Source organism: Mya arenaria, chromosome 16 (genome assembly GCF_026914265.1).
Source record: "Mya arenaria isolate MELC-2E11 chromosome 16, ASM2691426v1".
Classification (NCBI taxonomy): domain Eukaryota; kingdom Metazoa; phylum Mollusca; class Bivalvia; order Myida; family Myidae; genus Mya; species Mya arenaria.
This window is the reverse complement of record NC_069137.1, coordinates 39,445,563-39,517,651: the sequence shown is the minus strand read 5'-3', so window position 1 is coordinate 39,517,651 and position 72,089 is coordinate 39,445,563. Positions and strand designations below refer to the sequence as shown.

Below are 72,089 nucleotides of genomic sequence, written 5' to 3'. Positions count from 1 at the left end.
ATAATAATGAGGTCAAAGAGAGCTAATAGGACGAGGGTCACAGGTTGCTTAAAATGGTACATTATACAGAGGATAATTTAATTTTCAGTGTACATGTGTATAATTGAATCTATTTTCATCGGATAAAAAGCAAGGGTCACATTCACAAGTGGCAGAGCCACAAGTGAAAATATAATCCTTGGTTTTCACCAGTCACAAAAATTTCAATCCTTCACTGAATTTTTTTTATTCAATTTCCTTCATGCTTCTAAAAACGTAAAAAGAAGATTTAGTTTCATGTCTTAACGTCCTGAACATTAACTGGTGCGAAACAACGTCACATTTTGCTGTCAGATTTATGACATCATCAATGTTTGCAAACAGGCGTCTTAATGCATAGCGTAACATCTTTGTAGAAGAGAGGTAACAGCGACCCGGCAAACAAGAAACATTTCCAGTAATTCACTGTTAAGCCTGTAAGAAACATCTGCATCCCAACATCAACCCACAGGGTCAAATGTCAAGGTCAAGTTTATAGGTCGCAAAAGATTTTTATGATTTATTTAACAAAAATGAAGAGGTCTCGACATCCAAATTTAAATGGGAAAATATAAATGAAATACCTCAAGAAAAATGGATACAAATTGTTATGTCACCTTTTAACTCAACAAATAGCACAGCCCTTCAATGGTTGTAATTAAAAATAAATCACTATATATATTACCGACCAAGAGATAACTTTTTAAAATAAAGGCAACACAAACCCAAAGTGCTTTACAATTCTGTGAAGTTTGATTCAAATCCATTCAATAAAACAGAAGTTTTGGCTGAGACACGGACGGACGGACGTTCCCACATTTCAATCCTATGTGGTACTTCCATTGTTTTCAAACAAAAGAAGTACCACATAAGGAACAAAGGACTTATGGGATACACTGACGGAATGAATGGGCAATTTGTGGGGATCATATCCCCACATGTCAAGCATTCCTGACATGGCTCACTTGGCTCAGTCTGAAAAATAATATCTCCCAATACACCTTTGATCTCTATGTTCACAAAAGGGTCAATTTAAAAGTAATAAGAGCTTCCACAGAGGGTGCTATTGTTTAGTGCTTGTCAGTAAAACAATATTTTGTGATTTAAAAGATAGATGGATCAGTTGATGGTGCGCCATCACACTAAGAAGAAGATTTCAATATAGCTATACTGAAGGAAAAAAGTTTAGCATGTTACTTTGACTAGCTGCCCAGCACTAAGTGTTATACATGTGTTCAAATGGTTCTTTGTAATTATTTGTTCAAAGTCCAACAACAAAGCATTTGATAACTAGAAAATGTGTCCATAGGACACAGATGCCCCCTCTGGCGCTCTGTCAATAATGTCGTTTTTTTCATTAAATCAAGGCCCATAGCTCTGTAAATATTAGTTTTGGCAGAATGAAAATACCCAGGTGCACATGTTCACACCCTGAGAAAAACATCCATGAAGTTTCAAGTCTGTACTATGAATGCTGTTAGAGTTACAGACGACACAACCTAAAAATGTCGTTTTCTTCATTAAATCAAGGCCTTTAACTCCGTAAATATAAATTTTGGCATGATGAAAACACCCAGGTGCACAAGATCACACCCTGAGTAATACATCCATGAAGTTTCAAGTCACTCCTACGAAAGCTGTTAGAGTTACGGACGACACAAACTTAAAATGTCGTTTTTTCACTAAATCAAGGCCCACAACTCCTTATTTATTAATTTTGGTGAGTTGAAAATACCCAGGCGCACAAGTTCACACCCCGAGTAATACATTCAAGAAGTTTCAAGTCTGTATATCAAACGCTTTTAGAGTTATGGACGACACAAACTTTTCGGGAAGTACAGACAGAATGACCGACAGACAGACAGAATGACGGACGGAAGGACAGACGGACAAAGGCAAAGCTATATGCCCCCCCCACTTTTTAAGTGAGGGGGCATAAAAACATGTTAGGTTTGGATCAAATATACACAGTTACCGACCCTTTGACCGAAACACCTTATTTGCTAATACACCGATACTTTTAAATTTAATGAATTAGTTGATTGCTGCTTGTAAATTGAATTGTGCGCAGGGATAAAAAACCGGAATGAAAACTGCAAAACATACTCTCAGATCAGGGAAAAACGAGGGCGAATATTCAGAATTTGCAAATTACCTCCCTTTAAATGAAAACAAGAACAAAATTTGAATCAATATTGTGACATTTTGGTAAGCGACATTTTCATTTTTTCAAACCCTAAGTTAAGCAAATGTACACAGCTTTATTATGAATAACTTTAACACTTATTCTCTTAGATGGATTGGGATATAGATATCTGCAAAATTTAACAAAACAATTGTTTGGATCTTGAATCAAGAGACAAACTTGCCATGTCAACTGGCCAGTAATCCCTACAAAGATATCTAGTGACCAGGACCCCATGTTAATATATAGTGAATATTGTGTAGGTAAACTTAATTTCTATACTTGTGTAAGGACAACAAGAGATTGGTAACGGACAAGTTAAGTTTTCAAACTTCATGTCCTTGGACAAGTGCATTTTGTTGAGATTTCGACACCCCTGGTGATGAAAATAGCCGGACTTATTTTCAAAAACAGACAATCTAAAAATGTATTGCTGTTACACTAAAAGTTTACTTACATTCAGTATCCCAATGTCCAGGTCTTTTTGGATAGGTCGGATGTAGCAGAGGGCTTGGCCTAAATTGCTTTCATCTGCCAAGTATGCTGCACTAAATCCTCCTGTAGGCATTATTAAACTTTCCAGTGCTATTCTGCTTCCTGGTGGGGTTCTTAAGAGTTCGTACCCTCCACAATCCTTAATTTTGGATACGCCTCTTCAAAAGTTCTTTCAAAGTCTATTTTGTTTGAATTTTTTACAAATGTTAACTTTTTTTCTCCAAGTCCTGCACTGTGCAGCTTAAACTTTTCCTCTCGATTTGGAACCGTTTCCTAAAACATCACAATGAAAAATTATCGGTTACAGTAAGGCCGTAATGACCCTGTTCAGGCTCTCAAGCAGTACTAACAAGAGGGCAATGAGGCCCTGAAGCACTCGCCTGAGAACAGACAACAGAGCAAGTTTAGCTTAAACTTTGTACATCGGAGAGCTAGTCAGAATATTTTAACAGAGTTTGGGCATGGTTGCCATGGCAACAAGGTGAACAACTCAACAAACTTTGAATGTAAAGCTTTCATCAGATTTTTTTTAAACTTAAACATACCCCATAGCTCAGTGGTTAGAGCGCCAACTTATGGGTCAGGAGGTCCGGGGTTCGATCCCCACCCAGGTCAAACCAAAGACTAGAAATTGGTAGTAAGGACTTTCCTCCTTGATGCTCAGGACTTCGGTTAACATAACACTGGTTCATTGGTGTCAGTCCCAGATGTACCTCATAAGTCACAAGGAGAGTCAACGTCAAAAGTGCTAAGCCATTGTGGAACTCTCCTCTAACCAAAAGGACAGCATCATGCAATAATGCTTGGCCATACAACAAACTTACTCAGAACTATCAGAATATTTTAAACAGACAGCAAGCGGTGACTGCTAAAACATTACATCTTTCTTGTGCACATTTTTTAGCCAAGAAAGTTAAGTTTTATTTTGCCTCTTTCAATATTTAACAAAGAAAGCATGGCATTGAGGGCCATATGCCAGTTTACAGACTGGGCAGAAGACTGATGATGTTATATGACCAAAGCGAAGCTGAGGTCCATATAATATCATCAATTTTTATTGCACAGTAATCTGGTGTACGGCCCTCAATGCCATGCTTTATTTGTTATATTATACAGAATTTTATTCCAAATTCCTTGAATGACAGTTAACCATAATATCAGTATACTGCACTTGATACCGTGCGATGGCGTCAGTAAATTCATCTTAATAAGTGTTTTTGTTGGGTATGATTAAACTTCACTTTGAGTATAATGTGGAAAAAAAACAATATCTTGAACACCATCAGCTACTATTGCAACACTGGTGCCTCTGAAAAACCCTTAACATTTGTATTGGTTTGCTACACTTACGCATGACCTTTGAGCACCAAAATTCCTTGACTCTGGGCCACTGATTATGTTATACATTGACCAGAGTATGGGGCCGCTCCTAAAAATTATTGACTTGCTCATGTCAAATCAGATAGTGAAAGAAATTTTAAAATGAAGTATAATATACTGAAATATCTCATATAATTTTATTAAACAGTGTTTTCTGGAAAGCCAAATAACAAATAGCAAAGCTTATGCTTGCATGAGTCGAGAGTTCTTGTCAACGTTATCATATTTACATTCATGGTGACAGTAGAAATGAATTTGAAAAAAAATAGACCAAAAAGTATAAGTTTTTAAAATATGAAAAAAATATCTTCAATAGTTATGGAAGAAAATGTATTAAAGATTTTATAAATCTGGTTGCCATGGCAACTAGAGTTATTCATACAATCATAGAGTTCTGTGAACAGCTTTGAAAGAGAACCTTGGCAGGAACAACTATGGAACATTTTATCATATTCCAGTGAGTCTATTAACAGTTTTTAAGGAAAGTTCATGTTCCAATAGCCTGCGAGCGATGACTGGACGGACAAAGTGTTTCTTATACAGCCCCCACCATCACAGTGATGGGGTAGTGTTGCCTGCAGGCATGTCCAGCGTGGCGCTTAGTGTTTCCTGCAGGATTAAAAAGGGGCATGGTATTTTTATGAAAAAAGGGCACTTGAAGCGCGATTCCGGGTGTATAAGTTCACATTAATCAAGTATTTTTGGTGGTTTAAAGGGGGTTTATGTATAGGTTAGTCCATGCTTGATGCCGACTACAGAATATTTCCCGAGTGGGCGGAGCCCACGAGGGATATATTCTGTAGTCGGCATCAAGCATGGACTAACCATTTTAGCACCTGGATTTGGGGCTCAGTGCGAATACTCGTAGAAATTCAAGATATTTTAGAAGCAGTCATAATTGAGAAAAGGCACTTAGGAATCTGTTATTTTCTTGAAATTTAAGAAGACATTTTGAACAGACTCATTTTTGACAGCCACATTCAACAAGTCAGGGTTGGCGGGAGAGTGAAATGAACAAGAGTTGTCACATTAGATCCACAAGTGTACTTGTTATCAAACACAATAAGATAAGATGAACACAATATGCTTAATTTATATTTTAGTTATTAGCATGGAGCTAGGTCTGTATATTTGCTTTATATGTATACTGTTATCAAATAAAATCCCCTGTGTTTTAGCTATTCAAATATTTATATATAAAAGGACTAGTGTGAATAAATTTTAATCCTTTCTGCAGTCACCTAAACTATGATATTCCGTTTTATTGGAGCATGCCCTTGTGGACATCTGTGACCATCATTGTCATAGACTTAGTGAAAAGTGGCTCAGTTAGTTCATGGGCGTGTATGGACTACATAACATAGTCCGGGCTTTTCTTGGCAGCTGATTAGACGAGAGCCCCAAACCAGGTGCTAATAAATGGTTTTAGCTGACTTGTCTCATCTAGATACTAAACAATCACCCTTTATCAACTATTGATTTTCTAAATGTATAAAATGCTCTATTGAAAAGTAATTACAGGGTCTGAAGTGTTTGCGAATAGGACAAATGTATGACCTGTTCACTTTTTTGTGCTATGGAAAACTTTACCGTAGTTCATTGTCAACGCATTTGTTCAGATAATTAATATTCATGATGGGTGGAGTTTTATTTGAATATTCTGTATTAAAAGGGTTAACATTTCAGGTAATTTTACAAATTTCGTGTGATAGGAACAAACAGAACCCACCCATGTCAGAGGGCTCCGACAGGGTGTCTCTGATCAGAGTCTACACATTTTGTAGAAGTGACAATATTGATATGTGTGTCCATAGAAACAGTACAGATGTAGATCAGAGGATTTTTTTTTTCAATGATTAATGTGAAAGTGCCACAGAGCATACCCAGATCAGAGATCTCCTACAGAAGTCTGCTGATTTTGGTATATATCTTTTGCAAAAATGCCACTGGTTAGGGTGTTTGCTATTTAACAAATTTAACAAGTTTGAAATGATAGTTTGCATTTAATATAATTTACCTGTGTATATCTAGGTACCACTGAAAATTTGTGTGTCCAGTAGGACACAGCTGGTTCCACACGGTCTGCACGACCTCGTTCCCTCTGAAAGGGTCGTGTGTTTCGGTATGGGCCGAAAAGCCCCCTGGCAGTAGCTGCTACTGTACTATTAATACTACTGGAACTAGTACTAGAGCTTGTAGTACTAGTAGTGGTGGGTGGTTGGCTATCAAGTAATTCTGCAGCCTGCCGCAGCAAGGCGGCAGCTCTGAGTTGTTGACTCATACCTGTTGAAATAGTTTTAGCTTTCAGTCAATTGCTAACTACAATGCCACCATAATCTACTTTTAATAATCTTCTCTACTCAATCTACTTTATTGCAAGGTGGCATCAGCCGCAATGCGTAATTTTATTGGTTTAGAATTTGGCACTACCTGGAGTCAGAAATGATCTGTTCCAAGTCGCAATCCTAAAAAATTGCGTATAAAAAATTATCACATAACCGTGCACACGTCACAGTGCCATATAAATCGTATAGCACTGCCTGGGAGTGTATATATTTCTAATGACAGTTTCCGCTGCATGTAACGGGATACCAAATGACGTCATGTTGATGACGTTGTCATAGACAACGTTAGCATTTTAGCGCCAAATATCAGAGTTGCTTCATAAAAATGCTGTACAGGTGTTTATGTGATAAAGAGGATATTAAATGTGTGTGTTTACTAATGAATTTATTGAACACATTGGATAAAACTATATTATGCTTGCCAAGGCTCACAAAATATATCATTTTATCAAACTTGTTCAATAAATTCAATACTAAACACACACTCATTTAATATCTAGATCTAGTGTATGTAAACTTACAAAGAGCATAAACACTGGCCAGTATGTGCAGAAACTGACAGGTTGTACATGTTTTTAATGAAGTTTGTATCAAATATATTTGCTACTTTTCATAATGGCTTCTTCAAAAGATGTATCATACCTACCAAGAATATGTTACATAATAAATCATTTGAACTTATCTTATTTTTCATGTTCAGTTATACAGCTGCTTACATTGTGGCCTATCACATGCCCAGGATATACGTTGAATATACCCACACTACTATTAGAAATAGATGTCAATTTTGCATCGGAACAGGGGTTTAAATGCTGTAAATAATCAACTGTAGACACCATTTTGACACATCTGTTAATTCTCTTTAATCAAATAAGAATATAAAATAATATTCTTTTTTATCCTGTCACTGTTGCCCCTAGTGACCTAATAACAGGGTGCCTGATAAACTTGTTGATATCAGGTCAACGTGGTCATGTGACATGTCTATATCAGTCAATGCCTTTTATGGGGACTACTTTAACACATGAACTCTTTTTGCCTATGGAATATGCCGATAGCTTACATTTCTATTATCAAGACCGCAAAATTACGTATTTTCCAATTTTGTTTTATCCTGTTCTTTAGTACCGCATATATAAGTCGGCGGTTTTATTCCGGACTTTTTATTACCGGTGTAGACATACAAACTGTCAACTGAATCGAACAATCGATTTCAAATGTCGCGTTTTGGTTTACATTTCGTCGCTGAATAAAGTTTCACCGGCATTCTTAGATTGTTTGTCTTATGTATCGTGTTTTCTATGCATTTACAATTTTGGACTCAACTCAGGAAGCGAATGATAATGTTTTTGATGTGCAAAACAACGACGGTTCAAGTGAAAATTCGTGGGTGGGGGTTTAACTTCGATAAACATAAGAGGAGAACACTTTTAACATATAAGCCAAACGTCGACGAAAAGAGATTATGATGATGACAGGATAAATGGAATAACAGGTCAGTGCCTAATATGGACAAGTTTATCTGGTTCGGCTACGGAAGACGTTTTGGATCGCTAAAGCTCCCCAAAATCTGTCTTCCTACGCCTTACCAGATAAACTTGTCCATATTAGGCACTGACCTGTTATTCTCTATATGTCCCTTCTCTTATTTGGGTAGCGAATAGAACAGGTGGCGAAAAGTCAGGGCAGCGAATCGATTGGGACGAAACTCAGGGTGGCGAAACGACCGTAAATCAAAAGAAGTATTCACCGTGGAAGCATGCACAACATGGAAACAATTGCGTCAAAATGTCACAAATGCCAAACGATTCCGTGTATAATAACAGCTTACATATTCGATTTGTTGGCAGTGTTTTCCGTCCGCCAGAAATCGTGAAACAGCACGAAATCCTGTGACAAAATCCGACATGCGGACCTGAGTCAGATCTGTTTATTCAAACCTCCCATGAATCGGTATTAAGCAACACTATACATCTACGGTTTACATATATAAATACCAGACAATATTTCAAAGGTTACGATAATCATACAAACCTTATAATCCACAATGCGTAGAGGGAACACGCTCCTCGCGGTAGGAATTTGCCGTGGTATTTTTTTCAGGTAACACCGTTGCGCACCTTGCTAATCACGGAAACAACCGAAGATAATGGTCCCCAGCTTTATATGAATTTAGCTTCGTCACGGATTTATACAAATGCTTGTTGTCTACTGCTTGCTGGCTGTGTTATAGTACTGGATGTTTTCGCTTAGCATAACCTTAACTTCTTAATTTGAATTATAAATAAACTATTCGTTCAGATTCACGCAAGCAGTTATTAGGCAGTAGTCAGCAGACATTTGTCAGTCTGTAGATAAAATCTAAAATTAACAAGTTTCTAATATATGGCAGCAATTTGGAATTAAGAAGTAGTAAAATCTCTAAATGTGCGTAACATTTGTATGAATGCACATGTAAGCAGTAATGATAGAACAAAGATTTACCATAATATCAATGTAATTTACATACAAGAATAACACATTTATATGAACATCATATATGGCAGCTATTTGTAACTAAGATGTAGTAACATCTCTAAATGTGCGTAACAATAGTACGAATGCGCATGTTAGCAGTAATGATAGAATATAAATTTACCATAATATTAATGTAATTTACATACAAGAATAATTCATTTATATGAATTGATTTTTTACTTAAATACCCTTCCATACTAATAAGTAGCCTCGCGCGCGGGTAACAGTTCATACTGTTTACCGGTCAACAGTTCAAAAATTGTAGTGTTGATCACTAATTCTAAAACAGCCGAAACTAGTGAACTACATATGGCATCGGTTAAAAACAACATTTGTTAACGAACATATTATGTGACGTTGTGTATCTTTTATCAGTAAATCCGGTTCCTTTGCGAAGGGCATTGCCATATAAAATAGCATACCTACCATATACAAATATACTTTAATTGCATCTAATGTCTTCTTCATCTCAATTGGAATTGGCCTGGTCAACCTTTCAATGCCACACAGTTTGTTTGTTGTAATGTGATCGGAATTTATTCCTTACATTTATTAAAACTATTCAAATTATATAAAAATAATGTGTGGTCACTCAACATACTTATTTAATATCTGTAATTGGAAATGTCGATACCTAAATTAGGAACACAAACGGGTGTTTTTAAAACGACGAATTGCGACGATAAGGACGTTTCTAGTATTAAAACTTATTCGTGACTCTTTTTAATGCCACACATAACATGTGTCAAAAACTAAAGCAAACTCGACATCGTTTAAAGTACATGTTCGTAGAAATTATGTAGCATTTATATGTGAATTACCTGTATGACGTTACATCAACGAAATTGGTCGGATCATGTACATTCATTTTGATTTCGATTGACTATCGGATCATTGTCGATTTGTTCCGATTAAGACGAATGGCCGTGTTAAATAAATATATTAAGAATAGCCAAAGATGTCATAAATAAACCTAATTTCTTTGCTTAACCTTAATTTCTAGTGACAAAATAAAAACATAATACAATAAAATAAATAAATAGATAATTTAGATGACATATCACTCATTTCACTCGAGAACAAAAGCCTTAAATTTAAAGCTAAATATTAAACAGATATTCACGTTTCAGAATGTACACCTTAACACATTATTGTGGTGAACCCCTTTGGTTGAATTGTTTGACCGGTTAGAAAGTTTTTGTAAAACCTGATTGGCCGAGCAGCGTTAATGCAAATATCTAACGATTTTATATTCCAAACGGATAATAATATTGTAAGCAATGGGTAATTGATTCGCAAAAGGAACGTTTTCAATCTTTATCCATTTAACTGTAACGGTCGTTTAAGTTTTATATCCATTCAAATTCTAAAAATCAATTGATAAAATACAAACATATCTAATAACCCCTGGCAGATAAATACCTGGCCATTCTTATTGTATAGTTTGGCTATAAAAATGGTAGCTCGGTATTAACAAGCGTACAATTAATGCTGAATTTAAATCAACAATGGTATTTTATGCCATTCTTTGAAACTCGATGCTATCGGAAAAATTTGATTTCATATTGGATACTTGTGTGAGTAAATTTGATGAATTATTTTGGCAAGGAAAATTCATTTCTTGTTTAAATGTGCATAACATTCTTAAAATATCGAGAACACAAAAAGTAAATATAAATTTTAGTTTTCACTAAGTAAGATATATTTCGATCTTACACATAAACAAATAATTATCCCATATTCATCTGTGGTTCACGATATACTTATCCTTTAGTTAAGCTTTCGAAGTAGACAGGATATCTGGAAGGGCAGTTGTATCTTATATTTAATTTCTTTTACACAGCCGATACAACAGAGTATATAAGATTATAGGTATGCTTTATATGCTCGAATAAATAATATGAAACAAAAAACAACAACTTAACAAAAGCCCAGGTCTTCTGGAGCTCGATTTAAAACTGCGTTCTTGTTAGCATCGTTCATGGATGCATTTTCTGTAAGCCAAATTCATTTTTATTACACTATATTAATATAATTTTTTTTTTATTTTGCTAATAGTTTCCTTCATGTAAGCATGCGCCAATTTCGCATCTTCACGTGAACAACACTTTGTATCTATATGTCCTTGTCCGAAGCAAAACTTTCTTCCAACCTCAATATGAAACATAATGCGTCCTGTTATACCGTATCTTCTTATCACTTTATAAGGAATTTTCACGTATTTTTTACTGTCTACATGAAGCACACGGACGCCGTCGTCGTCGAAGTACAAGGTAGCGTTACCAACTATTCCGCAAAAGGAACCATTGAGGATCATACCGGAAATGGCATTGGCTGAAAGAAAAAAAATCGACATGTAGTTAAAGGTGTTACACCTGAAATAATAACTTAGCGCATTTATCAGACAGTTGATCAACAAATTGATAATCAAATAAACTTTTTCAAGAAATTTGACATTTTTGATTTATTTACATAACAGTTAAAACAAGAATTAATACAATAGTAGAAATAATCTGTTTGATCGGATTAAAGTTGTTATTCATTGTTACTATTTATAACTTATTAATAAAAACTTTTGAAATATTCCTTTAACGGACTTGTAACTTGTTGTTACTATTGGAATCAAATTACTTTGTACAGATGGCGGTCTAAACTCTCGATTTTCGAATTGAAATTTTGCAAAGATTCGATGTATACCGCGTTACCCTGTAATCCATATTGAAAAGTGACATTCTATTTTTTTTTAACATTGTTTTTATCTGTAACACTGTGTCTTTTGTGACCACGTATGATCCATATAATCTCATGTTTTGGGAATGGAACTTTATGTAATTTGTATGTAAGTATAACACACGTATAATGTAAAACGAGGGTTCTTTGATAAGATTTATCTTTTACGCTTTTTCTTTATTCATGATTGTTGGGATAAGAGTAAGGTTAGTGCACGTAAACTGGTTAAAACCTGTAGTAAATTAACATTTCACTGACCTTTTCAAGGCGGTACCTAACAATCATTAATAAAAATACCTAGTTCTTTATAAAGTATATATGAACTGTGCCGTGTGTGGAGTTTTGTGCTGTTGTTCCATGTTTCTAGTTTGTGATTTCTTGTTTTTGTGTTATATTTTAGATTTAAAATGACAGTTTATTGTTCCGTTTTCAAAATGCACGCCAAATTGTATGCAAACGTTATGTAATTTCGGAAATGACATCGTTGAATTTGTTACCCAGCCGAGTGCGAGCTCACGTTTGATTTTGAATTGAGAACGGGTTAAATTTGAAAACAATTAAAATGTGATAATGTTATTTTTCTTAAAAAAACATTATTTTTATTTCACTGATAATTTGCTATAAAACACCGAAAAACATATAATTAAACTATGTAAATCTACATAGCATGAGCCTTTCCTGTAGTTTATTACAAATGAGACTGCTGCAGACTTATTTTGAGGTTATTTGTGAGTTATTTGGGGGTTATTTGGGATAATATGGGGATTTTCATTACATCTGATGAGTGTGCGTGCATTTATCTTATTTCATGAAATTTATATTGAAGGGGCTCAATATAGGCACCACGTAAAGTTTTTAGATGCTAACATTTTATTTCAAGTTTATAGCATTGGTATGTTTATTTTATTTCACCACAATAAGCGAGAAATGTTTGGCAACGAAGCTTTTAAACCCAATTTATGAAGGCAAATGACACAATCTATTATGACTTTGTTTTTGTTTTGATAAATAATAATAATCAATAATGTCAAATTATGGATAACGGCAATCAATCAAGTGTGAACCTATATTACGCCCATTTAATACCGTGTAATCGAATTCTAGAATTAACGATCCTTCATAATGAAGTTAGACGCAAACAGTTTTGACATGCTTACTCACCAGTTACACGTATAAAACATGGCAGTTAGACAAAATAACTTTTTAATTAGACAAACCTATTTCAAAGTTGCGCATTATGATAGTCAGACATTCAACTTGTCAGTTTGAAGAAATGTCACCTAGGTTACAAATGCCAACTTGTTAATGAGACAGGGTAGCATTATTTTAGCATTATATATTTAGACATTACGTTCAGATATACTAAAACACAATATTGAAAGTTGTAGTACGTCAGTTGACAAAACAAAATGTCAATTTAACATTATTTCTTCCGTTTTGAAATTCACTTTGACATTATAACATAATATAAATGGTATATCACAAAATAAGACAGTTAGGGCGTTCCAAAATTTACAATCATTGTGATTGAAGTCAAACATAATTTACTTATCGTGTCTAAACGCCCTTTAAATTACAAAAAAAGGCATAATCACGTCACCTTGAGTATCTTTCGGACGATCAAGTTCGATGTCCTGTCTTGGATTGACACCCTCAGCAGATGTGTAACCACCGCCATTTTCTTCGGTCCATAGCTCCTGTTGGCTTTTGTCTAGAATAGTGTATGTGCTACCATCGTCATTTCCTTTGTTCCACAAATGGCATTGGCTCTTGTTAAGAATATTGTGTTCTTTTAGAATACGGTTATGTATGTTTTCGCAGACAGCACAAAAACATTTTTCACATTGTTCGCAGTAACACACTGACTCCGAGTTCAGTCCATTTTCTTAGCAACTTGTACATGGGTAATCATATATCATATCACTATCCATCGTTACTTCGGAATAAACTTATCGCGTTTTAATAAATGTTTTTCATGTACATTTTTGTGTTTGATAAAAGCTATTAATACACAGCTGGATTTATATTCCATATAACAGATAAACGACTCGATTATTAGTAGTAACAAATGGAATTGAAAGAGAACAGTTTACCTATTGCCATGTCAATTGTTCACAAGGAGTTGAATGAGGAGGAACGAATACATATCCTATCCAGGAGTTGGCCAATTCATCATTTAACTTTTCAAGGAAATAATACGGCTCAAGGAGATGTAAATTAAAATCCTGTTTGCAAAGGAACACTTTTATTGATTGATAACACTCAACATTGGCACGAATCCACATGTTTGATTGATTACAATAATTGGGAAAAAGTGGTCGAAAATCATTCATATTGGTAATATAAATTTAATACTTTATAATACACCATTTTTATTAAAGTAACTATCTTCCATTATCATGCCAAATGCAACGCAATTAAATTAAATTACAGTTTTCCTTACGTTATTGTAAAACAGCTATAAACTGCTTTCTTTGACGTCAAGCTATTTTCATAACTATATCAAACGGACATATTGTTCTTCATATATATAAGGACACATCAACTTAAATAGTTAAATCATGACAAGAGACATGAACATACACTTATAAATATAATTGTTACAAGTGTGTCGCCGTGTCTTCAGTCACATAGTGAACCATGTTCGAGAGTGTAGTCGTTGATTCAGCAACATATTAACTCTCGTATCAGACAGACACATGTGTAATTGTAGAGTCAACTCTATAACTACCGTGTGGATAAATTACAACGCTTTTTACTTATACCGCATTATACGTATGTAAAGCGTTGTCATTGGCAGCATAGTAAAACACCCAATTACATCAGCTGCAACCCATTGGGATGAAATAATACAGTCGCGCTGAGGTGTTCACGTTTGCCATAAAATAGTAGATGTATTTCATTTCTTGTTTGAATGTACTTTATATAGTTATTGAAGAATACAATACATACGACGATTCAGAGGAAATTAGCAATGTTTATCCACAAAACATTTAATTTAGAGTCCCTGTTGTAATGATCTTAAATAACTCAACTTAAATGATATTTGTAACCACTGTCACCTCACTATGATTAAGTTATAATTTATGTGTACTGTCTATGTCTAATTTGTGTTTCGAAAGTACCTTGTGAGTAAAGATTAAAATACGTGTATGAGTATATCGTGACCTACGATCGATTGTTAGATGTGCATTTATTTATATATATAAAATGAATGCCATTGGTGTATGTCCATGCGCCTATGGCCTTTATGCAATTAAATAAACTATGAAACTTTATTATCACAACTCGAGGCTTATGATTCCACTTATGGTGTTTGGTTGGTGATAATTTCTCAATGGGGTTAAAGCTATCAATTTATCTCCACCCCCCCCCCCCCCTCCCCAGATAAGTAGATTCAAATGGTTTGCCACGCTGGACATCCTTATCGTGCTTATGGCTACAGATTAAAATATACCCGTAATCAACTACTTTTCCATTGTCATCACATACCTGCCACCGTTGTTGAAGACCGTCGTGTACACCACGATGGAAACATTGCCATATGGTAATTTTGATTAATGAAATCTTGGTAACCTTGTTTCCGCATAAAACGCTAGGCTCTGGTTAGGATGAACCATTTACACGAAAGGCCATGCAAAATACAAATTATTATCTTACGAGGGAAGGTCATTTTCATGGTAGTCAATTTCATTGTCAGTGGTATCTTATTATTTCCTGCTTTCTTATGGATAAAGATAGTTTGACCATTTTCGAAGTTTGGGTTTTAAATGGAGTTTTATGAATAACCTTAAGGAATGGCGATTTTGTTATTTAATTGTTATTGTTTTTTGTCGTTTCTTGGCTGTTAATTTTTTTTCGCATTGGAACGTACATGAGACTGGTTTAGTAAATGTTGCCTTCCATTTTAGTGTATCTATTACTTCATCCATTTAATTTATCCATCTTTGTAAATATTTGGTGACATTGGAAAGGGACACTGAGTATTTGGAAGTCTTCCTTTGATCGAATTCAGGCAACATTCAACATTTTCAAATCGATCAAATTGGTGTAAAGTCAAACCATGAATAAGAGTTTCAGGTTGTAAACATTCTCGTCACAAATGAGAGGGCAATACAAACAATAAAATAGAATAAACTGAGCACGTTATGATAAGTTTGTTAAGAACACCGACTTAACATGGTCAGCTTTATGTTGATGTAAAGAAGTTAACGTTAACGACAGCACATATATATATATATGTACAAAACAAACAATGACGGCGCACACAGCGTAGCATCGTTCTACAAAATTTCGTCGAGTTGATTGTTTGGCCAAGGATTACATCGTTATAATACAAGCAAATCTAAAATATTTTATTCGTGTCGAAGCAGAAATTTTCATAGTTTTTAATATGCTAAGGATTAGCTTTCTTTCTTTTCTCTAAAAATAGTTATTTAGGAATTACTGTCACTTTCTTGCTTGTTTACATCGGTTTTGAACTACATGTGAGAACCCCGTTGAAGTCACGTGATTCCTCACCAGGTAAAATATCTACGTCAATAAACGATCAGAAGGACGAGGGTTAAAGTTAATGAGGAAGTGTTGAACGACCATATATACATTTAAGTTGATACAATCTTGAGAGTGTTTTCGTCTCCACCTTTACTTAATATAAGAAAAAGAGTAGGCGTGACCATTTTTATACCAGGTGGATGAATAAAAACGCAATTGACGAAGTCTGTGCAATATTACATAACGTTGTTATTTAGAGTCTATTACAAAACGTCATCCCTCGTGATTGAAAGTATTCACTCCCACTCAATCTTTCTTGTTTAATCTTAATAAATCGGGCTGTGGAGACCGTAGCTGGTTTTAACATTAAACTTTTAACAATAATACGGATATTATAAACATGCTAAACTAATATGAAGCAAGTATTGTTAAAAGTGTTAATATGTATAGAAAATTAAACAAAGTAACTAACACGCGTGGATATTAAATTCAAATACCCTAACCGGAATTCACAAGAGTATCAAAGTGGTAAACACTTGACCCCTTCATATAAGTTAATTGAATGAATAAGTGTATCAATTATAGTCAACAACGACTTGACAGTTTCATTGTTTTCTTTGATGTACTTAATTAAGTTCGGTACGGATATATACTGACTATTATGTGAGATACATCACGCGAGTCCGGACCTACCGATGTACATTTGCTTTATTGTAATTTCGTTTTTCGATTTTATGCCAATTCAGAAAGCAACACTAGAAAAATTATGGCGTTTTTTCAAAACTTTTGTAAGATACGTTTTTACAAGTACGTCATTGAAATGCCAATGTCCAATGCTAAATTTGAAATAACACGCATGGCTTCATAACAACGGTACATACTTGAACTGTCACTCACGTATCATTTATTTTTCATCAATGCATGTACAAGTCAAACCTTGACGTCGGTTTACATTAACCAAATTTTAATTTATTTACAGCTTTTTGTCGACCATTCGGTAGATGTTTCCGAGACTAAGGCAGGATTGCACATTTTTCTACATATTTTACATTCATATTGTCTCAATCGGCATCTCAATGCTTACGTAGATAAAATATGACACCGACACCGAGGAACAACAGTTTTGACTGTTACACAAATACCCAGGCAACAACTGTTTCGTTACCTAATTATATATTTTTTTAAACACGAAAGAGAACTTACTTTTGTAAGGCGAATATATGTGAAGTTTCAACACAAATAACAACGCGTTTTATTGATTTGTTTACGTTTGGTAATGATCTTAATTATCGGCCGAGGGCAACAGTTCAGAATGTCATCTCCGACACCGAGGGACAACTGTTTTGACTGATACACAAGTTCTCATGCAAAACTGTTTTATGACCTGATTATATATATTTTTTTTTTCAAACACGAAAAAGGCAAATAATTTTGTTAAACAAATATATATTGATTTTTTTACAACAAAATATCAACGCTTTTTATTGATTGGTTTACGTCAGGTTATGATCTTGATCATATAGCCGATTGAGCGCTTGAAATATTTTTAGTGTTCTCCATGATCTATTTAAAATAAAAATTTAAAATTAATACTTGAAATTCACGAGTTTTATCTCAACGGGAATTGGCCTGCTCAACCGTTCAGTTTGTTTGTTATAGTTTAATTGGTATTTATTCTTTACATTGATATAAACTATTCTAATCATATCAAAATAAAGTGAGGTCACCAAATATCCTTATTCAATTCATATGTTGATACTTTATTTGCGAACACCAACGGTTGTTTCTAAAACGACGTGACCATCAAGACATTTCCTAGGTTAAGCACTACTTGAGACCTTGTTTAACGACATACTAAACAGCGTCAAAAATACAAGCAAACTCGACACCGCATAAAGAATATTTTCGTAGGCAATATGTGACTTATATATTATTCAACCGTGTGTCGTTATATCAACGCAATTGGTCGTATCGTGTATATTAAGCAAAGCGGACGTTTCACATTCATAACGCAATTGGTCGTATCGTGTATATTAAGCAAAGCGGACGTTTCACATTCATAACGCAATTGGTCGTATCGTGTATATTAAACAAAGCGGACGTTTCACATTCATAACGCAATTTGTCGTATCGTGTATATTAAGCAAAGCGGACGTTTCACATTCATAACGCAATTGGTCGTATCGTGTATATTAAGCAAAGCGGACGTTTCACATTCATAACGCAAATGAGAGCATAGCACCAAAAGGACACGAGTCAGAAAATGTTCAAAAGCAGAGAAGGTAATCCATTGAATTATACAACCATGTAATAATATGGCAACATATACTGTTCCATCTCGCTCTTACCCTTGTATTTCATGATTAAATGAAATTTCCTGATTCTTGATTTCGATGGACTATCGGATCATTGTCTATTTGGTCGATTAAGACGAATGACCGTGTTAAATGAATATATTAAGCATAGCCAAAGATGTCATAGATGAACCTAATTTCATTACTTAACCTTTACAATCTAACGACAACATCAAAACATAATACAATAACATAAATAAATAAATAAATTAAGTTGACATATCACTCATTTCAATACAGAACAAAGGCACAAATTTAAAGCTAAATATTAAACAGATATTCACGTTTCAGAATGTGCACCTAAATTAAGACATTTGTGTGGTAAACCCGTTTGGTTGAATTGTTTGACCGGTTAGAAAGTTTTTGTAAAATCTGATTTGCCGAGCAGGGTTAATGCAAATATCTAACGATTTTATATTAAAATCCTGTCTGGTGCTCTCCGTTGTAGGACAGTCAACAAATCCGTACCCACCGCCATTTTGGGAGTCATAGTGCATCTTTAATAATGTTATACATATGCTAACCGAAACCGAATTTTCATTGCCTAAATATGTTATCCAATATTATATCATTAAATATCTGCGATATTTGTGAGCGTTCGAAGCATAGGATATACCATCGTTTATTCAAATTCACTTTTACTGCACGCCTGACAAGACCGATGTTCTATTTTCGTAGCAAAACTATACTTTTAAAGGACGAACACGAAGGACGATATTAATTACACACATAATATGAAATATATGTATATATGATATAGGTGGTCACAAACAGGATTTCGAGCCGGTTAATCTGTGGGTTATGATTTTTTTTCTTTTTTTTTCCAATGCTTAGTGTAAATTAATTCATCAGAAACAGATAGAAAATTGTAAGTGTTATACGTTGATCTGTAAAAGGCTATTGACTTCTTGCCGCATTATAAATATCTAGTAATGTTATTTCAGTTCATGACCTCAATGTAAATGATGACATGATGACGTAACTTGATGAACGCTCTGAAAGCGTTAAAAGGCTGTAGGCTTGACAAGGGTGATTCTACTTTTTACAGTTCTGTTTAAGGGCGATAAAATATCAATCCTAAAAAATCCGTTTGTGTATTAGAGATATATTGTGATCTTACATTGAAACACATATGTTTGCTATAATCACCGGTTATTCGCGTATAACCTATTCTTTATTGGGACTTTTACACGAATGAGACAACAAGCTATATAAAACTTATGTCGTTTTATATTATCGAATATCTTATAAATAACAAACCAAACATGAAAACAGGTCTTTGAGAGCTCGATATAAAACTGCGGTTTTCAGCATCTTTAATGGATGCATATGTTTGAAGACAGGTTCAATTTCATGACATTCTATTATAATTAATATTCATGTCCATTAAGAAAATGCGTTCGTCTAAATTATACACATTTGTGCACAGTCTTTTTTCTTTTGCTAATAGTTTCAATCATGTAAGTGTTCGCCAATTTCGCATCTGTACGTGAATAACACTTTGTATGTATAAATCCCTCTCCAAAGCAGAAGCCCCTACCAACTTCAATATAGAATATACATCCTTCTATACCGTATCTTCTAATCATATTTAAAGGAATTTTCACATATGTTTTTCTGTCTGTATGTAGTAAACGAACGCCTTCGTCGTCGAAGTACAAGGACGTTTTCCCAACTATTCCGCATAATTTTGATAAAGGGCTGTCGAGGACATTCCCAAAAATTTCCTTCGCTGAAAGAAAAAATAACATCAATATTAAGTTCAAGGCAATGTAATTGTAGTGATAACTAGCGAGTATATCAGACAGCATTCTCATTCATCAGAGGTTCGATCGTTATAAAATCTGAATTGTACGTCACTCAGGTGAAGGTACGTAACTCTGGTAAACGAGAATGATCAGACAGTGGATCAAAAGTTCTGTAAAACGTATTTTTTTCTCATTGTTACTTTTGTAGCCACATAACACTGAACAGATGGTGGCCTTAACACTCGTACTTTGATTGGACACTTTCAAAAGAATCCATGTGATGTTACCAAAGTAACCGTGTAACACAATATTCTAATTGGGAAAAATACTTTTCCAGATATCAAAATTCCGAAAAACAACACACATGTATTTCATTATAACTATTGTAACCACGTAACTATGATCAGACAGTGGCCTAAAAACTCGATTTAAGGTTGGAAATGTCTTCATTGTAATATTTATGCTATGAATAAATTGTTTGTAACTTGGTAATGTCTAAAGGGTTTAAAAATACAAAGCTTATATTTGATGGGGGCGATTTGGGTGCTAATTATAAACCTTAGTGTATGTCTTTGACATGTGGTTATGTCTGACTAGCACACTTTTTTGTAGTGCTTACATATTGTTTAAATTTAATCTAAAGACACTGAATTCAGTGTTACAATGGACCATACAGGAACAAGCCTGTTCGCAAGGACCGAAAGGCGTATGAGCTAGAGACACAAGACTATAAACATCACATACTCATACAGTCGAATCCCGTTGGCTTGAGCTCCCAGGAACCGGCGAAAATACCTTAAGAAATTAGAGCCAACCGGGATTGTCAGTCTTCAGTATAAATAAGTCCTTTACATCCAGTTGGAGCCAACGAGTATTTCCAGCCAAGCGAGTTCGATCTAACGGGGTTCGACTGTATACAAACACCACAAACAGACTTAAGACGCATTCAGATTACTTTATCGATAAATGATTGGATAAAGGCGTCTAAACAGTCATCCAAACAACGAATTCTCTGGAACACGAGTCTACTATACTAACTTTAATTCAATGATGTAAACACGAAGGATGCGTGTGTGGCCTGAGTTCGTTTGCGTGTTGTTTGTATTTGTGTATGAAGTGTTTATTTGTTTGTTTTATAGTCGGTTGTGTCCTGACCCCGTGTCAATACACAGAGATTGTTTTATTTTAGTTCGATGACTGGGCGTATGCATGCTGTATTATTGGCTTGCAAAGAGACATACTTTAAATCTAAATATTTTTTTCATCTGGACGACCATTCAAAATGAAAAATAATTTAAAGTGATATTCAATTAAAATAATATGATCGCAATGTATAAGTAATAAGTCTTCATAAAACACTAAATAGCATATTGGCTCGATATTAAAACATATCAGATAGGATATCAGTCAGACATAGTAGCATTTCAGTTAGACAGAGTGACATGCCATTTACGCATTATATCAGCTTCACTGGTTAACATGTCAGCTGAAAAAAGCTCATGTCGGTTGGACATGCCAAATATATATAAAACTATGTATATAAACATTACCTTTAGACATACGAACTCATAAGATAGACATTGTAGCACGTGGCTATGACAAAATAACAAGTAGTTAAACAGAGGTGCATGCCTGTTCGAAAAACAGAAGTAGCATGTCATTAAGACATTACAACATTTCAGACATACACTATTACATCTGAGTTCATAAATATATAACAATAATGGCAATCTATTTTTATTTACGGTCTTTGTCATTGCTTTAGCGACGTAAATTAAATTTGAGCTGAATTTTTACCTTGCGCGTTTTGTTGCTCTTGACATAAATGGTGACTTCACCAAGTTGCAGGCGTTTCATTGTATCACAATTTATCTTTCTCAAGTATTCAATCATTTCCATTGGTCATCAAATTGATTTTCACATCCACATACAGGTCATTGAAGTTAATATATAGACAAGTGAATAATATACAAGACCGTAAATGTATAAACCAGACCGTATGGTAAAAAGTCATATTTACGTCACCTGGAGTAAGCTTAGGACGATCACGGTCCATTTCCTTCCTGGTGCTCTCCGTTGTAGGACAGTCAGCAAATCCGTGCACACCGCCACTTTCTTTGTTCCATGACAGATATTGACTTCTGTCTAGCATATTGCCCCGGACGGACGCGCTGTTGACGTAAGTACTGTCATTCTCCTCTGTTATATGATGGCTTTCGTCAAGCATATTGCCTCGAAAAGACGCGCTGTTGACGTAAGTACTGTCTTTCTCTTGTGTAGATGATTTCTGTTGACTTTCGTCTAGAATATTGTTTTGAACAAACCCGATGGTGTCGTAACCATCGGCATTTTCTTTGCTCCACAAATGTTGGCGGCTTTTGTCAAGGACACTGTGCTCCTTAAGAATACGGTCATGCATTTTAACACAGACAGCACAAAACATTTTTTTACATTGTTTGCAGAAACTCACGGACTCCGAGTTTATTTAATTTTCCTGGCAACTTGTACACGGGAAATCATAAATCATATCACTATCCATCGTTATGTTTTGATGTACTAGTCACGTATTATAAGAGGCTCAATATGAAATATATCTGCATTCAAATTATTCAATGTTTGTTTACAGCCTTTAAAACACAACTAGACATACTTTCGTACTTATAATAAACGTCACAAATGTTTAAAATATCAAAAGGAAACGGTGTTACTTACATTTCATACTGAACGAGTATGTTAACATTATATTTGTAAACAAGCAGCTACGTGCGGAAGAACAAATACATTGTCTATATCGGATGTTGCCTATCTTAGTCATTCAACTTTTCAACCCAGCATTGTGAAAATCAAAAGTAGGGGATCCCTGTCCTTGATATACACATTATAAATAACTAATTGATGACACATAAAACTGGCGCGATTCTATAAATGGCATACTTTCCAAAATTTTACATAATCATTGTAACACCCTATTAATATATCATTGCCATCAAATGAATTATGTCTCATTTCTTAAATTAAGTTTAGCAAATAAATGTCGTTTTTATTTTTGATATGTATTTTCTTTATTTTTTCCCAGTGTTCGTACAATGATGCTTTTTATTATGAAACTCTATGATCACACAATTTTAAGCATTTTATTTAATAATTGTTTGTGATGCTCACAGCTTCAAACAATGATTGCATAGTATCTTTGAAAATATTTTGCATTCGGTACTCTGAATTGTAATCCTCCGTCTGGAGATAGAGTTGGGGTCCCTTATCATTGGGGTTTACCTATAAGTTTATTATTATTTGTTTTATTACAAGGTTTCCTGAAGTAAATGCATGCTTTGATAATATTTACCTTTTCCGTTTTTATTTTATTCAGGATTGTTGGGATAAGAGTGAGTTTTGTGCATGCAAACTGGTTTAAACACCCCAGTAAATTAACATGTAACTGACCGTTTTAAGGCGGTACCTAACAATCCTTTATAAATACCCCTTGTTTTTAGCTCACCTGAGCGCGAAGTGCTTAAAGTGAGCTATTGTGATCGCCCTGTGTCCGTCGTCGTCGTCGTCCGTCGTCCATCGTCAACAATTTGACTGTTAACACTCTAGAGGTTACAATTTTGGTACAGTCTTAAAAAAAACTTGGTCAGAATGTTACCCTCAATAAAATCTTGGACGCGTTCGGTATTTGGTCATCTGGGTTTAAAACTAGGTCACCAGGTCAAATTAGAGGAAAAGCTTGTTTACACTGAAGAGGTCACATTTATGACTGTTTCTTCAGGAAACTTGGTCAGAATGTTAATATTGATGATCTCTAGGTCAACTTCCAATCTGGGTTATGTGCGATTGAAAACTAGGTCACCAGGTCAAATTGAAGGAAAAGCTTGTTGACACTCTAGAGGCCACATTTATGACCATATGTTCATGGAACTTGATCAGAATGTTATACTTGATGATCTTTGGGTAGAGTTTAAAACTGGGTAATCAGATGTAGAAAACCAGGCCACTAGGTCAAATCATAGAAAATCTTTGTGAACACTCTCTTTGATCACCATCAAACTATGTCAGAATGTTTGTTTTATGAAGTCTATGTAAAGTTAGAAACTGGGTAACCTGAGTTCAAAAACTAGGTCACGAAGTCAAATTATAGAAAACATTCTTAAAACACTGTTGAGACCATATTTTCTACTTTATCTATATGAAACCTGGTTAGAATGTACTTATTACAGCAAGGTAAGGTTTGCAACTGGGTCATCCGTGATATTAAAAAAAGATCATCCGTGATATTAAAAAAACAAACTTGGTCACTAGAAAGGATCTAAGTAATAATTTTTTTAATTTCAGCAGGTATAAATGTTTTGGTTCCATACCTCATGATTATATGCAGATTTATTGACAATATACTCTGTAATTTAATAAAAAAGTCCCTCCATGATGAAGTCAAAAGTAAGTATAATAAGTTTCAATGTTTCGTGCATTTTCATGTAGAACAAGTACTTAAATCACAGTAACTGCTAAAATACATTCTGAGTTAAATGAAACAATTTTCATGTTTATACTCCAACCATAACAAGAACAGAAAATAAAAACAAAGACAAGTATGCATCGTTTCTAAGGTAGCAGACGACCAGACTGACATTTCAAATTCTCTATAACAGTAATACCCTCAACTTTAATATTTAACATGTAGCATTGAAAACTAGTTCTAAATTTATATTTATAAATTTCACTCTCGTTGCACTTTCCATCGCCCTGAAAAAAACACTTATTCCCTCCCCCTGTCACAATTGGCCTCGCCCTGAAAACACTTATTTCACACTTGAATTGGATCAGGTGAGCGATACAGGGCCTTCAGGCCCTCTTGTTTATATTTTATAATTATTAACTGTCACGGGAATTTTTCCCCGTTACTACATTTAAGGTGAAAATGAGATATTAGTAGTTCCCAACTAACCTATTCTTTTAGAAAAATAAAATAAAAGTAAAATAAAAATCTAAATAGAACATTTAAAAATTCCTATTTTAAACGAAATTATTGAAAACACTAAAGGGCATATGTTAATGAAACACCTGGAAATTTAAGTTCAACCATTCACGTTTTAACTTCATTTGAGATTGTTTGTATAAGAGTATGGTTGTGCATAAAAACTGGTTTTAACTCCAAGAAAATCTACATTTTACTGTGCGCTCAAAAACGATCCCTTACAATTCTTGATAAACACATCTAGTCTGTCTATAGTATATATATGCACTGTGTTGTTTGTGGAGTTTTGTGTTGTTGTTCGATTTTTCTTTTGTGATTGTTTTGTTTTTGTGTTGTATATAATTGGCGTTTACCCTGTGCCATTAAACGAGGTTTATGTTTAAACTTTTGGCTACTATGCTTGTTTCTGTAGTTTTTCACCTAAATATTAGCATCAATGATTTTTTTTAAAACTAATGCCCGAATACAATTGCAGTACAATGTATTATATACTATTATTATTCAACATATTTATTTGCGAACGTTATTTGCTTTGTAATCGCTCTAAGTTTGTATTTGAATCCAATACTTTGACTTATAGGAATAATTATATGCGATTATTTATATTTTCAATGATTACAAATGCCAAGCAGCTGTATTTAATTGTGATGCTTTCATTTTCTATAATTTTATTCAATCTAAATAAAATAAACAGCTGAGGTCGAGATCGTCTTTTGGCGACCTTTTCGTCAGCCAACCCGATCACTTATTCTTCTTTGTTGAAAGTGAGCAAGGAAATTAAATTAATCCGATTTTGAGCTGATATTCCAACATCGTTACAATGTATTTCTAAACGTTTAAGCAATATTTTCTTCTGCGTATTTTTTAAACCGGAATAGCCCAGTCAGTTACGTTTTTTACTTTAAATAGGGACGTCGTTGGTTCTATTTAAACTATTTTCATTACTATGGTAATTATAGGTTAACAAAAATTCGTTGCCTGAACGACGACTTAGCTCCTTGTTAAAAAAATTACAAAAAGACACAGCAGCATACGATGTAGTAATTTTAACGTTATCATTACGCATAATTCTATGAATAGGAATATTGCAAAACCAGAAAATTTAAAAGTTAAATATTAATACCTGGTCATAAGATTTTTGCACAAAAATAATAACAAGTACTTTTATAATTGTCTTTTAAATCATCTTATTGTGTTTTATTTGTCATGTGACTTGTGTGTATAGTTGACACAGCGCAACAGGAAACAAAAACCTACATGTATAACACCACGCTTGAACACAAACCTACACATATTTTTCATGTGACTTGTGTGTGAAGTTGACACAGCGCAACAGGAAACAGAAACTTACATATATAACACCACACTTCAACACAAATCTACACGTATTAAAACAAGTGTTGCTAGTACATTGCATGTATCCGTGTCTATAATCAAACACTGTTCCATATTTGAGAGTGTTATTATTCAATATATGTTAATTGCTTTAAACACAGAGCTCAAGATGTGTTCTTTGTAAAGCCGATCAATAGTCCGATTTGGTAAAGCATCAGATAAAAATATCTAATTGAAAACAATGTATTTGAAATAGCAAAGTCTCCTATGTAACATGCCAATTTTTAACAAAATCTGCATGCGGAAGAAAATATGTATCGCCTTTTCTGGATAAGATCAATTCATTATTTACTTTTCAAGAAAATAATATGGCTCAACAAGATGTAAATTGAATTCCTGTTCGTAAGGAAACACTTGAATCGACTGATGACCGACATATCTGGCAAGATTCCAAAACAATGATGATCTACACTGATTATTGATAATGCTAATAATAAAACTCCCTTTACGTTTATTATTGCCATTAAAGAAAGTATGTTTTAAAAGCATGCCAAATGAATGCAACTCTGTTGAATTAAATTTTGATGCTTATAATTTGTCTTACGTTATTTTTAAACCGCTCTGTACAGCTTTGGTTTAAGACAAGCTAACTAAATATAAATCATGAGGTCAAGCCAGATGAGGTCATTTTTTAGTCAGCTAGCCCGATCAATTGTTCTGTTGCATTTAAATTTTCGTGGAAGAAAATATTGCAAACAATTTTAAAAATATACTAGGAACGATATTTGAGCGACAATAAGTATAATGATCCAATATTGAGCTGTCGCTCAAATATCGTTTCTCGTATATATTATTAAAATTGTTTGCAATATTTTCTTCCGCGAATATTTCTTAACTTGAATAGCTCAGGTAGTTACGCTCTTGACTTTAAATCAGGAAGTCAGAAAATCAAAGCATATTTTCAACAAAATAACAAAAAACGAGTATGTAACTTGAATGTTATCATTACGCATCATTACGCTCATTACGCATTTGCTATCAATAGGAATATTAATAATATTGAACCTTCAAAGCAAACATATTAATACGCGATCGCCAGACTGTTGCAAAAAAGGAGTAACGAGTACGTCAGATTGTCTTCAAAAGGTATATCTTTGCCTTATACTTGGCATGCGGCTTTCGTGTTGTTTGTTGAAAGACAGGTGTAGTTGTTTCTGCTTAAGGACACCCCAACTTAAACCATGAACTCCACGCACGAGACATGAGCGTACTGTTATGTGTATAAGTGTTGTTAATGTACCACTCTCGAAAATGTTCTCGTTGCTTCATCTACACATAAGGTCAGACATCGGACAACTGGCGAATCCTTAATAAGTACCGTGCGGATAATTGACAACGCGTTTTACTTATACCGATATATGGTGTTTAGCGTTGTCCTTAACAACAAAGTTCTAAACAATTACATCAGCTGCAACACTCCGGGATTAAATTTGTTTAACAGACATTATTCTTTGATTTGATACCATGTTTAGAGTGTCTTTGTTGCTTTCGCGTACAAATTAACTGAATATATGAACAGTAACAAGTAGATCGTAACAGTTTTATAACTGGCCTAAGAGAACAGTTGTTTTTACTAAATACTTCATATAGACACTAACCTGGCTTTTCACTTTAAAAAAGTCCCAATTGAAAAACAAGTAATTGGAAATAATGCTACAAACAACCAATTTAAATAGTTCCAAAGGCAATGATTTTTTTTTCATTTTTTACACTGAAAACTATCTTTCTTTGCAATACAGTGTCAAATTAGATTAAGCTCTATGCAAAAAGACCACCCGTTTCTTTTCTTTCATTCAACTTAAATTAAATACTGATACCTTTACACAAGCAATCTTTTTTTTCTGTATTAACATCCGGATCTTGATCAACGGGGGACAGATAACTGTTGTCTTGAGCCAAATACCGGGCGGATTTATTAGAACGCTATTGACTTCAGCCGTACTATGTTACTTGAATGGTTGTTCTTGAGAACGTGGTACAAAATAGCAACCCTCATGATTGACATAATACACTCGCGCTTTTTCAGTCGTGTATAATCTTAATGAATCGGGCTGTGGAGACCACAGCTACTACCTAACGTTTATCACTAAACCTGACAACAATGGTATGGTGCTATATAAAAGGTGTAACTTATTTAAAGCAAGTTATGTTGAAAAAAAGTATTATATAGAATTCATTGAAACGTTAAACATATAGAGTCAACTGCCCAATTCCGGACCTGAACTCACCCGTTTCAACATCAGTATGGTAAACACTTGACTGGTCAGTAATATTTACTTTAATCAATTTATGCTATTATTATGATCAACCGTTGTATAATAATATCTTATTGCTCCTAGTGTTACTGTTACTTAGGCCTGACGAGTGTTACCTTAACTCAGTGTTGTTTTAAAGAGCTGCTCCAGTCAATATAGGGCGGACAAAATGAAACCGTTTATTATTTCTGAGATTATTGATAAACATTCCAAGTTGAACTCTATGTTTTAAAAGCGATAGTACATCATATGAATCCTTCATGCATTTTAAGGAACAGCGTTTATATGAATAATATATATACATTCTTAAAGCATGACCTTTCTTAGTGCAAATGTGGGAAGGCGAGTAATGAGAACGGTATTTTTCTTTTACTTTTATCAACAAATACTTAATAAAAAGCCTAAAAATTTATTTTCAATAGCTTAAGTAACATATTTTAGCAAAAACGTTTTTTCTCTGTCATGTTTCTAGAAAGGCATTAACAATATAGCTCTATTTTTATTTTTTATTGACATACAATCATTATAACAAGCTGTTTGTTCACATTTTACACAAAATTATATTGTTTGATAATGGCTAAGATCACAAATCCGAACACTTGTTGGGGTTTTCGACAATTATATGAAGAGGTTTTGCCGTAGTAATAAAACATTTCGTATGAAACATCTTTGGTTGATATGTCAACATCTGTCAAGAAAAGTTCAAAATCTTATCAATTTGATGTTCCAAATCGTTCATTTTATGGACAATAAATCACATTTTAATTTATTATTATAGTTTGAGGTTTCACAAAAGTTTTTTTTATGATTGGATTTGTATTGCTTGTTAACAGAATTGTCAAACAGTAGAATAACCCTTGTCAAGCCTACAGCCTTTTAACGCTTACAGAGCTTTCATTAAGTTACGTCATCATGTCATCATTTACATTCAGGTCATGAACTGAACTAACATAACTAGATATTTATAATGCGGCAAGAAGTCAAAGGCCTTTACAGATCAACGTATAACACGTACAATCATCCAGCTGTTTCTGATGAATTGATTTACACTACGCATTGTAAAATCACATATCATCAACCACAGATTAACCAGCTCTAAATCCAGTGTGTGACCAACTATAACGTTATAGTGTTCAGAACATTCTTTATGTAATATTACTTGACACTGTTTATGTATAATGCCATTGGTACGTCGGACCCCTCCCTGCCCCCCACACCTCTCTCTATCTCTCTTATCTGCCCCACCCTTTTTTTCTTGTATTACCTTCTCTCTCTGCCACACTCACATTCTGCTTTTATTCCTCTTTCTCTCTCATTCGCCCCCCCCCCCCTCTCTCTCTCTCTGCCTCTTCCGCTCTCTCTACCTCGCTCTCATTTATTGTAAAGACTGATTTACCGAGCGTTCATATCATTTAAAAAATATCTTACGAATTGGTATAACAAACGAGGTATGTTTAACGATTATAGATTAAGACTGTATCAATCTTTAAAAACATTTTTCATTTTTTCGATCACATTTTTTCAGAAACTCTGTCGTCAATTAAACTTTTATTTGTGTCAAAATGCCCCAGACTACCTTATCAACTATGTATTGTGGGTTCTTGATGAAATTCTTTCATTCAAAGAGGAAAGATCAATAAAATAATGAAAAATAGCAGATTAAATCCATTTCCTGGTTACAAAAATGCAAATATATTTCTTAAAATAGCTGCAATTACCACCAAGCCACAAGACATTGTTGATCTGGTAGTACTCGCAATTCTGACTCAAAACATATTGATTTGTATTTCCGGAAAATGTAATGCTTTTTGATTGGAAATCTGATAAAATCAACTTTCGTAAAATTTGCTCAACCCCTTATTACAGCTACACATGTTGCAACGGATCAATGAATTATGCTTGTTTAAATTTAAACAAATACTTAAAAAAAATGTTGTTGTTTTTTTAAACATATTAAGTGGGCGTCCCTCAATAGATTTTTGCACTGTGTAAGGCCCCTGACAGGTGTGCAATTATAGTTAATTCGAATAAACGATGGTGTACGATCGAAACTATTGCAGAAATTAATTGATTTAATATTGGATAACATATTTAGGTAAGGAAAATTCATTTTCGGTTAGCATATGTACAACATTCTTACAATATCTAGAACACGAAATGTTTATAAAGCTTTTGGTTCACACTTAGTGAGATGTATTGCGATCTTACATTGAAACAAATAATTATCCTACAATCATTTGTTATTCGCGTTATACTATCCTTTAGCCAGACTTTTACACGACCGATGCATTAAACTATATAAAACTTATGCTTTGTATATGCTCGAAAAACGAATAAATAACAAACCAAACATAAAAACAGGTCTTTGAGAGCGCGATTTTCAACTGCGGTTTTTTTATGAATGCATATATTTGTAAGCCAGATTCAATTTTATGACATTATATTATAATTAATATTCATGTCCACTAATACATAAACATGCGTTCGTCTAAGTTATACACATTTGTGCACAGTCATTTTTTTGCTAATAGCATCAACCATGTAAGTGTTCGCCAATTTCGCATCTTTACGTGAAGAACACTTTGTATTTATAAATCCCTCTCCAAAGTCGAAGCGCCTTCCAACTTCAATATAGAATATACATCCTTCTATACCGTATCTTCTTATCATATTTAAAGGAATTTTCACATCTGTTTTTCTGTCTGTATGAAGTAAACGGACGCCTTCGTCGTCGAAGTACAAAGAAGTTTTCCCCACTATTCCGCATAATTTTGACAAGGGGCTATCGAGGACTTTCCCCAAAATTTCCTTCGCTGAAAGAAAAAATAACATCAACATTAAGTTCAAGGCAATGCAATTGTAGTGATAACTAGCGAGTATATCAGACAATATTTACACCTTAACTTCCATTCCTTAAATGAACTGCCTTTCAGCAATTGCGTTCATCAATCGATGAATGCAACATCTTCGGATATGTTCAGATCGCAATTCATTGCATAACAATATACATGAAAAATATTTATCTTGTTATTGTTTTTATTGTGTCAGTAAAATATAAATCAACATTTTAGAAAGTGTTTTTTTTTTTTTTAAATCTTAAATGTGTAGTTGCCATAACTGTTTGAATTAAACGTTTAAAAGAGATTTCAAGCGGTTGATCTTTTCCCTATTGGTGTAAATATAAGTAATGAACTCCACACACTTTGACCAGCCAAATTGCATTCATACTCCGATAATGACATCAAGCCCGCAATTCATTACTTAAGTGGATCAAAAGTTCCGTAAAACGTATTTGTTTCTCATTGCTGCTTTCGTAGCCACATAACACTGAACTGATGGCGGCCTTAATACTCGTACTTTGATTGGACACTTTAAAAATAATCCATGTGATGTTACCAAAGTTATCATGTAACACAATATTCTAATGGGGGAAAAAAGACTTTTCCAGATATTAATGTTTCAAAAAACAACACACGTGTATTGCATTGTAGCTAGTGTATCCACTTAACTATGATCAGAGTCCAAAAACGATTTTAGGATGGAAATGTATTAATTGTAACTTTTATGATATGAATAAATTGTTTGTAACTTGGTAATGTCTAAAGGGTTTGAAAATACAAAGCTTATATTTGATGGGGGCGATTTGGGTGGTAATTATAAACCTTAGTGTATGTCTTTGACATGTGGTTATGTCTGACTAGCACACTTTTATGTAGCGGTTACATATTGTTTAAATTTAATCTAAAGGACTGAATTCAGTGTTACAATGGACCATACAGGAACAAGCCTGTTCGCAAGGACAGAAAGGCGTATGAACTAGAGACACAAGCCTATAAACATCACATACTCATACAGTCGAACCCCGTTGGCTCGAGCACCCAGGGACCGGCGAAAATACCTCGAGCTTCAGAAATTAGAGCCACCAGGATTGTCAGTATTCAGTATAAATAAGTCCTTTACATCCAGTTGGAGCCAACGAGTAATTCGAGCCAAGCGAGTTCGATCTAACGGGGTTCGACTGTATACAAACACCACAAACAGACTTAAGACGCATTCAGATTACTTTATCGATAAATGATTGGATAAAGGCGTCTAAACAGTCATCGAATTCTCTGGTACACGAGTATACTAAACTTACTTTAATTCAATGATGTAAACACGAAGGATGCGTGTGTGGCCTGAGTTCGCTTGCGTGTTGTTTGTATTTGTGTTTGAAGTGTGTATTTGTTTGTTTTTATATTTTATAGTCGGTTGTGTGCTGACCTCGTGTCCCTAAACAGGGATTGTTTTATTTTAGTTTGATGACTGGGCGTATGCATGCTGTATTATTGGCATGCAAAGAGACAGACTTTAAATCTAAATAAGTTTTTCATCAGGACGACAATACAAAATGAAAAAGAAGACGTAAAACTACTAAACATCAGTTCATAGGTAGAAGTAATGCGACAGTGCGAGACTTATTTTTTAGTAATTAACAAGAAGTGGCAATATGTTCCGATAAGTGTGCAATTAAAAGTGATATTCCATTTAAGTAATAGAATCGCAAGGTAATGTATAAGTAATAAGCCTTCATAAAACACTAAATAGCATATTGGCTCGATATTAAACCATATCAGATAGGATATCAGTTAGACATAGTAGCATTTCAGTTAAACAGAGTGACATGCCATTTACACATTATATCAGTTTCACTTGTCAGCTGAAAAAAACCCATGTCGGTTGGGCATGCCAAATTATATAATACTATGTATATAAACATTACCTTTAGACATACTAACTCATATGATAGACATTGTAGCACATGACTATAACAAAATAACAAGTAGTTAAACAGAGGTGCATGCCTGTTCGAAAAACAGAAGTAACATGTCAGTAAGACATTACAACATTTCAGACATACATTATTATATCAGAGTTCACAAATATATAACAATAATGACAATCTATAATTTACGGTCTTTGTCATTGCTTTAGCGATGTAAATTAAATTTCAGCAAAATTGTTACTTTGCGCATTTTGTCGCTCTTGACATAAATGGTGACTTCATCAAGTTGCAGGCGTTTCATTGTATCACTATTTATCTTTCTCAAATTTCAATCATTTCCATTGGTCATCAAATTCATTTTCACATCCACATACAGGACATTGAAGTAAATATATAGACAAGTGAATAATATACATGACTGTAAATGTATAAACCAGACTGTTTAGTAATAAGTCATATTTACGTCACCTGGAGTAAGTTTAGGACGATCACGGTCCATTTCCTGCCTGGTGCTCTTCGTTGTAGGACCGCCAACAAATCCGTACCGCCACTTTCTTTGTTCCATGACAGTTATTGACTTCTGTCTAGCATATTGCATATTGCCCCGGACGGACGCGCTGTTGACGTAAGTACTGTCATTCTCCTCTGTTATATGATGGCTTTCGTCAAGCATATTGCCTCGAACGGACGCGCTGTTGACATAAGTACTGTCTTTCTCTTGTGTAGATGATTTCTGTTGACTTTCGTCTAGAATATTGTCTTGAACAAACCCGTTGGTGTCGTTACCATCGTCATTTTCTTTGCTCCACAAATATTGGAGGCTTTTGTCAAGGACACTGTGCTCCTTAAGAATACGTTCATGCATTTTAACACAGACAGCACAAAACCGTTTTTCACATTGTTCGCAGTAACACACAGCTTCCGAGTTCAATTCATTTTCCTGGCAACTTGTACACGGGGAATCATAATTCATATCACTATCCATATTTATGTTTTTATATACTAGTCACGTTTTATCAGAGGGTCAATAAGAAGTGTCTCTGCTTTCTAATTATTCAATGTTTGTTAACAGCCTTTAAAAACACAGCTAGACATCATTTCGTACATGATCAACGCCACGAATGTTTAAAGTATCAAACAGAAACGGTGGTACTTTAAATAGAAATAGTATGGTTTTCCATTTCTAACATTATATTTGTAAACAAGTAACTACATGCGGAAGAACAATTATGTCGTCTTCTTCGGGGTTAGCCAATATTAGTCATTCAACTTGTCAACTCAGCATGATCAAAAGTGGGGGATTCCTGTTTGTAATATACAGTTTATAAATAACTTATTGATGACACACAAAACGTCACGTCTCTACGAATAACATGATTTCCACTAAGGGCAAATTTGAAATTGTAACACCCTATTAATTTATCCCTTGATCAAGTGAATAACATGATTTCCACTAAGGGAAAATTTGAAATTGTAACACCCTATTAATTTATCCTTTGATCAAGTGAATAACATGATTTCCACTAAGGGAAAATTTGAAATTGTAACACCCTATTAATTTATCCTTTGATCAAGTGAATAACATGATTTCCACTAAGGGAAAATTTGAAATTGTAACACCCTATTAATTTATCCTTTGATCAAGTGAATAACATGATTTCCACTAAGGGAAAATTTGAAATTGTAACACCCTATTAATTTATCCTTTGATCAAGTGAATAACATGATTTCCACTAAGGGAAAATTTGAAATTGTAACACCCTATTAATTTATCCTTTGATCAAGTGAATAACATGATTTCCACTAAGGGAAAATTTGAAATTGTAACACCCTATTAATTTATCCTTTGATCAAGTGAATAACATGATTTCCACTAAGGGCAAATTTGAAATTGTAACACCCTATTAATTTATCCTTTGATCCAGTTAATAATTTCTCATTTGCTTAATTTGTTGTCTGAGCATCATTAATATTAATAATCACGTGCCTGAATACAATTACAGTAATTTTTATTAGATAATAGTATTATTCAACATAATGATATTTCAAAGTACGAATGCTGCTTTGAAAATGCTCTCAATTTGTATTTGAATCTGTATAACTATATTTTGAGGCAATCTAAATGAAAAAAAATCCTTAGGTCGTATTTTGGCGACCATTTCGTCAGCGAACGCGACCATTTATATAACTGTGATGAAAATGAGCGAACAATTAATTAATCCGATATTGAGTTGATATTCCAACATAGTTTCGAATGCATTTCTAAAAGTTAATGCAATCTTTTCTTCAGCGAACTTTTAAAACCGGAATAGCTCAGACAGGTATGTTCTTAACTTTTAAATCAGGACGTCGTTGATTCTTTTCAAATTAATATTACTTTGGTAATTAAGTGTTGACAAAAATAGTTGCCTTGATGCCAACGTCGTTCAGTATCAAAATATGTACAGCAAACACAGCCAAATACGATGTAGTAATTGTAATGTTCTCATTACGCATAATTCTATAAGTAGGAACATTGGGAAACCAGAAAATTTAAAAGTTAAATATCAATACTTGGTCATAAGATTTTTGCACAAAACGAATAACAAGTACTTTAATTAGAGTGTCTTCCAAATCATCTTATTGTTTTTTACTTGGCACGTGTGTGCAGTCTACTCGGCCCTACAAAAAACATTAACTAACATTAATTACATCACACTAGAACATAAACATACACGTATTAAAATAAGTGTTGCTGGTAAATTGTATGTATCCGTGTCTATAATCACCACTGTTCCATATTTGAGAGTGTTTTTGTTAATTTGTCAACACATTAACTCTAACATTAGAGCTGAGAGAAGAAGTAAAGGCTTAATAGTTCTTTAACAACCATTCTGAAAATCACAACGCTAATTTTTTAAACCACACGATATTTTTTGAAATTGGTCCTTGGTAACATAGTGCAAAACAGTTACTTCGGCCGATACCCTCCGGATGAAAGCTAAAATACACATTCGCGCTTAAGCTCTTGTATATAATATCAATAACTCGGGCACGGGGGTCGTGCCGATTACTTTGGTGATTGTGGACGAAATGTGAAACGGACATTTATACATAAAATATGTTACCATGTTAATAGTTTTCTTCGACAGAAGACAATAGTTTATATTTTTGTCGAAAACAGGCCTTCATTAGTCAATGCGAGCTAGTAGCAGGCCGATTGTACATCACTTTACATGGATGAAATAATAAACGTAACACGCATATTGCTGTCTCATCTTTGTTTCCCCTTTTATAACAGCGCATAATGGTTTCCCAGTTTAAATTATATCTGTAGATGTGTACATAACAATAAATCGGCGCTATTTTTAACTTACTGAGATTTACGTGGAAGACAAAGCTGATATATTTCGAATTGGAAACATGCGCAAAAAACTGCGAAATATGTATGCGTCATCAGCGATATTATACATCAGTACTTTATATTTAAAGCGTTGTCAACAACAATGCCAAATTTATATATATTTTTCACAATTTGTTGTATTTGTAATTTTATTATCAGGTGTCTCTCCTCTTAAATTTGATAACAATAATATGGATATCTGGATAATAACTTATATGCAGCAAGTTATGCTGAATATTTGTAAACAATATTAAATAAGTCGTACTTAAAGATGTAGGGTTACTAGAGTCAAGTACCGAGATCTGAACTCTCAAGTATAAACACTGATGTCATAAACGCTTGATTGTTCAATTATGCCGACTTTAATATCTTGAGTCAATTAATTTTAAGTGTGATTGGCCGAAAGTAAACTATCACCTCTAAGAGCTTCTTAAGGTACTTTAACATAGCCTCGATACGACCATACTAAGTATAATACGATATTGATCAGTTATTTTCTACAACTCGACTACTGAATGGTTAGAGTATAATATGTATTAACGTTAATGGTTTATACAACAGGGATCCGACTTAAACGCGTTGTTGTTATAAAGAGCTGCTCCGGTCTGTTCAAGAAAATAATAAAGACAAAACTAGACCATTATAAATTTCAAAATCATTTATAAAAGCACCTTTTTGTCTTCTTTGGTTTTATAAGAACTAGTACACGTATATATATGTAAACATTTTTCGAGCGAAGGGAAGGATCATTTTTCTGAAGAGTACCTCTCTGGTAAGTACAAGTCAAAGGCAATAAACATCATACATGTATTGGATTGGAGTGAGCTGACAAGCTAAATTATCTTCTTGATCTATAAGCAAGTGGTGCTTAGCACACTTCGAGTAGTTTATGAATTTCCCCTGTGCGCATATTTAACACGAAATAGTACAAACACTACTTGAGTGATATTAGATATTAGCTTGGATATGAGCCACTTCACTGAGATACTTCAATACCAATATAATGGCCTTAAATAAAAGGGACTATGCATTAATGGAAATACAATTAGAATAAAGATACTGGAAGAGAGAGCACAGCTCGAGTATATCAACGCTCGTTTCATTCTTGCCGATCTGTGGTAGTCCTCGAAAACCGTATGTAAGGGCTTTTCAACACATCTGCATTATGACCATTTTATATTGACTATATTATATATTGTAAAACATAAATAAAACAAGGTTTTTCCCTCAGTCAAATATTGTTATTTTTTTGCAGTTTGATTTCTTATCTTTTAAGCATTTGAATTTGAGAATGTATGTAAATTTGCGATTTTTAAAAAAAAAAATGTCCCTTTGAAAGAATAGTTGATAGCCAGAATATCCTGACACTATATTTTCGATTAAAACTCTGACAAACCAAGGGTTTGTTTTGACCGCATTTAAACCACACTTTCTGTATTAATGTCTTGTGCCTTTAACCACGCTTTTTTCTTGGCTATTTTGTTTGTATTTTGAGCTGTAATTTGAATAGCATTGCGGTAAATATACAGCGTAAAGATATTTAAATATGCATTGAGATATATTGAATATTTCTTCTTATTATGCAGTGTTGGAGTAATTTAAGAAACATTTTTTTTTCTGTACATTTCACAAAATGTTCACAGTCTTACAACATCGCTTTTATAAGGGTCGATGCCTCTGTTTAATACCAATGTATCTAGGCGAACAAGCATTCATAAAGGCTAACTTTCAAATTGCTACCGAAGAAAACGCTAGGTAGTTTATTGTATTATCAGGTAAAGAAACACGGAAGTTTAAATTGACCAGGGCTACTTGATATTTTGTTTTATCTAAAATCACTTAACCAGACACCCTGAAGGCAAATATAGTTGCACTGACGATTGATTAAAACACAAAATGAATCTAGTTAATTGTGTGATTATAACCATTTTATATTGTTTGGGAGTTACTGAAACAGGTATTGTGCTATATAATTATAACTACCGTTTAGCTGAAGTATCCGTTCGTGATATATTTAACATAAACATGATTGTTAAGCATGCACTTCGTATTAAGCTTTTAACTGATCGAAAATACGTACTCTTAATAAAGCAAGATAATCAGATATATGCCCGAACTTACAAATGCCTCTCGGCTTTATATAATTTACTACGATAAATACTGAATAGAGAATATTGCTGGTTTCAGTATAAGATCGTAATATATGTCACCGATTCGGCTCCATAGGTAATATTTCACGGTTGTCGAAACATTTGATTCTATGTATTTTTATTTTAAGGACATTTTGTTTCTCAAACTGAAACGAAATGGGACGAGTCTACATGTACTTTTGCACAACCAGATATAATCTGCTATGATGATGGCTCTTGCGTTGTTAAACATGGTTTGGAAGTTCTTAATAATACAAACGTTCCAGACAATGGTATTTGGATTGGATTTACCAAGACATGGACAAGTTATGCTTATGTTGGTAAGTGAATGTAAGAATGTGGATAAATAGGTATATGAGTAGAAAAGATTAAACCTCTTGTCCGATTCAATTTGTATGACTCTATTAACAATACGTTTTTATTTCAAACGATTAATTTGTTTTTGATAATTTTATAAATATAGACGACGCATTATGTAGAGTGTAAACAATACATTCTTCCATACTTTACGGTGAAATAACGAGATTATCAGTGAAACAGAGAGAGTGAAAATATAGTAGTGAAACACTTAGCAGTGGAGATAGCAACTTTCAGTTGTACATTTAAAATCAATTATAGTAACTTCCCTTAGATCAAAACGGAGTACCTATCTTTCGAACCAGTAAGTTATGACAAAAGTGATAGCTTTTTTTATTGCAATGAGAATGCATATGTTTAAAGATAGATTGTGTAAGTAAAAAGACTTACTGATTATAAGGGAAATTGTAATCCTATTTTTCAGAAATTTACTTCAAGCTGAATGTTTAAACATTTGCCTTCAAGCAAAATTTTAAAGGCGAAAACAAATGGTGAATATCAATTCAATGTTATACAATACAATCAATATATTTTCAAATTATCTGACCTTTAACTTCGATACTCCCAAAATAATCACGAAACAATTATCTGATAAATTAACTGAAATACCCCACCACAACTATATTGTCAACAATGAAAAGTGTTTTTTATTTTTCATCTGGAAAATTAATGTTCTTTGGGAGTGCGTGTGATTGAATACACAAGTTTCAGGAAGCCATACAAAATGAAAACAACAATAAACCTTGGGAAAATGTGTTTAAATCAAATATTTCTCCACATTGTCAGTGATACAAGACAAATAGTTAACATTAATGAAACATGCTAATGTTAGTCCAAGGAGGATTTAAAATATTTCTGAAACGTTTTATTATTCCCGGCTGTCTGTGATGTTTCACTATCTTACATTCATACACAAACATCTTTGTTTTGAAGGATGCAACAAAGTGAATGCTGGAGTCGAATATTCTGTTCCAACTCTTGGGGAATGTAGACGTAGAACAGGTTGCCAAACGTTCGGAATCAGAAATTCAACAGAGGTGAGTTATCCAGGGACAACTAAGCACAGCACAACGTTGTTAATGGATATATCGGAGTAATTCAGGGAGAACGTAACATAGCATTACATTTTGAATGAATATATATATCGGAGCAGCATATCCAATTATTAAGATGTAAAACAGTTTTATACCAATACAAAAGTCATTTAGTAAACATGTATCTTTTCAACGAATGCATTACCTAACATATTGTAATTATTGATATTATTAAAACCAGAGCCAGACCTTTATTGCCATACATTGGACATATTAAAAGAAAGTGAAACTCATCTTCTGAAAATGAAATAGTTTATTTTAAAACGTTTTTCTATAGGCTGCAGCACTTATCACTGTAGTTAATATTGTCTTTGTAATCGGGCAAAAGACTCTAAAGTGCACTGTTTGTATAGCCATGCAAAGATCAGATTGTATCATAGGTATACAGTTTATCAAAACAGGAGTTTGAAGTAATAAACAGTCGGAATGATAGATGAAAAGAAATTTTGTACAGTCAAAAAATAGAAACATACTATTTACAAGAGTGACTTTAAACATAAAATAATTAGACAAAACTTTGATTGTATGTCGAAAGATAAAAAGCGTAACACTTTTGTAAGCTTGATACAAACTATTTCAGGGATTAATATGTAAGTGCGCCGGTAACAGCCAGGTACATTCGGGAATATGTAGAAGAAGATGCGAAGAAGCGGATCAATATCCTTGTGGTGACACTTCCGGCACAACACTGTTCTCATTTTATACGGTGGAAAAAGGTACAATTGACGTTGGATTATTATTCTAACTTTAAGTTGAAAGTAACAAAGAAACTCAATATTCATCAATGGCTCCAATACGTATGTTAGCATTGCAGAATATGTTTTAAATATACAAATATCTGAACGACAAAGTGTATTATGTTGCAGAGTTAGCTACAATGGATACCCTAACTCCACAGAAGTATAACCACAAAATAATGTATCAGTGAAATGCAACATTATAGTTCGTTTAATATTGCTTACACATGATCCTATACAACCGTTTATATTAGGGGTATTATTACGAGAGCTTTTTCGAGTGTATGTGTATGAATTGTTCGCAAATAGTTAATTGGGTTTGATTTCACAGTTTGTTTGGCGTACTTTGTAAGCGTCTGATACACCAACCGTTAAATTTCAGTTCCTCCAAGCAGCCATTCACAGGAAAAAGATAGGAACTGTCTACTGTTTTATTATGAATATGGAGGACCGGGACATGATTTTATTGGAATTCATGCAATTTATACAACTATCCAGAGCTGTTATGCAGCGGCACAAACTTTTCAGGTAACTAGTTTTAAAGCTATATACTTGCATTTCTTATATAACTTTGATTGGTGAAAAACTTGTTAACTTGATCAATAATTGTACATTTATGAACATTATATATGCATTATTTCAAAATCTATTGTTATTTTTTGTTCGTTTTGTATTTTAATTAGACAGCCTTAGCTTACCAACAATATGGCATGATCCCAATTTTGCATGGCCTGTAATTAAACTGTTCCTGTTCCCCTACTCATACATCCACTTCCCTAGATAAAAAAACTCACCCCAAAACAAACAAAAAGTGAGTTTATTGGAGTCATCATATGGTTTATCGGAAGGCAAACTGTTGCAAGCTACATATTATTGAGCTTTAGAATGTATTGATGGCGAAGTGTACTTTATCGTCAACAACTGCCGTAGACTAACTGAAGTGAAAGACCAAAACACAATAAACAATTTGTTTTTACCTCCTAACTATTGAAACCGTAACAAAAAATGAGTTACAGCATTAAATAACTATGTGATTTGAGATAGCGTAGATGGTCCAGAGCTCAAGAACATACGGAAAGTCATCCTCCTTAATGTTACGGTCATGCGTATTGTGCTTCTTAGCATGGGTTTTTACTAATAACCCCCTTGATAGTGAGATCGCAACAACTTGTTTGTGTTTCTATGGTATATATGCGGTCTTCAAAGTCATGAGGGGTAATCGGCATCCACAATGTACCTCATATGGCCCTACTGTTACGTGGGCCCTTGAAGGGCCGTACTTACGGCGATTTTGTATGATGCGTGCACAACATTCTGTATCAGACAAAACGTCGCCCCGTACATCGGATATGGCGTATCCGTCAATGTCCTCACCTCATTTAGCCATGGAATAGTTTTTATTACATTAAAAAAGAATATATTGTTGACGTTACACCAAAAGAAACTTTTAAATATAATATTAACCTATTGTGTATTGGGAAAAGACACACAACTCACTTCATTATATATAAGCATATATGTTACAGAATCAGGGGAAAGGGGTCGAACTTAGAGTTGCACCCCTGAGTAAGGCCTTCTTATAGTCAAATCCTGGATCCACACATGTATTAGATTGTACGGCTCCTTTCTGTACTAGTAACCCAAATTGAACATTTATGAGCCTAAACTACTGTAAATTGTTATTTACATGCACGATTATGTTATAGATCAAAACCAAATGGCGCAAATATATCATGAAGGTAACGAGAAATGGGTTATGGCTGCTAACTACTGCTTTGTTCGAGAAGAATTCCCAGCGACTATACAAAGTATTAAAAATGTGCAGTTCACAAACCTTTAGTCTTGCGCAATCATCTAAAATGTAATAAATTGAAACATGAATCATTAAAGTTGTGCACAATGAAGTAAACGTTACTCTGCCATTTGAATGAATCATATATTGGTAGCTACTGCAATAAATTTAATTGAACAGGGACATATTGCAACATGACACATTAAAGAATATTTATATATAATACTGACTCAAAATATTTGGTCCAGATTTTAAAGCGAACTATTAAATTAAATTAATTAAAACGATATCAATATCTCATGTTGAAATACACGTTAGATTTATAATTGTAAAGTTAAACATTAGGCCCAAATAATAAATATAAAACCACTGAAATGAATTCGAAATAACATGAAATGTCCACGGTAGTATAATTTGCGAACTTTCTCCACATGGTTATTGTTGTATAAATAAAGTTTGTCCGTTAAGTATTTGAAAAAACAAACAGCATACATCCTAATTCTTAAATATAAATTGAAAACGAATTTTAAAGGGAAAGGTTATGTAGCACAAAACGTTTTGTAAGCCCTGTTTAGCGGTAAATTGAAAACAAAAAAATATAGAGGCAAACGTTAACTTGTATGGAGTAAAAAAGTAAGAATTATTGGATCATTGCTACGCTTCTAAGTAGCGCTGTTTCTGTGGGTTTTTTTTACACTTTTGCCAGTTTTAATGAATTCAATTTAGTTCCGCTTACGTGAGATTATTCTATTAAGCAGTTAGTTTAAAATTTAGAGTTGGCGAGCACTCAATGAATATTCATATAATGGTCCGATCTTAAAATTACCGTTTTGACATTGTTTTTTAATACATCTTTATGTCGAATATTAATATTTCAAATAACTTTTTTTAAAATGCGTTGAAAAGGAGATATCGTCTCTAGCATATCGTATTGATCATCCCTTGTGTTATCTAATTCATTTCCTTACAGATAATAGTACCAATCCGCCTGTGACGTATGCATATGTGAATCAGATCAACCAGACCGTTTACGTCAGATTTGCTAACGAAGGTGAATCGAGAAAAAGTTTATGCGCAGGAGTTAAAGTTGCATTCATTGTCAGGTTGAGCGTTCATAAACCAGTTCGTATTCCAATTTATTTCTGTTATTCAGTGACCGTGCCATGTAATTTGTGAATTTTCTACCTTTATGCATCTACCTATATACAGCATTTTGAATAAATATGTGGCTACAGAAATGATCCCTGTGTTTTCCAATTATTTTGGAATAGACAGACATGACGACATATATCATATGAACTTCACAAGTTTTACAGATTTTACATGATCAGTTGCTATGCGTATACTATGTTTTATGGAGGGTCAAGCATTTTGCATTTTCATGATGGAGTTTCCTGTTATTGACTGTATTCTTTTCCGATGATAGCTCATTTTTTGGTTCCAAATCATGGTTTGGAATGCTCGAATATTAATGGATCAGGGGCCGTATTCAATATGTATCTGAGATTTTCTCTTAGATTCATCCTTATCTTAATTTAAAATCTTAAATCGGTCCTTAGATTGAAAATGTGAACTAAGATCGAAATCTAAGTCTTATTCTAAGATCCTCTCTTAGAACCACTCTCAGATTCGTCATCAAGCACGCGGTTCTAAATATAGATATTCTGTAGTTTCCCAGCGTTAAAAATAGTAACAAAAATGCGCGGACGTTGTAGAAGTTATGCAGACGATGTAAACAAAGATGGCCGCGAATAACGAGAAAAAGAGAAATCCAAACTTTTCAAAAGAAGAATGTTTGTTAATTTGCAAGCTGATGGGGGAGGAGAGTGGCCACGGCATGTCAAAACACGCCTTATATAAGAAAGGCTATACTTCAAGTAAGTACATCTTGTTATTTGACAAGTAATTGAAAACTAAAGATAAAATTATCCTTGAAATGAAGAAAAAAATGATCATTCATAACCAATATCACGCTTTCTCATTGATATTCATTTTACTTTGAACACATTATAAATAATAGAGAATGATAGATTAATTATATATATGCAAAATATTTATTTGGAACAAATTTTTTGCCTAGTTGTAGTAATCCAGTTGCAGGTTTTCCCGTGCGACCCCCCCCAAAAAACACAAAAAAAACCAACACACACAAACACTGTTGCCCGGAAATTATAGACATTTTAAAATAATTTCTATGTCAATATAATTTGTAAATGAAAAGAAGATAATCATGCAAATATTTTATGCTCCTGAAACTTCCTCCTTCTCCCCTAGTTATTGATTCCTGGTCATGACATTCGGATTTATTGATAATTAATAATGAAAAATCATGCATGTACCGTATATTCATTTTTTTATAAAACAAATTGTCCTTAAGGAATCACCTCAGAGACGAAAAGAAAAATGTGGGAGACTGTTGAGAGAAGCTTCAATGTCCAATCTACAGGAATACATAGAACTGTAGACCTTCTAACTAAGAAGTGGGACAACTTGACCCAAGTCCACCGCCCTAAGTTCATGGACTACAAAAGGCAGCTTCATCTGACAGGTTCATATTTTTCTCATTTTATATACATCTATGAAATTAAATAAAAAGGTAAATCAATTCATGTTATTTATTAAATGAGGTAATCAATTATGATCACAACTGTACTTGCAGTTTCAATAGTAATTGTAATATTATAACTACATACTGATTCCCTTTTTTAGACATATTGATAAATTTAAAAAGTGAATTTTGACACTTTCACATACTTATTATGTACATAAATATTTGCTTAATGAACTCTTGATTACATTAAGAATTAATTGAAATGAAATGTAATGACTCAACTCAACTCTCAACTTGCCATTATTTCCACCACACTTGGTGATATTCATATTATATACAAACAGTAATTAAAAATAGAAATGATAATACTGTACAAAAGTCACAAATAATTTATCAAAAGTTAATGGAAGCAAAACATTATTTTCTTCAGGAAATGGCCAAAATACAGCCTCCTTGTCAGATTTGACAAATGCTGTCATTGATGTTATTGGCAGGGATGGCTGTGCCATGGATGGAATCGGTGGATCAGAAGAATTTGATTCAACATGTATACAGGAAAGGTATCAATAGATTGAATATCTTACAAACCAAATTTGAGATCTTCAACAATAATGCATAATGCCAATGAACTTCATCTTGCTATATTACCATTGAAATAAATAACCAAATGGGTCAATATGTGAACATATGTGTACTGATTAGATGGTGGAAAATGATATTTTATAAGGCTTAAGTTCCACATCCTACCATATACAGAAATGATGTGATGTGTGAATTTTCTCAAATACACAATAATTATTTTAATCTTTATTTTTCAGCCAAAGCAGATCAGATGTTGGTCTCAATTCACAGCCTGTATATCAGTTTGTAAATGATTACACGTAAGTATCTCTCACAGTCACTTGTTGTATAACATTTTCGTCAAGCTGTTGATGTCATCTTTGTTATAAAAAGTATTCTTAGCTATTGCTAACATATCCATATCTTTTAACAATAACATCTGAATGTAACCAATACACTTTAAACATTAAAATATTCAAACATTGCCATTAACTTACACATTCACATTACTGAGACAATCATATCACTAAGACATTTATATGAATAAGACTTTCATATCACTGACAGATTCACATCACTAACACATCCATATCACTACCACATTTTTATCACTAAGACAATTATATCATATCACTAAGACAATTATATGACTTACATCACTCAGACAATCATATCACTAAGACAAACATATCACAAAGACATTGATATCACTAAGACATTCATATCACTAAGACATTTATATATAACAGGGTGAGATAACACTACAATGCACATTGATATAAAATAGCATGAACACAGAAATGATTTCAGATGTATACCGACATGTACATGTAAATATCTAAGGACTTAAATAAAACATAGCACACATTCATTGACTTTTTGGTGCAATTTACTGCTTTAAGAGATGTTTCCTCTTGCCAAAAAATCCCCATGAAATTATATTTTCCAAAATAAATAATAAGATTTTCAGTGATTACAGCAATGAATTGCTTAAAAAAGATAACAACATCTTGATAAGACTACCTGGTAGCCATTTTAGATTAAATGCATAAAAAGGTAGAAATAGGTCTATTTTATATTATACTTTCCATTCAAACATAACTTTGTATTTTTCCCAAAGTTTGGAAAGTCCCAATTTGGTACCAGGTTCAATTCCAAAATATATCACAGACATTCTCGGGTATGATCAAGTTGGGAAAAATATTTAAAATGACTCTCACGTTCTCAACAAGTCAGCATAGTGACTTTTTTACAAGATTTGCAAAAATATAATAGCACATTTTAGAATTAGAGTTTGTAATTCCAGGACATATCAGCCAGTGTTGGAGGCAGAGGAGGTTCCTGCCATGTTTCATCTTTCAAGACCTGAGGCTAGCACGATTTCCAAAGTGTTCACAACCTCTACATCATGCAATCGATGTTGCTGTCAGGAGTGAAAAGTAATCAGGTAGCTGCAAAAAAGAAAATTAGAATTAGAAGTGGCTTTTTAGCAAAGCAATTAAAAAAAGAACAATAAAGATCAATATGCACATTGAGTGCTGATGCCAAATTTTATTAAAATTACATACAAATATTTAACTTAAATTTTGTGGCATTGACAGGTTAAACTTGGAAAGAGATTACAGTAATGGACCTCTAACTACATTCTTAATATCCGATATATGTCTGTTGCCAATTATCGGCACATTTTAGTACACTTTTATTATAGAACATAGTTATGTATTTTGGTACTCTTTAAAGTCTTTGATTAAAACTATTGTTAACTTGCATGTTCCGAGTATTTGGTAATCCACCTTGTTGTTCATTGATGGCATTTCAGAAATTATGCAACTTGTGTTCTGCACAACTGTGTTTTACCCATACCTAAAGTTATGTTTCAAGAGTAAGGCCCCAAATTTGATTAGTCTATGTACATTTCACTCAAGGGATATCCATTTTTAACTTATATGGGGGGAAAGCACTTTAAACTACATGTAATACCACTCCCCTACAGAATCAAAATTTGCCCTATTCATTTGGGGTCCAAATTAGCAAAAAGACACATGTGACCATATACTGAAAAAATATTTGCCTTTCCCCATGTGGGTTATATATTTAACTGAAAAAGCCATAAGAATAAGTGTTCATGAGCAGAATTTGTATTTTGTTCAATAGTATTTTGCATTGATAACAAATTCTTAGATACATTATTGAATGTGCCATTGATACTTTATTTACTATTACTTTTGACAAAAGAATACATTTTATAAACATTGCCATAACATGACAAAAGATGCTAAAGCATACTTGGTAATGTTAATGTTGAAATAAAATTATTTTACCAAAGTATGTAGAAACAAAGCGGTCTCTGTATCTTAGCCCAACAAGATTGTTAGCTTGAGGCTGCACCCTGCCATCATCACCATTTCCACCATTATTGTTGTCTTCTATAGCTGCCATGGGAATGGCTCGCTGCTTACAAATGTTGTGCAAAACACAACAAGCAATGACTAGCCTTTTAAATAGAAGTTATATATATATATATGTATTTGAAGATTTATAACTAACATAAGAATTTTAAGAAATTAGCTTAAATGTGTATAGTATCACTTGTGTGACCGTTTAAATCTTAATACAAAATTTATTATGAATGTATACTGAAACTCTACACAACTTAACCAACAATATTGAATTCCGTATTGAATTAACATTCATAAAAAAACTTGTTGTTGTTATAATGTATTGCTGTACATGAGTAAAGTACTAAGTGTTACAATTAATTATTTAATGTAATTGTATTCTATTTTCTGTAACATATTATTATTGTGATAGTTTTATTTGAAGTTAAATTTCAAATAAATTAGGTTACACTTAAATTGTTCATCTTATATTATAATTCACCTGCACACTTTAACTGGCTGGAGGATTAATTCCCTATGAAGAATGCCAAATCTCCTCTTCAACTGACCTATCCCTCTCTCAACCAAAGCTCGAGTGACTTTGTGGCTCCTGCAATAAATATTATTGATGAAACAGCCTTTGTGTGTATGAAACAATAATTGAGCTGCTAATGTAATGTTTATCTAAAAGTTGCATAAATTTTTGTTTTGATTCCAATTACATCTAGCAGATCAGACAACAGAATAAAATAATTTGAGCTCTCAATTTAATTTATTCAAAATTTAATCAACCACAATGTTACAAGATCAATACATGTAGGGCTATGTATTTCAGATTATGCGGAGTTAAATTAATTTTGAAACATACCTGTTATAGGCTTGTTCGGCCTGGGTTTGCGGAGCTAGGAAAGGGGTAAGCAGCCCCCTTTTGTCCCCAAGCAGATGGAAACCGTGTGGCATGTGGCCATTCTCAAAAAGGTTGTTTAACGAGCTTTCTCTTAAAACTCTACTGTCATGCACGGATCCAGGCCAGCGTGCAACAACATTAATTATATTGTACCATCCGTCAAAAACAACTTGAACATTTATACTATGTTTCCCTTTTCTGTTGACATAAATTTCTTCATGTTGATTGGGTGAGGCAATGTTAATATGGGTTCCGTCTATGGCCCCAATGACTTTCGGAAACCGTGCAATCCCCTGCATTTGCACGGCATTCCGTCTGCATTCTTCAACACTACCTGGAAACCTAATAAATTGCCTAATCAACGCAGGTGATGACAGAGCATTAATAACTTCAGTCAACACACGTGACACTGTTGGCTGACTGACGCCATGTACGTCCGCATCATTTAACTGTATTAAGCCAGTTGCTAAATATCGTAATGTAATCAAGATTTTTTGTTCAGCATTTAAGGCGTTATTTCTGGCTGATTTAGGTGAAATGTAAGCCCCGATCAGCTGTGTTAAATAATTGATTCCAGCTCTGTCAAATCTATATCTATTTATAATATCCATTTCCAGTAGAGTATCAAGATTCGGGGCACGATCCATGATCTGAAATAATAGTCTGACATGTTATTTAATCATAATTTGAATTAAAAAATATTTAAGGAAGATAAACACTTCCTTAACTTCTTCAAACGATCTTAGTTGAAATCTCAGATTCTTGAACTTACTAAGTCCAAATCTTAGAATCTGGTAGAATTGTGGACCAATCTAAGAACAAAACGACCAATCTAAGGATGAAACCAATCTAAGATACATATTGAATACGGCCCCAGACTCTTACCATAGTATGTGTTTATCAAATATTTTATCATCTTGACTTCCGTCCAAGATATGGGCGAACTATACAGGTTGATGCAAATGAAATAGTTTTTCTGTTTAATGCATTTGTATGTTCAATTCATTGGACTTAAAAGCTATAATGTTTTCAAAGTTCATATGAGTTTAAGATAATAATGCATTAAATTTCAAAATAATTGTTTTTGCATATACCTATATAGTGAGCTAATATACTCATATTTTAACTTTGAGTTTAGTATTAACTAACGCATGTTCAATTCATTTATCACTTTGTCCAGTATAAATCACTAGCAGCCGTTCCCTATGAACGCTCAAAACTGTTACATACCAGAAACACCAAACATTTAAATCAACCTTACCAAAATAACCTGTAATTACACGATCGATTAATAGCAAAAAAACCGACACAAAATCGACAGAAACTACAGCCACAACCCAAGTCACAGTTACAAAAGGTTATTTAATTAGTAATGAAAACCTTTAAAGATCTATCATCTAATGTGTTCCCCCAACAAATAGAGAATCTATAGCATCTTGTCCTAAAATAGATTATGACAAGTTCACTTAATATGGAACTTAGCGAGCCTTATGTTCTAACTTCTATATTCCCTGGATAAAATTATGTATTATAAAACTAGTTGGATACTTTTGATCACATACCTTTTCCCGTCAAGTAAAAATTGGTTTAACCAAGGTCGTCAGGCTGAATGCAGTATATAGTTTAAATGATTTGTTTTGTGGGATAAATTTCAGATGACACAACAGCAACACCGATATCGACACGAGAGACACAGCCAAATACTGTTTCAACATCAACCACATCAGAAGTCAAAGGTGCAAAAGGTTACTGAGAAATCTAACTTAAACTTTAACTAGACTATATTCGGTTCTCAATTATTCATAAACCTTACAGCGTCTATTTTAATAATACACGCTTTATTATTCAGTAAGTTTAGGAAAGGTGATATTGACATCGATAGAACGATCGATCAGCGGTTGCAGTTGGGACTGTAGTTAGGCTTGAGACATGTTTGATGTGTTGATGCGAGAGACCCATAGTGCTCGGACTACATACATTTATAGGTTTATGGATATATAGTCGTGAATATTGTTTCAACCTTAATGCGTTTTGTGAACTTTTGACATTAAATTCCATGATCCCTTACGTCCAATCCGTCATAGGGCTTCACGGCCCATTCACAAACTTATGACAGTCATTCAGCGGTTAAATATGTATTCCTTAGTATATTATATTCGTATTCTTGTAGATTGAATTCGTAAAGAGTTTGTCCAACCCCTTGTCGAAATCCATTTATACACCACAAGTAATCATATGACTTAAATGAAAAGCAATACGTCATGACCACCAATGATATAAATTAACTCATTTGTATTTGCACGTATGGACATAATGTGTCAAACGCTTTTATGGTGAACAAACAAAACAACTTCATTGTCGTTGCAACACCAATACGTAATGATTTTACACCACTGGTTTATGTTATTCAGCAAAATACAAATACAGTTTCAACTCTTACAGGTCCATGCATCCAAGATTGTGCACACTAAAATTTATTGTAGCAATATTGATTGCTTTTTATACACAATTATGTTGCAGTTTACTATAAACAACATAAAAACTGATCCTTCTGTTTGAATGAAAGAGTGCAGTCAGTAACTAGTTCAAATATGTTGTCAATTTGTCCTTTACAAATGGGTATACATACAAAATATTCCATGGTCATCTGCTTATTTAAAACATAATTACATCTGCAGGTAAGTATTTTCTAGGTAAAAATGCAGACCAGTCGTTTTGGGGATGTTTTCCTATCAACACTTAACAGAACAAATACTATTTTTCTTTCCACAAATAAGGTTGTTGCTACTCTTAACATAACAAACTAGTCCACTGTTTGCAAATAAAATCACCATCATTTTATAATTACAGGGTCATACACTTTAATAGCTGTCGGTGTGTCTATTGCTGTGGTATTTCTTGTTGCTGTAGTACTTGCAGTTGTTATGAAGAGGAGGTTAAGTCATCTTAATATTACAATTGTATTACTAGTATGTAATTATGGTTCTGCAATTTTGTGCTGTTAAATTGTTTATAATATATTATCAAGTAAAAAACGATATATAATCCTTCTCCCTTGTAAAACTAAGTTTTACAGAAGTAGTTGTAATAATACCGGAAAATACTCTAAATATTTAAATTAATTGATAAAGTACAATGAGAAAAATATCTAATTTTGACCTCATATGTTTAAGCACCAACTATCTTTCATATAAGCATATTCAAGCAATGTATTTTGTTCGTATATTTGGGGGGTTCCAGATATAAGTAAGTAAGTAAGTAAGTAATTATTTATTATAGTGGCATGTGTATATATACATCATTACAAATCAATACAAATATAAATAATTTAAGCAATTACACCCGGCCCATCGGGCCTATAAGTCACCTAGATATCACATATATGAAATACAAATTTTCATAAATTAAACATAACGAATATGTATGTAAGGTTTAAAGTGAATATTATACATATCTATAAAGGAAATGTTTATATCATCAAATACGTTTATAAGTGAGTTTACATATTAAGGACATTGCATGAACAAAATTTCAACGTAAAAGATGTAATGTTAATAACTAGAAATACTTTTAAGCAAACAGTGTGGTTTTTCTCAGAGTGAAAGCACTAACGATATACTTGGATAATTGTCTCACATAGTCCTTCATAAGTAAAACAAATTTGTCTAGATCGGAGATATTTACAAAACTGTCACGTGATATGATATTACCAAGGTAGGTATTTCTCAGTTCATTATACAGAGAACATTGAAATATGAAATGACACTCGTTCTCAACTTCTCCAGAGTTACATAGCCTACACGTTCTAGAGTCCACTGGTTCCCCTAAATAACGACCGGTCTCTAATCTCAGTGGTAATATACCAGTCCTACACTGAGCCAATAATGAAAGTTCATTTTTCTTAAGGTCCATACTCAGATAGGTTTCACACTTGAATTCTTGTTTAAATTCACGGAACGTTCGTAATTTCGGCATAGATCTTATATCCTGTGACCAAATGTTAACATAATAGTCCTTGATCAGCGAATGCGCGTTCTTAATATCAACAGGCTGTTTTGCATTGAAACTGTCAGATATTCCTATTTTGTCCATGATGTCCTTCACCTCGCTTGACCAGTTAGCGGTACATGTTCTATAGTCAATTTCAAACACCTGGGCGCACAGTCGGTCACGGTCCATGAGAACAAGTCTATTCCACAGGCGTAGCATATTACTCCAGCGGCGATAACGGGTGGGTATCCATCCAGTGTCCCCTGTCAGCGCCGGGATCGGCGCGAAGCGATGGACGCCAAGGGCGTACCTCATAGCGCGGTTCTGCACATTATCCGATGGTTGGTATTGTTTGTACCCCCACACTGAGCTGCAATAATCCATGACGGGCACAACACAAGCGTTATAGAGTTTCTCATATGGTTTAAAGGAAAAGCTTTCAAGGGGTGTATCTTACTTATAACACTTCCAAGAGCTCTACCTCCCCCCTTTGAAAGCCCCTTACATGTGCTTGAGAAATCGCCTCTGTCTTGGAAAATGATGCCTAGATATTTATATTTGTCCACTATTTCTATTTCATTATAACCAATACGGAAGATAAACTGTGTTCGTTGAGTGCGTGCTTTCCGGAAGTGCATACATTTCGATCTTGACGTGTTTATGATTACACGCCAGCGTTTGCACCAGTTGTTCAAAACGTCGAGCATTGCTTGTAGGTTTTGTTCAGAGTCTGCGGTTAGAACAATGTCATCAGCGTACATGAGAATGGACACCTGGTGTTCCCCGATGGTGACGCCACACTGTAAGTCATTTATTTCCTTTACTAGGTCATTGGCGAAGACGGCAAATAACGTCGGTGATAACGTGCACCCCTGTTTCACCCCAGATATGCAATCAAACCAGTCTGTGTGTGAGTTGTTGAGCCGGACACAAGATGACGAACTCGCATAGATATTCTTGACAGAGTTATAAAACTTTCCATCGATATGATTTAGTAACAGTTTGTACAATAGCATGTCCCTGTCAATATAATCGAAACAACGTTTCAAGTCAATAAACGCTGCATAGACATTCTTGTTGTTTCTTACAACACTACTAAGAGTAAAAACGTGATCTTCACACGATCTGTTCGCCCGGAACCCGTTCTGCTCATCAGCAAGGAGATTGCCCGTCTCTAGGTATTTTGTTAAGCGTTTATTTAAAAACGCCGTATACAGTTTACTGACACACGATAGTAGGCTTATCCCTCTATAGTTCATTGGGGTCCTTTTATCTGATTGTGGGTCCTTCAATATTGGATAAATGATTGCTTTTCTCCATATTGATGGGATTTTACTAGTATCGAATATTAACTGAAATAACTGTTGTAACACGGCAATAACCGGCGGGTTTTTCAACACATCATACGGTAAATTGTCTATTCCACATGCCGAGCCGGATTTACTTCTCTGTATAATTGAAGCTATCTCATCCAATGAAACGTTACTATTCAATGATTCGTTCGTGACGTAAAGGGGGTCAGCCATGTTATTCTCAATTAAAGTCATGTGTATCTTTGCACGATCGTAGTGAATATCGTCAAAACTATCCGATTCCTTGCAGTTGTACAAGTCCTTAAAGTCATTTTTCCACCGTTCAAACACTTTCGTTTCATCACTGGTAACAGAACCATCAGTGTCATAAACTTCCATAGGTATGCGAGATTCTCGCCTTGGCCCTAACTTTTTTATTTTTTCCCAGAATTCTTTAGGGTTGTTTGCCTCAAATGTCTCAATTTCAATGGCTTTGTCTCTTCTATATGCCCGTTCTGTTTTATGCAAGAGCCGGTCGAACGTGTTTCTAGCCAAAACATATTCCGAATGTAAACGTGCGCGCAATGTCCTATCATTCCTGCACTTAAGGAATTTGTTTTCACTTTCTCTAAATTTATTCCAGAGATTTTGCAGTTCTTCGTTCCAATATGGCTTGGCATGTTTACGTTTCTTTGATGTTCGTTTTGTACTCGCTAATTTTGGAATCTTTTCATTCATTTCAGATATAATTACATCACAGAGTAATTGATATATGCAATCTATATTTTCCTGTGTCTCTCTCGAGATTTCAATTTGCGTGATAAGGGATATAAGCGCCGTTTTGACTCTATCACTGTCCATAAAGTCAGAAGGTATCCGACGAAGATTATAGCGTGCTTCGCGGGGGGTAAGAGAAACCGTTGATGGCCCATATAATTGCGCATTATAGTCCGTTTCAATCTTTACACTTAATGCACAGTGATCAGGGATGCGTGAACGCTCACCGAGTAATCCATGTAATCCTTGTTGGTCAATGATATCAGTCAGGTTTATGACTTTAAAGTTTCTACAGCAGTGAAATACGTCATGTGGTACACATATAAAGTCTACTACAGCTTTTCCTTTGCGCGAGATGGATGTGAAATTATCCTCTTCTGGTTTAAACCGGCCATTAAGTACACATAATTTAGAGTCACATAGGAATTCAATTAAATCATGACCATGCTGATTAATATTCTTATCGATGCACTTTCGTTCCGGTATAATATCACATTCAGTCAGTAAATCGGATAATGAGCCTATTCTAGCGTTGAAGTCCGAGCAAACAACCATCTGATCATAATTTGCATGGGCGTATATCTGTGTTAGTAGGTGGGCGAAGAATCCCTGTGCATCACGTCCTCTTGTAGAACCTTCCGGCGGTAAGTAACATGAAAATACTATGAAATCGGATCCCGTAGCCTTGTTGGTAAACGATACTGCGATTATTCCGTCGTAAACTCGATCCACAATAGCAACGTCATATTCATTTACAACACTCTGCTTCACTAATAGTCCCACTCCGCCAGACGCTTTTGGGGCGTTCCGGTGGATTTCTGTTCTGTTGAAACCGAACCAAGAATATCCATCAACATTCAGCACATTTCTGTCTGATAAATGTGTCTCACAGACAGAGATGATGTCAGCATCAAAATAGTTTAATAGTGCAATACGTAGGTTTTCATTGTCTTTTGTCCACCCACAAACGTTAATATGTACAATATGGATGGGTGATCCAATGGGACGGGGTGTGTCCTATACACTGTCACGTGCGGCGGCGGGCTGCTGCTCGGGGCGCGGGCGGATGCGGCCGTTGGCATCAACACGATAACCAGCTCCCCGTGGAAGCTGACGAAGGATGGTCCTGGCGTTGAGCTCTATGAGCCTTTCTGCGTGAGATTTGCTGCTTTTAATGAACACATCCTGATAATTCTCCATGTCTTTTAGCTTCATTTTGTGTCTAAGAACGAGAACCTTTTCTGGTGTCGAGCCAAAGCTGATTTTCAGTGGTCCTGGTTTTCCTCGTAGCTTGCTGGGCAATCGAATGGTTCCCGTCACCGTAACGCGGGAATAAACGTTTCCCCAAGAGCGCGTATCAGACTATTGGCCTTTTCAAACAGGTCCTCGTCGTCCTGCTTTGGTATCCCAGTGGCGATGATGCAGTAGTCAGGATCATTCAAATGATCGACCTCGCGAGGTTCTGCAGGTGTGGGCGTGCCGTCTTCAACCGCACGCAAACGCACTTGAATATCTTTCATGGAATCCATGAGACCATCGACGCGACTAGTCTCTTTGCCAATGTCTAACGATATTTCGTTTTTCAACGATTTGAGCTTGGTGTCAATGTTCTTCATCATTTCACTCTTCAAATTGTCTATTTTACTCTCAAGAGTGCGTTTCGTGCCCTCCTGTGTAACCTTCATATCACCCACTATGGACAACACTTGGTCAATCTTGACACTAAGGTCTGAGTACCCTTCTTTACTACTTCCGGACGCCATGTCTTGTACGCCCAGTGTGACGTTGCCGTCACCACAAGTCTGTTGTTCGCTATACAGGACACTATTGGCCTCGTTAATCACGTCGCTTACACTGAGGTTAAAGTCTCTTTCACTATCGTCTAGACTTCCACACCGACCCTGCTTAAGCGTTAATCCCTCATCGCTCGAATTACTTGAGAACTTTTCTTTGCGCTTACTGGGTTTCTTCGCCTTTGAAGACATATGTAGGTAAATTAGTAACGGTAATCAATGATCCATTGATATGTCCGTTATAATGATCCCGAACACTTGAACACACATCAGAGTTATTCATGCGTGACGAATTTTTTGTCAATATAGGTGGGAAATTCGAATTTTTCTCAAGATCTCCCCCCACCCACAATACAGTACATGTATGATCAAATCACAGATTTAGTGAAATTGTTCGAGTTCGAGTTTCAAACACATACCGATATAAGTCCAATATATCCGTATCACAAAACACTAAAAATCCTTGCACTGCACTGTCTATTTAATCCAGAAATATTGAATTATATTCCGATCACAATAACATTGCACTTTACATACCGGAAACGGAAATCCAATCTATATATACCTTTTAATTATCACAGGGTCAATATCCGTTGAACAATTGTTGATTTGCATGAACGAAAAATGAACAAGAAGGGCATTAAGGTTGCGAATCATTTTCATTACAGGTGACGAAATTAGCAGTGACAGATTAAATGTATCCCTTTGAAATAATTAAAGAAAAACATGCTGATCATACTTTCTTTCGAATGGTAAATTACTGGAATACCCAATATAACACATATTCACATACACTTACTAACATTTAAATGAATAGGCATTTATAATAGTTTGCATTCATGTCTAGTGTTTTCTGCCTTGTTTATTGAACAGTATAATATGACACTTTGTAGGGGTATGCTCAGGACTTACTTTAAGAACGCTGTTATAGAAAAGACTACACACCAACCTACCACAGAGGTGTCTGCTGATGTGGACAATCAGCAACGAGTTGAATATGTTAACACAGCCAGTGATGACATGCACAGAAATACTGGAGACACAAGGGACGCTCAAACTTATGAGAAACTAAACATGACTTCGAGTTCAGACAACTATCTTTCACTCCAAAAGATTGGTGCAGATGGCCACTATTATCAAAACACATGAATGTAAAAACATATGCATTTCAAGAATATTTGTTTCTGTTGTTCCATTTATTAGCTAATTTCAGTCATAATATGTATATATACATGTATAGCATGTAACAATAAATATAGTTTCATAATTCAACCTAATATATATAGTATGCATATATTTATTTTAAATTCATCTTTATTTTGTTCAAACTTGGCTCAATATATGCACATATTACAACATTGTTTCTGTAGTTTTTATTGCATTTTCAACAAATTCTAAGAGTATTAAATTTGTTTAAGTTCGGTATACGATGGAAATAAGTTTTACCGAGAAATTACAGAAGACACGAGTGGCAAATAAGGTTTTTGACGATCTCGGCTGAAGTACATTCAGATCTTTAATATGCTTTAAAGTATAAGTCTTTAATTATTCTCAAATAAAACTTTTGAACGTATGATAAGACACATACTGAACATTTCTTTCACAATGACGCGTTAGAACTATTTGTAATCAATATGATACGAAAAGAGTGGATATGTATTGCTCATTCTAAACGCAAGATTCAAATTACGTCTTTCCGCGATATATATATATATATACATGATTTATACTATATAACACTCAAAACGCTAAGCTTAACACTAACTTTCATACCAAGGCTTATTGTTATTACTGATACTACAAAGGGCTTATTTTTTATAGATATGCTTTAGATAGTTATAACTTTCGTTCTGACTTCTTTCGTGTTTGTGTTTAAATTAGTACATATCTTTAAAAACCATGACACAACTAATAAAGATTCTGATGGTGTGCAGAATAGTTTGGTAAACTCTGGTTAAACATAGAACAATAAGTCTGCAAAGTGCAGACAATATAATGTATAAGAGACATTGTAACCATGTGCAGTTCTATTCAAAACAGAGGAATCGCTGATTGCTAAGTCACTCTCCGATTGTTTTACTGAAAAAACACTTTTTCTGCCAGAGTTTTGGCCGCTTGTATGGTGGAATTGTATCTCTAAAACGGATTTTGGCAAATTGGTTAGATTATCGACAGTATCTTTATATGTTTATACAAGATTCTAGAAACTAGATGCTCTTAAGATGGTTTGCAAATAACTCCATAATATCAGAAATGTTTCCAAAAATTGACGTTCATCCATTCAAACGTAATGATGTATAATGCTAGAAATTATTCAACAGAACACCTAATAACATTTTCACATGCTTCTAGCTAGCATCGTTACTGTTTGAAACATACGGTATTAACTAATTAATGAATTATGATTTATAAATATAATTTACTTAATCAACTTCTCCCACTTAATACTCTTTACTTCACCGTTCAACAACAGCAAATATTTGTTTCAGCACTTTATCGAAAAAATAATATAAGTGCATTTGAGCGTAGTGATGAGTAGTTCATAATATGCTGTTATTAACTTGTTGTGATGAATTGTCTTATTTCAAAAATGCGTTTTTTTCATTAATTATTTATTTTAACATGATTATAAATTTTTAGGTTATCATATGACCAGTGATAAAGTTACTGTAAACGTCTCAACAATCATGAAAACATTTTAAAAAATACTTAAGAATCCTTATGAGTACAGACCTAGCTATTTAATCTTGGAGTGACACAGGATAGCGCTCCTTGCTCAAAATAACGGCGCCTAACGGGAAAACAATTATTCACATTTTATTTGCAAACCATTCACGAGCTAAGGGTTTACATTGCGGACAGTGCTCAGTGGCCACACATTCTCTGAACCATGCATACAACATGTTACTAACATATTTCTTTGGCTAAAGCTTGAGCCATTAACAAGTTATATAGCTATGCCTCTCTAGTTATTTCATATTCCAATATTTCGACGTATCAAAGCGACCAAAATCCGGCAAAATGAAATATTTCTGACTTGTTGATGACGCCAAACAGAAAATAGGAAAATAGACTGTACAGTACATTAGTTTTTTCAGATGCATAAAGATATCGACTGGATCATAGTTGAGTCAAAGAAATGGCTGGTTACTTTTTATAGTTTGCTAGTAACTTCAAAATATGTATTTTAAATGGATATTACACATCTTAATTTACTTTCACTTTCTATTTGGTTTTAATATCAATCAGTGACATATATTGATTTTGTTATAAACAACATTTCAGCGAAGTTAAATAAGCAATAATAAATACTGCAGAAAAGAGAAAATTAATTGCTTATACGACAAAGTAATAGTTTACATTTGGTCTTTCAAAGTCGACGGTTTTGCTCGACATGTTACTGAAAATATCAAGCAGCGCAACTCTTGCCTTACTATACGTTTTGTCAGAAGTCGTTGTTGTTCGCTGTTTATCGTTGTATGAAAACATATCAGTCATACACATTCCTATTGTGCTAGGTTATCTGATGTATTCAATTTAAAGCGTAAGTTATACTTCACATGATAGCCGTGTTTGTTTGTTTAAGAATGATTCATCCAGAAGGGAAATTTTCTATTTGCTTCAGATTCACTACTGGTAGGCTCACAAATTGAGGTTTATATTTCGTTCATATAAAGTTATCCATGGCTATACAACATACGCACTGTATACGTCCATTATGCGAGCACCATTAGATATGAACTCGTCTGTATAGTTTATTTCAAATCAGAGTGTACCAGCAAATTGATCAGATAAGGAATAGCAACTTATTTTATGAGACAAAATGGGAAGTCATTTCTGATATCATTAGTAGATTAAGTTTGAATTGTAGTGGCTCATCTCGCCAGTGTGAATTTGTCACCAGGAGGAATGCATGCAGTAACAATTATTTGCCGAAGCTTAGCATCAGTATCCGATCGATGAGTAATTACGTACCCGATTCTTTTAATAGTCTTGCTCATTCTTTATCGTTTCAAGTTGATGAGGCGTATTATTGTATTTGTGTAATTGTTGATACTTGTTTGAACAGGTGTGAGGTGTAAACTCATTTAAATCTCGAGTGAAATCGGTTTCCGGCTATACCAAAATAAAATACAAATACATTTACCGCTCTTTTGGCTATTGGGTTATTTTGTGTTGTTCTATCTAATTAAGACATCACTGCAAAACAATAAACTACGTCATACGGTCAATATATAATTACGAGACTGGTAATTACATAGCAAAGTTTCGACCAAAATACGTAAATAAACAGAATGTATTATGTAACGCTAAATTAAAAAAGAGTTAAAAAATGGTTTCCTCGCTTTCAAAACTTTTTATAAACAGTAATTTTATAGCATCTGAACTTGAGAATGGAATAAATATTTCGAAATTATAAGAAAACAAAACAATGTCAACTTTTGAAAACAGTTGATAGCAAGAACGTATAAACGCATGATTTTAACAATAATTTTAATTAAAATTCTGACAAACTAATTGTATTATTTTAACTTATCAAACTCATAATATCTGTATTGATATGTTTTGCCTTTAACGAGGATGTTATTTTTCCTTCTCTGATTGTACAATGAACAGTAATTTGAATGTCATTGCAGGAAATAAATAGCGTAAAAATATTTAAATATGCATTTTGTTGCATTAATGGAGGAGTATTTCTTCTCATTTATCAGTGGTTTAGTAATTCAAACTCCATTTAGTTTCATGTACGTTTGACAAAATATTCAAATCTGAAACATTCCCTTCAATGAGGGTCAAAGTTTCATGTTCATACCATTGTATATATGCATACAAGCATACACAAAGGCTAGCATTAAAATTGTTACCGAAGATAACATAAGGACGTATATTTAGAGATCAGGTAAGGCATACGGAAGTTTAAATAGGCCAGGGATATTTGATATTATCTAAAGTCGCTATAACAGGTTTTCAACATCCTGAATGCATTTATAGTTGAAACGAAGAATGATTGAAACACAAAATGAATCAAATTAATTGTGTGATTGTAACCATTCTATATTGTTTCGGAGTAACTGTGAAAGGTACTGTCCGATTTCATTATAACAACCGTTTAACTGGATTATCCGTACGTTTATATAGACATACATGTTAAGCATAGGCTTCCAAATAAGCTTGAATAATTGGAAAAAAAATATTCGTAAAAAAGGAAGTTAATCAGATGTATGCCGGCACTAAAAAAAACTCGCGGCTATATATAATATACAACGATAAAAATATATAGATAATTATTGTTTGTTTCAGTAAACGATCGAAATATATCTACCGAGTGAGCACTAAATGTCATATTTCACGGGTGGCCAAACATTTTTTTTATTTTCTCAATTAAATAACCACTCGTGGTTAATCTACTTTTGGTGTTCACAATGGGAAGTATATTTTAAATGACAATATTACACATGCTGCAATAAATAGTATTTAGGAAGTGTTTTGTTGCAAATGTTTTTTAACTAACAAAAGAACAGCATTGAACAAACCATGTATTAAAATATACACAAAAGGCTATGTCGATTTTACAAAGATTAAGGAAGGATTTATTTCTGCCTCCACCACCATAGTTGTTCAAATTATACATATGCGAGTGACATATAATTTCAATAAGTTTGAGTGCGTACGAACTGTCATGTAGCTTATTTGTTTTAGGAGAATAAATTCATTAATTTCGAATCAAAATCATCATAATCATCATTATCACCATCATCATTATCATCATCATCATCATCATCATCATCATCATCATCATCATCATCATGAACCTACCCTAACCGGAAACAGTATATCAAATAACGTCACAATCACGCTGGAAAAGATCAAGCACTTCAAACCACGTTTATACGTAAAATTGAATCACTAATGACAACAATACATTTAAAAAATAAGGTAATATCACTTTCTAAAATGACATATTGCAAACAATAACAAGATAAACATCGGAAAATTATTGCATGTGCCGAAAGGCAGTTCATTAAAGGAACGGAAGTTGAGGTGAAAATACCTATGTTTTAAATTTATAGTACAAATAATCTAGACAGGTTGTGGTCATAGATTGGGAGGACGAGTTTGATTCTTATCTTCAAGTAAGTTTTATATGTAAGGCTTACAATATACAGCAATAGTTCGGAAGGCAGTTAATTGATAGGATACGAAAAACATTACTTATACAGGTTCGTGTAATTGTGGGCTACTTTAATGAACTACAATATTAAGCTATGTACACTGTACATGCCAAGAATGACATGATAGCACGAGAAGTGTAATATATGCAAGAATTAACGATATTAATTTGAAAAACTACACAAACAAGGTCAGTAGCCAGAGTTTAAACATAAACACCGTTTAATGACACAGGGTTAACGCTAAAGACATACAATACAAAAAAAACCCAAACAAGAAACATGGAACAACAGTACATCGCTCCACAAACTACAGAGTGCACATATACTATACAATAAACCATGTATAATGTGTCAAGTTATTAGTTCACAACAACACAACAAAACATCATTGAGAGGATACCAAAAACACACCTTGTAAGGGTATTATGTACTGCATCATCGAGGCACGTGTAAAGTGTACAGGTTTATAACTACAGATGATGCAATAACACTAGGAATGTGATATACTGCATTATCCAGGCATGTGTACAGTGTACAGTGTACAGGTTTAGAACGGCATTTGTGATAGCACGATAAATGTAATATATGCGAGTATTACCGAGCCTACATGTAAACGTTCGCAACCACCCTTATAATTCTGAATGTAAAGATTAATTTGAAGTTGTTCCGTGCTCTGATGAGGCTGATATTGCTTTATTTCAGTATTAATTGATATCTGTCGAGACAAGTGTGAGGTTATGGCCATGTTAACTAGTTGAAGCCCCAAGTAGACTCGGGTGCATGTGCACTCGTGTTTCACTGACCGTTCCAAGGCGGTAATCCAATTATTTAACTAGTTTGATGAGTGTATGGTCTGTTTGTGGTTTCGTTTCGTTGTCATATGGGATCCTTGCCTTGTGCCCTTTAAAAGGGTTTACTTTTTGTACACTGGCTTGTCCCAGTAGTTTTCATTGTATGCACAATGTTTGGTTATATCTCTCACAGATCATGTTAAGCTATGGTTGAAATTTATCTTATATGATATACTGTTTTCTTATATATGTTGATCGATAGGGCAATAGTGTGTTATGACACGTTATTTTTTAATAAATGTTCTAAAATAAATAACAAATATCTCAATTCTATACAATTTCAGCATTTGTTTTTTTAATTTTCAGGTCTGGGAGTTTTCGTTTCACACAATGAAACGAAATGGGACGAGTCTACATGTAATTTGGCGAAACCAGATATAATTTGCAGTGGTGATGGTTCTTGCGTTATTGAAAATGGTTTAGAATTTCTTAACAATATTAAAGTTCCAGACAATGGTATATGGATCGGATTTACCAAGGCATGGATAAGTTATGCTTATGTTGGTAAGTAAATAAATTTAAATGTATAAATAAGTATGTATTAAGTAGAACAATAAAATTGAAGTGCTGTGGGTTATATATTTTGCGTTGAAGTATTTTCAAATTATTTTTCTTAAACATTTCGCAATAAAAACAAATAATAATAATTAATTCCATAATTGAAATTAACATTTAAGATAATTCAACCACAATGATTTTAAATATATACCAGGTGCTGCAAAATCAACAGCAATTATCTTTAAAGTATAGTACTGAAAAGTCTTAATAAAGTAGGTCCAAACTGTCTAAGGAGTAGGGCCGAAGTATTAAGGGACCGAAATGTCCGATGTGTTAATAAGAGCCGTATTGTCGTGCGTCCCGAATGGCGATGTACTTTTTATTTACCAATAACAAGTTTGTTGGTGTATCAAAATATTTTAATTATTTTGATTTCAGTATATGAAACCCGGCCGGTTTTATTCTCGTTTTACTAAAATTAGGACAAGGAAGCTCTATATTTAAAGCTTTCATGAAATGTACTGTTTTCCACGGGTGTTTGTGATGTTTCTTTATCTAACATTTCATAAAGCAAACATTTTTGTTTTGAAGGATGTAACCAAGTGAATGTTGGAGTCGAATATTCTGTTTCAACTCTTGGGGAATGTAGACGTACAACAGGTTGCCAAACGTTCGGAATCAGAAATTCAACAGAGGTGAGTAATACACTGACAACTTAGCATAGCACAACGTTCTAAATAGATATATATCGGATAGGATGTATCCAATAATTAAGATGTAACACAGTTATACTCATACAATATTCACTTCGTAAACATTTATCCTTTCAACAAATGCATTACCTAACATTAACTAACATATTCCCATTGTGTACGAGGCCTCTAGCCATTGCCATAAATGACGCGGCATAGTGAATTTGAAGTATGATACGTAAAACACTATGCTTAATAGTGAAAATTAAACATGCAAACATTTATACAAATATAGTATTTTCATAGTACACGACTATTGTTTTAATGAATGAAAGTCTTTAAAAAAAGTGACAACATATGTCGAGGAATTTATTTCACTTCATAAAAACCTTCACTTGCATATTGTTTAACACTTGTAAAAATGTTTTGACTAAACAAAACTACTCATCTACCATTCGGATTGTTTGTTACTTTCAGTTCATGTATTGATAAACTGCATACATATAGCACAATCTGATATTTGCATGGCTACACACAGAGTGTAATTTAGAGTCTTGCACCAGAATGCAAAGACAATATAACATACAGTGATAATTGCTGCAGCCTAACGCAACAAGGCCCAGTGAACAAGCCAAACAAGCACCAAACAATTCAAACAAGACTGTTAGAAAACAAACATAACAACGCTTTCAAAACGGTGCAGGACTAGAATTTCATTTTTTGTAGAAGCTTTCTTTCTTGAAATGAATAATTGTTTCAATTATATCCATCTGTTTAAAAAAACTATTTTATATTTAGAAGATGAGTTTCACTTTCATATGTCGATGGTATGGCAATTTAAGGTCAGACTATCTCAATAATTACAATAGTATTTGAAAACATTTCCACAATGTTTTGTTGCCTGATATGGTAAAAATACATGTTCAGTATGTTGATAAATGGCGGTAAATAGCGAGATACTTTTGTTAGCTAAATACAAGTGAATTCAATTTTAATTTAGTCGAACATCTTACAATTAAGCTGACGTTGAATGGAACCCGAATAACTCTTAAATTTCGGATCTTCGATAAGACAATGAAACTACAGGATTCAGCCCATTAGTAAAACAATCAAATATATGCCCCGTGTTTCTCTTTTAATATATTTTTTTTCTTCATTTCGTTAAGAAATCTCTTATTATTTTTTTTTCCACTTTCAAATTGATAACAAATAAAGTAGTAACTGATTTAATGTAATCCAAACACTAGGTGTCGGTAAGAACTCTGACCGACTTTTTTCACAATCTGTTGCTTATTGTCTATGAAAAGTATTGCCCAACCATCCAAAACATCCATAGAACCAACTAAGACAAACGATTAGTGGATACACTGTGTAATAATGTAATGCTAAAAGAAACTACACGAGAGACCTACAACATTTAAGATAACAAAAATATACCTTAAATACTTTTAAAAAGTTTTCTTATAAAGATAAATATTTAGATTACCATGTTGGTATTTTTTTGGAAATTTATAAGGAACTATTTCAGGGATTAAGATGTAAGTGTGCCAGTAATAGCCAGGTTTTTTCGGGAACATGTAGAAGAAAATGCGAAGAAGCGGATCAATATCCTTGTGGTGACACTACCGACACAACAATGTTCTCAATTTATACGGTGGAAAATGGTACTAGTAACGTTTGTTAATTATTCTTAGGCTAAAGTGAAAGTTACAAAGAAACTTCTCTTTTTTATAAATGTTTCCAATGCGTATGTCAACATTGCAGAATATGTTTGGGAAATGCTAATGTCCGAACGACAAAGTGTATCGTTTTGCCGATTCAAGGGATACCCAGAAGATTTTAAAGATTTATCAGTGACATATAACATGATATTTCGTTTCACATTGAATGCACATGATCGTGTACAACCGTTTATCTAAGGAAGATTTGAGTATACGTTTGAAATTTACGCAAACAGTTATCTGATCTTGATTTCACTGTCTTCCACAAAAAAATGTGTGTATACCAAGTGATAAATTACGTCATATATGCTACATCGGAAGGCAACATTTTGCTTAAAATGAAGAGTTAAACAGAATTAACTCTGATTTTACTACACCATTTTAGATGAAATTAAAGGGAAGTATTTGTCGCTTAAGGAGCCCTGTCATCGTTTTATTAACGGAGTTTGATAAGGTTATTAGTTTCATCAAACCCTTCGACAAACCTGTGTCCAAAACAAGATTTTGTCATTGCTCCGTTTTGGCATCCTTTACGGCCGTTTTGGGCAAAGTTTTGTCGAAGTGTTTATGCAACTAAACTCAAACTCTTGTAAAATAACGACGGTGGGGCTTCATAAATGGCGTCAAGTGTGCTATGTTTCATTTAAAATGGTGATGAAATAGTGAAGTTTACTTTTTTAAAGTTTTCATTCGAAGCAATATGTTGCTCGCCGACGTAGCATTTATGACGCAATTTATAACGTGGTATACACACACTGACAAAGTGAGAAATACATTGGCGTACAAAATGTGCCTGATACATCAACTGTTATCTTCAGTTCCTCCTAACAACCATTCACAGGACAATGAAGCAAACTGTCTAGTGTTTTATTATGCATATGGCGGACAGGGACATGATTTTTATTGGAAGTCATGCAATTTATTCTCCACTCCAACGCTATTATGCAGCGGCACAAACTTTTCAGGTAGCTAGTTTTACTTTTTAAACAATGCAAAATTGATAGATATATATTACAGGCTCTCGGAAAAGCTTTTTAGATATTGGTACCTAATCTGATTAGATTTATAAATCTGTATTTTTGAATACTCAATGCGGATACGAAAGTAGCACATTTTATTTTTTTCGATTTTCGGTGCACGAGAAACTCGCAATTTGACCCCACAACAATGTGTCAACTCTACGGCTAAAAGCCAACAAAACTAATTTTATAGCGCTGTTGGGCTTCTTTTGTGTGTGTTTGCATGTCTTGTTTTCGCCCACAAACACTGTCAACATGAGCTGAAGAAATTCGCTACTGTGTTTTTTGCCTTAAAGATTGAATAGTTCACTAAATCTTATCGCTCAACAACTAAAGCAGCATTCAAGATTAACAAAAATTACACCAAGAACACTTTATTTACAATAACGTATTTTGCTAACAAAATTTAGCCGTATTAAGAATGTATAGCATTGTAATGGAATATATGTTATATAAAAGAGCCTTATGGAGGTCGTATACATGTCGTTTCATGCAGTTAATGCAATTTTCCGGGACTAGGTAGCGGGTGTGAGTTTGTGTATTTATTTCTTACAATAATATAAAAATACTGTCTAAAATGTTAAGTTAATTATTATTCAAATGTTTCTACGGCGAACACATCTAATCCCCGACAAAACTTTTAAAGCCTGTATGTTTCAGAAGCACGGGGGAGGAGACGCGCTAAGAGTTCAGTCATTCGATCGTCAAATTTTGTAACCGTCCATATGTGCGATATTACTGTTACCTTTCTACAATTTGACAGAGAAGTCCAAATCAAACATTTATAAGTCTTACATGTACATAATTCTTATTCAGATGCACTTTTATGTTATAGATCAAAACCAAATGGCGCAACGATATCATGATAGTAATCAAAGATGGGCTTTGGCTGTTGACCACTGCTTTGTTAGAGAACGATTCCCAGTGACGATACGAAGTATTAAAAATGCGAAGTTCACAATTCAGAACACAAATGACTACTGGACAGGCATAATTAAAAAAGAATCAATTATATCTTCGAACTACAAAGCAGGTATGAACATTTAACTAACTACCAATGTTATCTTTATCGTATATCGACATGCTGTTTATATGAATATGCTTTTTGTTGCTAAATATTGTTTTAATATTTATGCACAAAGCTACAGAAACATGCTCAGTAGCAAAAGGTTTAAACAAAAACCCGGTTTAGTGGCAATGGGCAAACGCCAAAGACATAGAACACAAAATTACAAACAAGAAACATAGAACATCACATTACGCTAAGCTTTACCTCCCCTATTTTAGTGCATAATTTTAGGACTATTGAAAATTAAATTCAAGTTGGACAAAAATCAATTCAAACAGTTCTTGTTCGGTTTATGTTGGTCTTAATAATATTTCTAACATTGCATTAAAAGAATGGAGACATAATATCTGGTACATTTAAATATTTTTATAAGAGGTATTTGTTCAAAATTGAGAAATTTCATGATAGTTTAAATCATCTTTCGGGTTGCAATTCATGATAATTACCTTACAGATTATAGCATCAATCCACCTGTGACGTATGCATATGTAGAGCAGATAAACCAGACCTTCAAAGTCAGATTTTCTAATAAAGTTGAATCGAAAAAAAGTTTGTGTGCAGGAGGTAAAGGTAAGTTAAGCATGAATAACATCTGCAAATACGAAACATTGGGTTGTTGGGGCTAAGCTTTCGTAAACGAGTTTAAATTCCCAGTGTGTTCTATATTTTCACCGACCGTTTAACGTACTTTATCCCACTATTTACAAATGCCGATAGTTTGACAGTTGTATAAAATCTGTTTTCTTGAAGCGTTGTTATCTTGTGTTGTGTCGGCCATACTTTTTGCCTTTAACTGTTCTTTTCCTACCAGTTCCAATTGTTATGCTATAAAAATAAATGTTTTGCTAACTTCGAAATTGCAGAGAGTATAATTAAATGTTGCAATAAATATACTGTCGTAAATGCAATACATATTTATACATATATAAGGCTAAATTTACAAGCAAAAACAAATATGTATAAATATTATCTCGTAGATATGTACTGTCACTGTAAACAATGTTTACAAAGATACCAACCATATAGATTTCATCGGATATACCATATCAAGTTCATGTCTTGTTTATATTGTTCAGTACAAATTCATAATCCTGTCGTTTCGTATGCGTAAAAACAGGTATTTATGTGAATTGTGTCCTTGAACAGTTGACTACAACTGTTAACACAGAAGGGAGCCAATTCTTCAAATTTTTGTTAAAGCAAACAGCTTGATTTATTCTCGGGATTTGATTCAATATAGTCACACAATTTACATATCATGTCAATACCATAGTTCACCTTTATTCTTCGGACCAATTGCTTTTTAGAGCTCATTAAAATACGGTAAGATATGAATTCTAGAGTTCTAAGTAGACATTTGAGCATAGACTCAACCAACGTCGACAATACCGTCAGCGCCTATTTACGGACAGTGACTGTTGGTTAAATACAAAACCAGTTCATTGCCATTTCAAATATTGGGTCAGCATGTGGTAATATATGTATTTATTTTGTTTAATATAACTACTTGACGCCAAGGTGTCCCATTCCGTTGAATTGCATCCATTCCATTATTAAGATACCTTAAGGATACGCTCATGTGAAATGACAGTAAAATGTGTATTAAAAACAAATTATTATCCTATTAAACAACATTTTACATAATATTTTCGTACGTTCGACACTATATGTTGTCATTGAAAGTTTATTGATTGTGTAAAAGTATGCTCGAATTTTGATAGACCAGACACTTGATATTTCAACATTCGGTTGGCAATACAAAAATATGCACTTAAAGGGGCTCGCTAATATCTTTTATAAAATGCACGTCTTTAAATGACGAAATAAAGTGAGGCTAATCATTTGGAGTGATAAAACTAAGATACTGACGGCTTGAAATAAATGTTGATATGCTCAAATGTTGTCTTTGACGCCAACGATTTTGGATAGCGTTATTAATGCTTTTCAACAAAAGGTAAAGTTATCTATACTTTTCAGTATGAGTTATTGTAGCTTTGTGGTGTTCTTGTCAGTTTTCTATTGTTTCCTTGACTGTACAGCCGTGGGTTTGGTCCCAATAAAAAAGAACATCTTTTATACTTTAAGTGTATTTTAAGGTATGCACTTTCGGTATCTGGAAGTTAAACAGTTAATTTAAAAATACATTAAGTGTTTTCAGATGCATTGCCAGTAAAAATGGTGCCAAAACATAAACGAGTCCCTTTAAGGTCACTATTTTAAATAATACATATTTAATTTATTTGACACTTTGTCGAGGATTGATCATTGGTAGACGTTGTCTTTGAACGTTCAATACTGGTACATACCAGAAACACTATCAAATACATTGTCAATACACAACCTTTTTCATTTAACAAAACTGTTGAATAGCAACAAACACTAGAAACTACAGGACCAATCCCGGAAGCCTGACCGAGTGTAGTCCATTTTTATGTGGTTCAACAATACGTATGTGAAAATTACAGAAACAAGCTCAATATGTAAGCAGGCAAGACTTGTCTAGCTTACTGACATACACACTTGAAAGGTTGAATACAAATGTGTATAATAGGTGTGTGTCAGATTTTTTTTAAATCATATGCGTGATTTCGAAAAATAGTATAATAAGACTTAGCAGATTAATAGGAATCAATGTCATTTCTAAAGCAAAAC

General features: G+C 33.9%; 4 protein-coding genes across 4 annotated transcripts in view; 2 read left to right on the top strand and 2 right to left on the bottom strand.

The window, feature by feature from the left end:
• Nucleotides 1-19,746: 19,746 nt before the first annotated feature.
• On the bottom strand, nt 19,747-23,008 carry LOC128221059 (uncharacterized). The gene is made up of 2 exons (XM_052929481.1): nt 22,292-23,008; nt 19,747-20,250 (listed from the first exon to the last, which is right to left on the bottom strand). The coding sequence occupies exons 1-2, from the start codon at nt 22,707-22,709 to the stop codon at nt 19,928-19,930; spliced, it is 741 nt and encodes a 246-aa protein (XP_052785441.1). The 5' UTR covers nt 22,710-23,008; the 3' UTR covers nt 19,747-19,927.
• Nucleotides 23,009-30,236: 7,228 nt separating this feature from the next.
• LOC128222579 (uncharacterized) lies at nt 30,237-34,762 on the bottom strand. The gene is made up of 2 exons (XM_052931663.1): nt 34,122-34,762; nt 30,237-31,701 (listed from the first exon to the last, which is right to left on the bottom strand). Exons 1-2 carry the CDS (start codon nt 34,636-34,638, stop codon nt 31,382-31,384), a joined length of 837 nt encoding a protein of 278 aa, XP_052787623.1. The 5' UTR covers nt 34,639-34,762; the 3' UTR covers nt 30,237-31,381.
• A 10,091-nt stretch (nt 34,763-44,853) lies between these two features.
• On the top strand, nt 44,854-47,713 carry LOC128221628 (uncharacterized). The gene is made up of 5 exons (XM_052930233.1): nt 44,854-45,042; nt 45,543-45,713; nt 46,147-46,276; nt 46,535-46,597; nt 47,584-47,713. Exons 1-5 carry the CDS (start codon nt 44,907-44,909, stop codon nt 47,711-47,713), a joined length of 630 nt encoding a protein of 209 aa, XP_052786193.1. The 5' UTR covers nt 44,854-44,906.
• A 14,647-nt stretch (nt 47,714-62,360) lies between these two features.
• LOC128221627 (uncharacterized) overlaps nt 62,361-72,089 on the top strand; it is a 13,186-nt gene continuing 3,457 nt past the window's right edge. Inside the window, exons 1-7 of the mRNA XM_052930232.1 lie at nt 62,361-62,495; nt 64,745-64,942; nt 65,528-65,631; nt 67,157-67,292; nt 68,168-68,314; nt 69,204-69,401; nt 69,891-70,007. Of these exons, the coding sequence (XP_052786192.1) occupies nt 62,435-62,495; nt 64,745-64,942; nt 65,528-65,631; nt 67,157-67,292; nt 68,168-68,314; nt 69,204-69,401; nt 69,891-70,007 (961 nt within the window). The 5' untranslated portion in view covers nt 62,361-62,434. The remainder of the gene's footprint in view (nt 62,496-64,744; nt 64,943-65,527; nt 65,632-67,156; nt 67,293-68,167; nt 68,315-69,203; nt 69,402-69,890; nt 70,008-72,089) is intronic.

What these genes read in the sequence shown, in the direction of transcription:
- LOC128221628 (XM_052930233.1), top strand. Translation starts at nt 44,907, where the DNA reads ATGGCCGCGAATAACGAGAAAAAGAGAAATCCAAACTTTTCAAAAGAA. An exon ending in AAGGCAGCTTCATCTGACAG is followed by an intron (nt 45,714 to 46,146) that starts GTTCATATTTTT and finishes TATTTTCTTCAG; the next exon opens with GAAATGGCCAAAATACAGCC. An exon ending in TCAACATGTATACAGGAAAG is followed by an intron (nt 46,277 to 46,534) that starts GTATCAATAGAT and finishes TTTATTTTTCAG; the next exon opens with CCAAAGCAGATCAGATGTTG.
- LOC128222579 (XM_052931663.1), bottom strand. Translation starts at nt 34,638, where the DNA reads ATGGATAGTGATATGAATTATGATTCCCCGTGTACAAGTTGCCAGGAA. An exon ending in TCGTCCTAAACTTACTCCAG is followed by an intron (nt 31,702 to 34,121) that starts GTGACGTAAATA and finishes TTTTTCTTTCAG; the next exon opens with CGAAGGAAATTTTGGGGAAA.
- LOC128221059 (XM_052929481.1), bottom strand. Translation starts at nt 22,709, where the DNA reads ATGTTTTGTGCTGTCTGTGTTAAAATGCATGACCGTATTCTTAAGGAG. An exon ending in TCGTCCTAAGCTTACTCCAG is followed by an intron (nt 20,251 to 22,291) that starts GTGACGTAAATA and finishes TTTTTCTTTCAG; the next exon opens with CGAAGGAAATTTTTGGGAAT.